The 72,089-nt window shown below is 38.4% G+C and overlaps 1 protein-coding gene and 1 pseudogene across 3 annotated transcripts; both read left to right on the top strand.

Moving 5' to 3' along the window:
- The first annotated feature begins 2,339 nt into the window (after positions 1 to 2,339).
- LOC138931586 (NEDD8 pseudogene) lies at positions 2,340 to 2,614 on the top strand (annotated as a pseudogene).
- A 16,940-nt stretch (positions 2,615 to 19,554) lies between these two features.
- Positions 19,555 to 59,352, top strand: TMEM244 (transmembrane protein 244). 3 transcript variants are annotated; one of them, XM_069598396.1, is made up of 8 exons: positions 19,576 to 19,663; positions 19,839 to 19,927; positions 36,426 to 36,572; positions 46,687 to 46,772; positions 48,622 to 48,695; positions 51,870 to 51,995; positions 56,524 to 56,568; positions 58,357 to 59,352. In XM_069598396.1, the coding sequence occupies exons 3-8, from the start codon at positions 36,558 to 36,560 to the stop codon at positions 58,449 to 58,451; spliced, it is 441 nt and encodes a 146-aa protein (XP_069454497.1). In that variant the 5' UTR covers positions 19,576 to 19,663; positions 19,839 to 19,927; positions 36,426 to 36,557; the 3' UTR covers positions 58,452 to 59,352. The 3 variants fall into 3 exon arrangements, with proteins under 3 accessions (XP_069454495.1, XP_069454497.1, XP_069454496.1); XM_069598394.1 differs by lacking the exon at positions 36,426 to 36,572 and having other exon boundaries at positions 19,555 to 19,663; XM_069598395.1 differs by lacking the exon at positions 19,576 to 19,663 and having other exon boundaries at positions 19,702 to 19,927.
- Positions 59,353 to 72,089: the final 12,737 nt, after the last annotated feature.

The raw sequence follows: 72,089 nt of genomic DNA, 5'->3' as shown, positions 1-72,089 counted from the left end.
AGCCAAGTGAACATTGTGGAATCAGTAGTCTGGATACTTCCAGCAACACGGTATCAAGATGTGCAGTAGTGAATGACACAATGAATAAGTCATGGTGTTCCCTAGCATGTGAAAGTACAGAGTTGAAGGCAAGGGCTCTGGATATGTGCAGCGAGGCATCATGCCCAACCCTCTCAGAAGTTTTCAGAAGGGTAGTGTCACGAGATTCATCTCAGGATAAGACTGAGCTTCCAGTTAATCAGGTACATTTAAAGAGGTTTAAGTACATTGAACTTAGGAGGATTTTCAATAAATGTAATACTTGTTCTCAATGGTAGCTCAGGGCAAGGCATATACTTTCAAGTCAGTTGCCTAGGCTGAAACCAGAGTTTAAATATTATTAGCTCTAGGCCAATTACATAGTCTCTCTGTGTCTCAGAGTGTTGAGTAAAGGATGGCTCTGCAGATGCCCACAGGGGAGGCCAAGAGGTCTATCTGATGCATATTCTTCATGAAGACAAGATATTAAGGAGAATGACACCAAAAAACTAGCAGCAGATATCTCTGGCTGGTGAAAAATGAAAGTGTTAGTCACTCAGTTGTGTCTGACTCTGCAACCCTATGGACTGTAGCCCACCAGGCTCCTCTGTCCATGGAATTCCCCAGGCAAGAATACTGGAGTGGGGTGCCATTTCCTCCTCCAGGGGATCTTCCCAACCCAGGGATCAAACCTGGGTCCCCCTCATTGCAGCTGATTCTTTACCATCTGATCCACCTAACTGGTAGGACTGTAGAAATTCTATGTTTTTCTCATTTGCCTGCATTTTCACTAGTGAACAAACATACACTTTTACCATTGACATAAAATATTACTTTTAATAACCTGTTCTCTCCCAGTAGACTTTGTTTATTAACCTCAACTAACTCTGATTCATACCAGTAGACTTTGTTTATTAACCTCAACTAACTCTGATTCCTGCCATGTTCCTCAGATCTATCAGTCACATCTAGCTAGCTAGCTAGCTCTTCAGCCATGACCTTTCTACAAAGAATTCATTACATTCTAAAGTGGAAACAGGTCCAGGGGAAGAAAAAAGAGAACACAATGGAAAATACATGTAAGTAGGTCCTAAGATCCAACAGAGCTGTTATATTTTGAGAACAACTTTGGCTCTGAGCTTCCAGGAAGACAAAGCAAAAAAAGGAAGGAAAAAAAAAAATCTCATTTCCTTTACAGAAGAAAAAAGTTCCCCAGGGAACTTTTCTAGTTGAAGAGGCAGTAGGAGATAAAGAAGGCAACATTTTCAGAAATGTCAGCTCATACTAGTATTTCTTGAAATGTCTCAGTAAGAAGTAAGGTAACAATAAAACCCAGTTAAGACAATTTGGGGATGGGGACTTATCCGACGGCTCCTGGGCTTCCCTGGTGGCTCAGAGGGTAAAGCGTCTGCCTACATTGTGGGAGACCCGGGTTGGAACCCTGGGTTGGGAAGGTCCCCTGGAGGAGGAAATGGTAACCCACTCCAGTACTCTTGCCTGGAAAATCCCATGGACTGAGAAGCCTGGTAGGCTACAGTCCATGGGGTCGCAAAAAGTCGGACACAACTGAGTGACTTCACTTAGCCGATGGCTCAGCGGTAAAGAATCTGCCTTCAATGCAGGAGATGTGGGCTTGATCCTTGAGTCAGGAACATCCCCTGGAGGAAAATGGCAACCCACTCCAGCAATCTTGCCTGGGAAATTCCATGGACAGAGGAGTCTGGCGGGCTACAGTCCATGGGGTGGCAAAAGAATCAGATATGACTTAGGGGCTGAACAACAAGACAATTTTGCAAGTCAGTAAAGTAGCCTGGTCCCAAAACATGGTTTTTGGAAAGTCAGAAATGATTAGAATTAGACTATATAGTAACATGGAGACATTGCTTGTCCTTCAAAGAAACCCACATAATGAGCATTTTGCAATGCCTTCACCATAATGTGTGCGTCTTTCTACTGTTGAGATATTGGCTTGAACCATAGAATTTACACATGTATGAATTATCTTGAGAACTAAATCATGTTTTCTACTTTTGTTTTGTTACACCACACCTAATATACTTGGCATTTAAAACTCACTAACTGCTTTGATCCAGTGTCATATATACATTCCTTTTCATCTTTAGCTGTTGATATATGAATTTCAAACACAATTTATTTTTAAATTTACTTTGGATAAAATCAATTTGGTGGTTTGAATCACATAAAGTTTTATGAGAAAATGTTACAAGTAAGGTTCTTTTATTGCATGAAATTCAGAAATGCTTTACTATCAAAAATTGGGACTGAGAGAGGCATCGGGGACCGCAGCGGTAGAAGCAGCAATTTATCTGTGTGCAGCCCCAAACAGAGACGAAGATGCTAATTAAAGTGAAGACGCTGCAGAAAGGAGATTGAGATTGACACTGAACCCACAGACAAGTGGAACAAATCAAGGAGCATGTGGAGGAGAAAGAGGGAATTCCCCCAGAGCGGCAGAGGCTCACACAGTGGTAGACAGATGAATGTCGAGAAGACATCAGCTGATTACCAGCTAGTAAGTGGCTCAGCCCTCCATCTGGTATTGGCTCTGAGAGGAGGGGGTGGTCTTCGGCAGTGATGGACCCTGATCCATTTTACCTCCCTGCCCTGTCACTCATAATGAGGCATCATATGTCCTCTCACTCTGTGGGCCACCAGAGCCACCACCCCATCCCCTGACTGCCCAGTCTTGTGTGTCTGTTGGTGGGAGACTGTGAGGACCCCAGGAAGCAGTGTTCCTGGCCCAGAGGGCCCTTGCTGGCTACCGGGTTTTAATTTGCAGTCCTGTGTGCTTCCCTCTCTTATGGCTGTGTCCCTGATTCTCAATAAAATCTTTGTTGGCCAAAAAAAAAAGGGGGGGGGATTGAAATGCTCCTTTAACTTATATCTTTTAATCACTTTGCATATTTAGAAAACACTTCAGATTGATGAGATGCTGTCCTCATCAGAATGCTTGATGTTCAAATTTAGTTATTGCTCTGATTTCCCTGCATTGTGTATTTTAAATATGAAATTTAAAATAATCCCCAGCTTTACTTAGGTATGATAAAAAGAGAGATAAAAATACACAAAATCACCCCCTTTTTATATGCAGGTTGAGGCAAATAATCATAAATTATGACTACTTCAGTCACTCACTTCAAAAACGTATTCTGAAAAAAAATCTATTCTTAACTAACCAAATGGAGGTAAGGAGGATTGATTTTTTTTTTTCAGAAATGGTTTTGTTTCTTTACCTTGTTGATATAAATCCAAGAAAAACTAAAAGATCACAAATGTGGGAGAGTGACAGATTTATCTTTTTAACTGCTAGTATAATTAGATAGACGATAATGATAGAAGATAGGCAGATAGATAGAAGGAAAGAGAGAAAGAAAATGGATTTTTTTTGTGTCTATTTTATTAGTTGCAACTTTTTCATCAACTCAAATAATGGAGTTTTTTTAACAGCTTATACTATGGTTTTCTTTTTTCCCGATTGGTCTTTAATCTGCTTCTAAGATTTAGAAAGTTACAGCAATGTACTATACCTAGTAAACTCTTATTAGCTTCATTAGTGGCTTGTATTGTTTTAACATATTTCCTCTTGACATGGAAGACTATTCCACTATCAAAATATTAAAACCTTTGCAGGGCTCTGTCTGAATTTATGTTGGCAGCTTATTATTTAATTTGACTTTTAGCACATGAAAACTGAAGCAATGTAAGATATGGCATTAACTTTTGGATACTAATACATACTCTTCTTACATTTGTGAAAAGCCTTGCTTCTTAGTCTAAGTGCCCTCTGAGAACTGAAGGACCCTTTTGGGGTGAATCATGCTGTAATGAGGCTTCCCTTCTTTTCTGATAACTAATCTCCCTTAGAGGCTGACCCAAATGTAGTCACATAAAGATAAACTTCACTGTAGTAGAGTGTGTGTAGTCTAAACTATTATTAACAAAATAATATGAATCAAAGTAATTTTTCAAAACTAAGTTACAAATTTTAGGCTCTTATGAAATTTGAAGCATATTTGAAAACCTAATTGAATAGTTACATTGTTAATATTAGCAATTTTTTCAGTGTTTTTCTGAAAGCAGCTTTGAAACAAGACGACAAAGATAAAATAATGCTCTAAGTAAAAAAAGGTTATTCAGAAAATGAAGCAAATTTAACGACATAAATAAATCATTACTGCTAGTAAAGATACCAAGCTAGACTAAATAGTGCTCAAATAGATGCAATAAAAACATTAGTCCAAATAATTTCTACACTAGATGAATTAAAGGGTCTTATGTAATAAATTTCTACCAAACTATGATGAGTATACACTATTGACAGCTAACAGTTAGTGGGTGCTTGTCAGATGACACACTCGAACAGTATCATTGAATTCTCACATGAACTCTTAGAAGTAGATTCTATTATAACTATGTTTTTTAAGTGAGGAGACTGACATACAGAGAGGTTAAGCAAATTTCCCAAAGTTACATGGTTATTAAGTGGTATATAGCCAGGATTTGAACCTATAATTAGGCATCATTGTCAAATATCTTAATCACCATACAGGCTAACCTGGCTCCTATCTATATTAATTAGTGGTATTTGCTTGTTATAAACATGAAAGTTACTACATGACAAGTTAAGTAACAGTGGACTAGAAAAGTTAAGGGAATTATCCCAAGTCTTTGGGTTAGTTAGTAGCAAAGCCAAGAATCTCGGTTTCCCTGTTCAGTGTGTTTCTCAAAAGTGTGCTGCCTCCTAGTTATATAATATGTGAAGAAAGCCAGAAAGTAAATTTAGAAAGATAATCTGTGATCACCACAGAATAATTAAACATCATCAAAGTCGTCCAACCGTTTCAATTTACAGTGCCTGTCTAGGTGCTTCCTCACAACCCCACCCCCACCCTCCAGATTTCTATTCATCGAAGCATTTTAAAAAGTCGCAAGATATTGATCTGACTGAATTTCTTAGACAGGTGAAATTCTGCCACAAGTCCTGAGTTATGGCCATGAAGAAGACACAGTTCTAGCTCCCTCGCGCACTAGTAGAAGCTTGCTATTGTTTGGATCGCAGATTAAGAAGGTAGGAGCCTTCTGAGCTACACACCTACCATCTTTTATTAATTTTAAATTAACCTAGAAATTAAAGGGAGTTACTTTTATTAGAAAGAAAAATTGGTTTGATAATTATCTGAATAGTCACCAGCTTGCATTTTATTCTCAGGTCAAGGCTTGAGTTGCTTACATAACCTTCAGAAACTCAATAAATTTCTCCCAGTCTTAAGATAAAAATTATGAAGCTTAATTTCATCCTGATTTCTGCCACTGAACACTGTCCAGTGGTTCTCCTATCTGTAATGTGTTCCCCTTATCAGATGATATAGGATAAGCAGAGAAATCTGAGGAGGTGTGATTGCTTTCAAGTCTGGCTGGACTTTCCCCTTTCTTTCCCAAATGCTAAGACTTGGGTACTATCCCTGTAAGAACTATTGAGGCACAGTTACAAGGAATGGGGCTGAGGCCTTGGAAAGAGACCCACATGACTACAGTGCTGGTTATCAGTCACATAATCTTCCTAGGAGAACACTTCCAATACTCTACAGATGCCCAAAAAATAATGTGCAAACCCACAAGCCTAGCAATTTCACTTTTAGCAACTCACCCTGGTGTCTCAGGGTAAAGAATCTGGCGGAGACAGGGGTTCAGTCACCAGGTCAGGAGGTTCCCCGGAAGAAGGAAATAGAGACCTACTCCAATATTCTTGCCTGGGAAATCTCATAGACAGAGGAGCCTGGTGGGCTACAGTCCATGGGGCTGCAAAAGAGTTGGACATGACTTAGTGACTAAACAACAATAACAGCGATTCACCATATACAAAGATTTATTCACAATCATAAAAGAATCCAACTCACAGCATCACTTCAAATAGTGAAAAAGCAACAATTCCAAATTATATACAGTACAACCAAATCTGTATATGGTAAAAGTCTAGCAATAAAGGATTTGTTCAATAAAATACTTTAATGCCATGAAATATTTTATAGCCATTCTAAACACAGAATAACTGTTGATACATGAAAATGGCAATAAAGAGTTCACAAAATATGATCTCTATTTTTTTAATGTTATATTAATACTCTGAAATTTAATAAAGATTATCGTTGAGAGGTGCAATTACTGGTAGATTTTCCTTTCTTCTTTGTGAATTTTCACATTCCCTTAATTTTCCTAAATGAATTTGACATATTCCCCCAGTCTCATCTCTAAGCATTAACTCTTGAGTTACCACTAAATTTGACTCATGTCTTGTCTAGAGTCCCATTCTAGCCAGGTGCTGCTGCCCTGACATCTGTCATAGGTACTGGTGACCCATCACTATTTCCTGGTCTCAGTTTGGCCTGTTTTTGGGGGTTTCGTTTTAGCTGCCACTGTTTTGTCAATGTTCTCTTGGTAAGGTCAAAGGGAAGGCCTGATAGGAGAAAACCTTTTTCCTTTCAGTCATTCTTGGGCATCTTACTCGCTGCTGTGAGTTAAATGATTAATAATTTATTCAAAGCAAAACTCTGGTGTAACAGAAAAGAGGAGAAATCTTTCTCAAATCAATTTTACTAATGTTATGTATGTCAGAGTACATTATGTCACAAGGATGATCAGGCCTGTGAATGAATATTTATATAAACACTGACAAACAGAATGGTGTGTATAATATGATGAGTTTCTCCAAATTCTCTTTCTTACATAATAAATGTGTCCAAAGTAAGCAGGCATAAAGAAAAAATTGTGACCTTGTAGTTGAAAGGAGAAGAAACAAAAATGTTCTTATAAGACAAATATTCTATTTGTAAAGTTTCTGACTGAAAAGTTTGTCTCACATTTGTACTAAACATTCAATGTCTACAGAAGGGTATAGGAGAGTTTTCCTGGAGGAAACTGTTTATCTGAACAGTTTAAGTTTTGTGTGGGTTCAGTTTCATGCAATCAGGTTTCACTTCCTGAAACAGATTGCTATTTTTTTAACCCATGATGAAGAAGCTATGTCAGTTTATATCACAGCAATTTGTTCAAGCTAGCCAACTTTAATTAATAATTGGGTTAAAAATAACTTCAGATCATCCAGGAACGTCATTGCTATGTGCAAACATAAATATCTTGTGTAGGCACAAAACTTTCAATGTAAGTTTGTATGTATTTAACTGTGCTCAAAAACCATTCTGAATTTCACAAGAACACCATGCTGGAAATGCAAATACAGAGCTTATGGACTTATTTATGGAACACCTGTCTGCAATGTGGCAGTCTCCAATGCTATTATTGAATGGTTCTTTTCATAAATTTTGAATATGCTCAATTATGTAACATAGCATCTATTATAAATCCAGTAGTAGTTTGGGCTCATTTATTTCCAGGTAGTTTTCAAATGCTTCCGGTTTGGTAAAATTCAAAAGAACTTCACCAAACACCTCCTTACTCTCACCCATCTGGAGCTATTCATACCTCGAAGGGTAATGAAATACTTCTACAGATACTTGCTAAGATTTTAAGCGAGTTATCAGAGTGTTGCTTTATCTGCACTGCTTAAGTTCTGAGAAGCTGCAGAAGTTAGTTCTCAAACTTATTCTGCTTTCAAATTATTGGAAAGATGATCTCCCTGGTGTTAGGCAAAGCAAAATTTGGAGAGATCTGGAAAATTTGGTTTATTCCAAACAGATTCCATGAAGTTTCAGAGTGGGTCTACATTTGCTCAAACCTGTTCTCTCCTTCCTACAGTCAGCTTGGTTCATAGTCATCTGGACTTGATTTTCAGAGAAGAACCTGGAGATCAAAATGCAGCTGCACAGCTTTTGTCAACCCGACACTTTATAAGTTGTGTGTGCGCATGTGGGGCGTGTGTGTGCATGCATTTTGCGTGTGTATGCTAGTATGTGTCTTTAGATCAAAATTACACTAGACATTAAAACTAGGGATTATACAAATCAAGTTTTAAGGCTCCTACCCCTCCTCCCTAACTGTGGGTTTGCACTGGAAGGAACAGTGGAAAACTGTCAGGAAATAGATCTAAATGTTCCAAAACTTTTTTTGGAACTAATTTTTTTTAAGGCAGCAATCTATGCAGAGTCATTCCTTTCTGTAATTTCTTGGTCAAAGCACCAATACATTTATTGGCCTAAGTTCTTTTAGAAAAGAGGATGATAAAAATCCTTTTTTTACAGCTGCTTTCACAGAACTATGTATAGAGCAGTTATTCAAGAAATTTTAGTAAAATGAATGTTTGGCTAAATGACTAAATGAAAGATGCTATCTAAAAGATATCTTGAATTTTTATGATTAGTACAATTTTGTATTCTTTTGTATAATTATGAACTTTCATTTTAAAAATAAGATTTTATTTAAAAATATAAAAATTCATGAAGTATTTTTTAAATTACAATATTGATGGCTACAAGTGATTCATTTTCTTAAACTTTAGTTACAGAAAAATTCTTTTATGGTCCCTGGGCATCCTCTAAGCATATTGTCTACCCCAAAAGCAAATATTTAATGAAATTTGCATTAGCAAGCCTCCAAAATGGCCCACAATGATCCACATCCCCTGTTATCCGCATCCTTGTGTCATTTTCTCTTATGAGACACAGACTGGCTGTGTGTCACCAACAGACTATAAGAGCAACAATGTATGACTCTCAAGGTTGTCTGATCTCTTGAATCACTCTGGGGGAAGCCAAGCACATATTATGAGGTCACCAAAGCTGTACTTTGAAGAGGCCCATACGGAGAGAACTGAAGCACCTGGTCAACTTGTCACACCTGTCAGGGAGCCACTTTGGAAGCAGGTCCTCAAGCCACAGTCAAACATTCAGATGAATGTCACCCTGATCTGACTCCCATTACAAAAAAGTCCTAAGTGAGAACTAATCAACTGTGCCTTTCTTGAATTACTGACCTAGAATTTGTGAGCATAATAACTCATTATTTTATCCCATTAAATTGTGTGGTTATCTGTTATACCGTTGTAGTAACTGGAATAATATTTAAATATGCAGCAAATTTACAGATTTAGTTCTCACTTTTAAGAGTATAGAAAATCAATAGAAATTCTAAGATCAAGCACATACTTAAATCTTTCAATAATCTTCTGTCAAATTTCTCCTCTTAGAAAAGTTTATATATTAAGTATATTCAATTCTAGACCACTGAAATTCTGGGCTGGCTTTTCTGGCCTTTAGCTGCTTGTTGGATTTACATCTTATTCCTCTTTGAAGACCTGCCCCTTTTACTATCAATATTTACTGGTGCTCCTAGGTTTGGTGGACGACATCTACTGAGTGAATGTATGAAGCTATTAGTGAATAATGTGTGATAAATATGCAAACTTATGAGCAGATTTTGGTTCCTAATATGTGTCAGGCACTGTGTTAAATGTTTCACATGTTACACGTTTTCACTTTCATTACCCTTTTGTATACGTGCAGTCCTTTTTATAGTATTTCATACACACTTTACCTTTCTAATAACCCAATGTATTTGGGGGGTTGGGGGGAGACAATCATGAACAAAGGGAGTTTGTCAGCATTTAGAATCTCCTTGACATGATTTTCTTTTTTAAGGATGTAATCAGCTTTTGGTTTGCAGAAAGAAAATCTGAGAACTACCCATTAACCAATGGCTTCCACTTCCCCAAGAGACACAGACAGGTTCCTGCTCTCAAAGAGCTTCATGCTTATGAGAAACTTGACAATCAACAACCAAAAGGAAAGTTAGTACAGAGCAATGACTTCCACGTAAGATGCAAAATAAGAGCGATGGCTGCTTTAGAGGACAGATAGCCTGAGATCTGAAAAAAAAAAAGGGGGGGGTTGAAAAGGAAAGGAAAATATTACAGGCAGCAGGAGCAGAGCATTAAGGTATCCCCTTGGCGTTTTGGGGACAAAATGAAGACCAATGGGCAGGAGAAGAGTACACAAGGATGGTGCAGGATGATGTCAGAGAGGCAGCCTGGCCCAATCAGTGAGGCCTTTGTGCAACAGAGTAAGAAATCAGTCTTATTTCTAAAAAACAATTAAAAGCCAATGAGGATTTTAAGCCAATGACATATTTCTAAAGGATCCTTCTGGCCACTCTGTGGTATATGGGATACTCTATGGGGGCAGAACTCAAAGCAAGGGTTGTTAGGAGACTAATACAGCAGGATAGGGAGGAGTGATGATGCCTTGACTATGGCGCCTGTAACAGGGTGGAAAAGAAGTGGATATATACAGGGCATGCTTTGGAAGATCGCAAGGAACTTGTTGATGGATTGCATGTGGGGGTCTACTGCTGCCTGCCAAACCTCAGCTGTTCTGGCACAGTCACCTTTCTGGCCCATACAGCACTGTTTGTACAATCATTTAACTCTTCACTAACCTTTACCTTATTATCTTATAAAATAAAAACTGGAAAAAATGAAAAAATGTTGGTGTTAGTGATAAAAAGCATGGATCTCTTTAATGTGACATCTTGAGACAGAGATGGATACCACTTGGCATGCTGAAAGCAACAAGTTTTAGCCTCAGTGGTTTCTCAATGAATTCTAAAGCAGTCAATGGTGTATTCAACACTGAGGAATACAAGAAAATTAAAGATTGAAGAAAATGGATTAATGTATTGTTGAATATTGTTTCTAAAGGAAAAGGTACACAGCTTCCCAGGTGGCTCGATGGTAAAGAATCCACCTGCAGGAGATGCCGGAGACACAGGTTTGATCTCTGGATTGGGAAGACCCTCTGGAGAAGGAAATGGCAACCCACTCCAGTATTCTTGCGTGGAGAATCCCATGGATAGAGGAGCTTGGTAGGCTATGTCCATGGGGTCGCAAAGAGTCAGAAATGACTGAGCAACTTCACTTCACTTTGATACCAGTCATGTTTTCATACTTTTAAATGTATACAGCCTTTTAATAAATATCACATCTCATTTACTATCACATTATATATACTGTCATACAGATGAAAGTGAAAGTGAAGTCGCTCAGTCGTGTCCAACTCTCTTCGACCCCGTGGACTGTAGCCCTCCAGGCTCCTCCATCCATGGGATTCTCCAGGCAAGAATACTGCAGTGGGTTGCCATTTCCTTCTCCAGGGGATCTTCCCGACCCAGGGATCGAACCCAGGTCTCCCGCATTGCAGGCAGATGCTTTAACCTCTGAGCCACCAGGGAAGCCCAATATATTTATTCAAATATTAAAACATACTGAGTTTCTGCCTTGTCCCAGACACCTTTCTATGTGCTTCAGTTACAGAAATGAATAAACTGGGTCAAATATAGTACTTGCCTTCAAGAAGCTTACAATCTATATGATAGAAACATAAGCACAACAGACAATCTCAATGCAAAGTGACAAGAGCTGTGATGGGCAATGTTCAGGTTGCCATAGGAACATACAGGTATAAGCACAAACTAATAAGAAGGTGGGCAACTTGGGGTGGGAGGTAGTACTGGAAAATCCCACTAGAGGAGGTGACTTCCAGGCTGAAACCCCAGTTTGAGTTGCATATGCTAGGAAACTTATTGGTAAGAACTGGTCACTGTCCTAAGAATCAGCCCAGTCATTCATTCAGCAGACACACCTCGATGTAGCATCTTTTCTTCTCCTAGTGTGGAACATGCCAGAAGTGTTCTAACATGATAAAGAGAAAAAAAAATTGTATTCATTTTTAAAAACAGGCCCTGAAAAGAAAGTCAGCTGTCAAGGCCAAAGATGGAGGTGCAGATGAAGCAAACTGGTATAAAAAAATCCAAGGCTTTCAGCCAAGACATAGAAATCTCTGATGTATTGAAAAGTGGCATGTTGGGGTTCACAAAGGTTCTACTCTATAAGGCAGCTGAGCTCCCCTGTTGAGTTCTACATGGAAATACATAAAAGCTGACTGCAAAACAGACTCAGCAAGTACCAGAAATAGTAAAATGTACTTATTAGGTGAGAGAGATAAATCACTGCATGTCTGAAGAGGTACACTGATGTCCATTTGTGGTTTTGCTTTTGTTTTGTGAGAAAATATGAACAGCATATTAGGATGAACTTTGCATATTTTGACATTCATGAAGGGCTCACGCCTTCCTCTCTGGAAACAAAAGGGCTTTATCCCCTTCAGCTGGATACAATATTTTCTCTAAAGAAAGACTTAACAGAAACCCAGAATTTGTATCTTGGGTCTCTGTTACCGTCTTCTGAGCTAACTTTCGCATTGTGTGTCATTTCCAAGTTCCTCTTCCCTACATATGATATCATATTACTGGAGTTAAAAAGCCAGAGGGACTAAGTTTCAAGTATTTCAAATGTTATTTATACAACTAATTTAGTCTGCCTAAGTAATAATGTACACACCTAGAAGGATCTGCTCTGTAAATGACTCCTCAGTTCACCTTGGTTTCCACTTAAAAACTGCCCTTATGACTGGCTTATTAGTCAGAAAGTGAAGTGCTTACAGGAGCCTTTCTTCCGAGGAGCTAGCACCTTTCTGCAAGGTAAGAAAAAGTGAGTTTACTTACCTGGGATCAAGAGCAAGTCTGAAGAAAGTCAAGGTTTCTAATGTCCTTGCTTGTTTCTATAGAGTAAGTTCAAATTTTAAGTCCATGGATTAAATACTACATCTTTTCAGATCTCCATATCCATAAATGCTCCCCTTCTTTAACTCTCTTTACAACCAAACAGTGAATATTTAGAAAATGTATGTCTTCATACAGTAGTTACTTTCTAAGCTATTACACAAGTGTAATTATTGAATAGGATCTCATATGAGTCCTGTATGAATGGGACGTTAGTATTTGATCCTCCGGAAAAAGGCATGGGGAAAAAATGTTACATGAAGAACTTTTCTGAGGCTGAAAAAATACTTAGCACAATGAAAACCATAAAACTGAGATTTTTAATGTATTTTCCTCATAAACATTTTGTTAATGACTTTATAAATGCTTATAAAGTAACTCAAAGCTTGTTTTGACTTGTTAAAGCGCCAATGTCTGTACAGATCTGGCTGTATCTTACCTGATACTAACTAGAAGCACCAGAGCCACTTGTAGTAGTCTCAGCCCCAGACTTTGATCTTACTGACATGCTGTGTAAGAAAAATACCAAAACAAACAAACAAACCAAAAGCTAGTAATATAATATAAATAGCCACACCCTGTGTTCTTCTTAAAATTATATTTTAGTTATTGTTGGTGTTGATCTTAATTTCCTTTAGGTGAGGAAGAAAAATGGCCAGCAAATAAAATGTTCCCTCCCAGCCTCAGCATGTGTTCAGGCTGTATCTGTAGGGCCTACAGCATTTGTAGCTTGCAAAAATATTGCTCCTACTTGATTGAGATTTGTTCTCAAACACCCAAGAATTGGATACTACTTAGTGACTAAACCACCACCACCCATATTCTGATCTCTTAAAAAGCTGGTGCTTATCTGCAGAGCTTGCTAGCTGCTGTACAAGCAGTATTTCATGTCTTCATTAAATTACAATTAGGTCATTTTCTTTTTCATTTTTATTGTAGTGCAGTTTATAAAAGTGAAAGAATTTGGCACTGTTTTGTGTCCACCAAAGCACCTCAGATTATTTCTCAAATGTTTTTGGTTGGATAAAATCTCAAAGGTATCTTGCCAAGTGCCCTTTTCTCCATGACTTCCAAATCCATGTAAATTTCAGGGAAAATTTAATCCGTATGTTTCTGATTCATTCACTCTTAACTCATCATAATGTTGTTTTCAAAAAACAATTTTATGTCCAAGAAACCCTAGGGGCATTTTTTTTTTTTTAATAATCTGTTTTTGGTCAAATTTTCCCCCTGTTGGAGCATTGAAGTTGTGCATTTTCGAGTATTAAGCATTCAACTTGAACTTCCCCCCACCCCTAGTCCACTTCAAATTATTCTTATAGGAGGTAAGTTCCAATCAGAATAGAGAGAATGTGAAATGAGTGCACATTTCTGCCAGCAGCTGCCTTGCCAGAACCGAGGCTGACTCAATCAGCCAGAGCCTGCTGAACAAAGCCAAGTTCACCCCTTAAGTCTCAGGCGAACTTCCCTCTGCTGAGTCACCCCTTAAAGAGCTGCACTTGTGGGTCTGAACCTGCCATTTTGTAAAAAGTGTGAGTTTAGGCAGATCTGAACCCTTTGGGAACAATGGAACATCACACTTGGTAACCATTATCTCTGGAAGTGGAAAAGGAAAAAGTCTTTCTGTGAATCATGTACTGTGTGTCTTCCACAGTGTTGTTTGTTTACTTCTTTACACACCATTGTAGGGGCATCAAGTCACACTATAGAGGACTTCAGGTTTCATGTGAAAAACATCAAAATATGTCAAGATGCCGAACACATTAACAAGTAAATAACAAACACATGTTTATGCATTGGCTTCTAGTTGAAGCAATCTGGTTGGCATTTTCTCAAAAGAGTTATTTAAATTTTAAATGGAACAACATCTCATTTAGATTTCTGCAAATATGCAAGGGCACAGAAGTGATTTATATGTACATGAAACTCTTCACTGAAGCACCTGGGTACTTGACAATAATTAAAATACAAAGTAGACTTATTAAGTTTTCCTTTTAACTTTCTACCTTTTGCTTCTTTACAGAGAGTGAAAGGAAGTTTCTAAGGTAGACTGCCAAGTACCTAGAGGTCCTTTATTCCTACTACCACATGCAACTTGTTCCTACATCTCTTTCTGCTGTATCCATTGAAAGCTATGCCTGATATTCCCTTATACACCCATCTATTTTCAAAATCAGTGTTTTTATTTCTTAAAGTATCCATCCCTTTTCCCTAGCTGCCAGAGACTGAACACTTATTTCACTTTAATGTCAGCAATATAATTAAGGAAACAGATGATAGAGAGTATAAAAATGATGGAAAGTGCTATCAATCAGAAATTTCCACAACACAATTTCAACCATGACCTACGTACGGATAATTCCCACACTTATGTTGTTGGCCTCAGACCCCTTTACTCCATCATCATTAATTGTCACTGAAGGATATGACTTACATAAATGGTTCTCAAAGTTTGGTACCCAGAAACCCTTGGTTCATCCGCAACCTGTGGAATCAGAAACTCTAGGAGTGGGTCCCAGCAATTTGTGTTCTGCTAGCAAGACTGCCAGAAGATTCTGATACTCACTTAATGTGTTAAACCCAACAGTTTGCTTCTCATTTCCTGTTTTCTTAACCTCACCATTTTTACTAATAGCATCACAATCACCTTCATTTGCTGCCATCAACATCTTGGAAGTCATTTTTACTTTTTCATTTTGCCTTCTTTTTCAGTCCTTTATCGTGAAAACAGCCCATTTTGTACCCAAGATATTTTTAAAAATCTATTCCTTCTCACTTGTTCTAGGTCCACAAAAACCAAATCCCAAGCCTTCTCTAACAAGCCAACCGATACTCTCTCTGTAGTCTTTTATTCTATTCTGCTCTTAAAATGATTTTCCTTACATGATGATTTCATCTGTTAAACCACTACTCAAGAACAATGCTATTTTATTTTGAACCAAAAATAATTATCCGTCTTTCCAGGCATCCACCAATAAGCGGCATTCCACTGCCTTAGTCTCATTTATCAGTTTCTAGCAAAGCAGATCTCACTGGCTTGTTCTCACTGCCTTGTATTTTACATTTCTCTTATCTGGAATGCCCTTCCTCTCCTTCCACTCTGTGTTCTCTTCCTATCGGAAATCCAATTTGCATTCTTTGATTCAGGACTCTAACTTAATCATTCAATATTTATTTTTACCCTGTGATCATTGTATTAAATTTGCCCTAACTTGTACATTTCTTTTCCAGGCATTATTTCAAGCTGATACAATGGATATACTCTCCATTCTTTCCTATAACTTCTTCAAGTTATTCCACTGTGTAAGGCCCATTTCAGCCCCAGAACTGTGGTCAACTGACTTACAGGTAGGTAAGTAAAATGAAAGTGTTAGTTGCTCAGTCATGTCCAACTCTTTGCAACCCCAGGGACTATAGCCCACCAAGCTCCTCTGTCTATGGAATTCTCCAGGCAAGAATACTAGAGTGAGTAGCCATTCCCTTCTCCAGAGGATCTTCCCAACCCAGGGATCAAACCTGGGTCTTCCCACCCTGCAGGAATATTCTTTACAATCTGAGCCTCCAGGGAGGACTAAAGTGATATATTAAAACTCAAGTGTCCACATTTGCAGTTATCAGTAGCCCTGGCTTAAGCTCATGGGAAGGAATAAGAAAGTTGCCATCTAATAAGGGTTTAAATAAATATACATAACTACTCACTTATGCCAACTGTTTCTGATTCTGTGCCATTACTGTTTAGACGTACTGTCCCTTATTGTGATTTTATCTTTCAAGACACAATTTATTACTTCATAAATCTGAAACAATGAAATCAGTGTGTACTTATAAGTGTAGACATATATCTTCTCTTTAATATGGACTCAAACCTAAGGAAAACTCCATTAAGGTTATAAACAGAAAAAAATTCACCTCAATTTTGATTGGTATTTCCATGGCTCCCTGAAATAAAATAGAGCCTGCTTGTTCTTAATATATTTTATGGTTTAGTGATATCCTGTAGAGCACTTTATTTTAATTTCAAAAAGGCAGTGAACAACAGATGTGGTAGAAGGCCATGAAAAGGAGAAATGGGTTTTAAAAAAATCAGTTAAAACTAAAAATATACAGCATTGAGCTCCCAAAGCAAAGCCAACTGTAAAAGAGGAATAGAAAGCACTAGTGGGAACTGGTTTCATTCAGTCCTGGCACAGGAGGCAAAGAATTTTACTTTTTTACTTCTTACAGATAATTTGACTTTGTAAAAGAAGCATCTTTATCTTCATTACATCATTTTTAATTTTATTCTGAGTTCTATCTTCAATACCAATCTTCAGATTCTTATGATTACATTTGTACATGTCCATAATTTGTTAGCTATGAATCCCAAAATCTAAAATGTTCTGAAGGTTAATTATTTTTCTGACTCTTATGTGTGTGTTGGTCACTTAGTCCAACTCTTTGTGACCCCATGGACTGTAGCCCGCCAAGCTCCTCTGTCCATGGAATTCTCCAGGCAAAATTACTAGAGTGGATTGTCATTTCCTTCTCTAGGGGATCTTCCCAACTCAGGGTTTGGGCCCAGATCTCCTGAATTGCAGGCAGATTCTTTACTACCTGAGCCACCTGACCTAAATTAATTTGGTGGCAAAACCTTACCTGAATTGACATAAAATTATTTACCATTTTTATGTATCTTCCTTGCAGTGAATATTCATACATTTTGCTGCTGAAACAATGCATTTGAATACAGAATGAAGTTCCATTCCTCTTGGGAGTGTGATGTAATATGGATCCTATTATCTGTCTAAAATTCAAATTTTTTAAATTTGGAAACAGTTTGGCTCCAGAGATTTAGGATTGGTGATTGTGGACCTGAACTCATTTTCTCTTCTGGTTTTCTCAGGAAGAGGTTGGAAATTATTTATTATTATCTTGAGAATATCTCTTTAATACCTTTGTTTTTTAATGTCTCCACTATGAAGGAAGTAGCTAAATTAGGTTTTAACAAAGAAGGACTTTGGACTCAAGTTATACAAAAGGACTAAGAACATTTTAAAATATGATTGCAAGGAAAGTTCAAGAGGGAGGAGACATATGTATACCTATGGCTGATTCATGTTGATATTCAGCAGAAAACAAAATTCTGTAAAGCAATTATCCTCCAATTAAAAATAAATAAATTTTTAAAATATGATTGCATGTCAAGGGGCATAATTTTAGAATCCAAGAGTGTGAGGTTTTTCATATTTTATGTCTTAACTTCCATATGCAGGTGCTGAATAAATAAATAAATATATATATGTGTACATGTACATATATACACGGGGCTTCCCAGGTGGTTCAGTGCTAAAAATTCTGCCTGCAATGCAGGAGATGTGGGTTTGATCCCTGATTTGGGAAGAGTCCCTGGAGAAGGAAATGGCAACCCACTCTAGTATTCTTGACTGGGAAATCCCATGGACAGAGAAGTCTAGCCGGCTGTAGTCCATGAGGTCGCAAAAGAATCAGATGTGACTTAGCAACTAAACAACAATGCCAACACACACACACACACACACACACACATACACACACACACATATATATAGTAGGTTCACATGCATATATTTTATCAATCTAATGGCAAACTTGAAATGCAGAATTAAAGCTATTGAATGTGTATATAATGTTAAATTCTTACAATAGATAATATTAGTAGTTCAAATAAAAGATACTTATTGTTGCAAATGCAACCAACCACACACACACATCCACACACTCCATTCAATGTACTCTACGGGTCACTTAATTTTTCTAGTATAATTATACAAAGTTAGTACTTTTCAATGTTTTATCCAGTGGGATGTTTGTAATAAAATTAGTATTGGCTCCCAATGTATAGTGCCAACTTCCTGAGGATTTGGGGTAGACACTATTGAATTAAATAATTCCAGTGGAGTCTGAGTTGTACACAAAACACTGAATGCGCTGGGACTACAGCAAGTGAGCACTTTGCTCTTCACTGGGCTATGACTTCCTGCCCTCTTTAGGGAGAAAGGTTGGCTAGTTGCTATTACAAATAAGGCAAAGCTCAGGATTCAAACAGTGAATCAACATTTACTGAATGTCCACCATGTGTCAAAATCTGAAGCAGACAATGGGAGCTGTTGCAAAATTACCAGCCAGCAAAAGAGCCTTTTTCAGAAGAACTCACAATATAATTACAGATGGAGGGCAACCACATATTAAAGGAATTATCTAAGGCATATTAATAAAAGAGCATTGATAGTGTCATTAAAACCCATTATGAAAATCAAGCTTAAAACATTTTGAGAAGAAAAATATCAAGTTCTGGGATTGCTAAAGACACTCTTCTCACCTTTACTAGAGACATACTTTAATGTGTGGGGATATATATATATATATCTTAGTTGCAGGATCTTTAGTTGCAGCATTTGGGATCTAATTCCCTGATGAGGGATTGAACTTGGGCCCCGTGTTTTGGGAGCTTGAAGTCTTAGCCACTGGACTACTAGGGAAGTCCCAGGGATACATATTGCATAATGTAATCTATATAGAGGCTAAGAAAATGTAATGGGAAAAGAATTACAGAACATAGTTGAATTCCCATCTACAAGTGAGCACCAATCAAAAAATGGGGGGAAGAAATGTGATAAATGCAGCATTGGTTCTAGAAAGACACAGAGTTCCCATCCTGATGGCATCCTGGCAGTCTTTGAAAACATTTCATTGACTGTATAAAAGCCATTATTTTAGGACATGAGACTCCTTCCACTCCAAACAGAAAGTCAGAATTTTTACACTGCTTTGTTATGATGTGAAAAGGACTAATGATTTCTTTCTCCATTTGTCTCTGATCTCTGCAAATGAAACAGAGAGGAGGTCATGCTTTAACATGAATGGCAGCAGCCTCCTTTAGAGACAACCTCAGGACTTCCTAACTGAAAAGCCAAGTCTCTAATTTAAGTAGGAGACAGTAATTACTCTTCCAGCCAGGGAGAATGTTAAGTCCCTGCCTATTTGTAGCCCTGTCTGAAAACAATCGGCTCATCTTCCAAACTTGACCAAACTACAAATGGTATGAGAACTCGGTCGCCTAATAAGGATGTTCATTTTGGCACTCAGCAGCTTATGCATGGCTCACAGATGGCTTCTGTCTCGTTCTGTGTAATCCAATCATCCTGCACTACTGCGTCTCACAGTCTTCAGGAGTAATTTGCAAAGCTCGCCGTGACAATTGTCTCTTCTTCCAGATGTCGAGGATGTAAGGAGGGTGGCTTCCACCACTGCTTTGCCATAGGATGTGTACATGGCTCTCCAGGTCAGAGTGGCACCCAGCAAGGTAAAGAGAAATGACTTCTTTGCATTGCCTCTGAGTTACTGCCTAGCCCGGGGATAAGCAAATATGTTCTATAAATGGGCTCTCTGTCTGTAGGCAACTTGTTTCACTTTTGGCTGGGTACCATGCAGAAAACATTCTGCAGTACTCCTCGCATTGTGTGCTAATGGTGGCAATATAGAGGCACCCGGGCCCAAGAAAAGATTCAAAAAAACCTCCAAATAGTGGTTGTTTCAGCGGGATCATTTTACTCACAGACAGACTTTCTAGTATTAACACCTGCACTTCTGCTATCATCTTCTGAAATCATGACAGTTTGTCCTCAGTCTTTTTTTGGCTGGGGGTGGTTTTTATTTTTCCTACTTTTAAAGGATGTACAAGATTTTAAAGGCAAAGTACTAAAACATTTTTAAGCTGTAGGTTTGTTAATTTCTTTTTCCCTTGAGGCTGGTGTTAATAGCTGTGTTTTATTTCAGTATAAAAATATCCCTTTTTAAAAAATCAAAGTACCTAAAACAAGGAAATATGCAAAGCCTCAAAACAGCTGTGTAAATTCACGTAGGCTTCGGGGCTATAAACATTCAGCCTTAAGGGAATGACACTCTGGAAAGCCTGATTTTTACTTAAAATTTAAATTATGATTATGAATTAGTGCTACATTCATGTTAGTAAAATATCAGTGCTGTATGTACTTCCTTAAGTTTTTTCTGCTTACTGCCATCATCACAACATAGATCATAAGTAAGAAATGTTAAGCACGGCAACTAAGAAAAATTTTCTAGGTCAGTAAAAACAGTATTTTAGGCGAAATATTTTTTAGAAACACTTTTAAGAAGATTTTAAGCTGTTCATAATTTGTGTATAGTTTTGGGTTTGAACTGGCAGTTATAACTGCGCTTGAGAAAAGAAAATTAGAAGACAATATCCTTCCCTTAAGTAGCTTAAAGAATGAAGACTCTATATTTAGTCTGGTCTTACACACACACACACACACACACACACACACATACTCTTTCCAGTGGAAATATCTAGGTAACTCCTGCCAGGAGGAGGAGCTTTATAGAATCCCAGAGCTTTATATGTAGAATACCGTCTTAGAACATTAAACCAGTAGTGAATATGTTCAAGGGAGAGTTGTTGAAAATCTGAATTCTCATGATACATTCTTATAAATTATGAGCTAACTTTTCTTAAGTCCTTGCTCATTGTCAATATTATCAGCGCAGGAATTACTGATATGCTCATAAATTAATAGTAATAGCAAAAGTGACCTTCGTCTAAAGAGAATTCCAAAACTCAACAGACATTTATGGAGTGCATGTAATGTGCCAGGCATTGGGCTAATTAAATCCCCCCTATCTCTACACTTTAAATGAGAGAAAAGCTGACTCAAGGGAAAGAGTTATGGCCAAAGGCCATTTAATTAATTTGCTGTCTGGGGAAACAGCACAGGAACTGGGAAGAAAGCCCAGGTATGAGAACTGCTAAGTTGTTGTTCAGGATACAGTGCATTGTTTTTCAAAACTCCAGTGGAAGACTCATTTCAAAACTATATTCAACTAATGTAAAATTACCATTCTAAAACAAATACTGCATGTAAAAATCTCAGAGGCACAACACATGCTCGCATTTCCTTATGGCTGTTGAGCTCAACTGGAGAATTTCATCCCTATAGACATTTTCAGAGGGAACTACCATCAGCAGGGTCTGGTTCCTTTGTTATAATACCACAGGTAAGAGAGAAATTTTGTGACTTCTCTAGGAATTTTCCAAAGAACCAAACAACAGGCATTCACATGGGAACAACATGTTATCTTGTGAGCATATAGAGTACCTAATGCTAGGAATCTTACTTGTGTTCTGAATGCAAACCCCCCATGAGATTTCACCTATCTTTTTACTGGTTTTTCCTGTGGTCATGTATGGATGTGAGAGTTGGACTGTGAAGAAGGCTGAGGGCCAAAGAATTGATGCTTTTGAACTGTGGTGTTGGAGAAGACTCTTGAGAGTCCCTTGGACTGCAAGGAGATCCAACCAGTCCATGCTGAAGGAGATCAGCCCTGGGATTTCTTTGGAAGGAATGATGCTAAACCTGAAACTCCAGTACTTTGGCCACCTTATGTGAAGAGTTGACTCATTGGAAAAGACTCTGATGCTGGGAGGGATTGGGGGCAGGAGGAGAAGGGGACGACTCAGGATGAGATGGCTGGATGGCATCACTGACTCGATGGACGCGAGTCTGAGTGAACTCTGAGAGTTGGTGATGGACAGGGAGGCCTGGCATGCTGCGATTCATGGGGTTGCAAAGAGTCGGATACGACTGAGCGACTGAACTGAACTGAGAACAAAACACAGAGAGCAACTGGCCAAGGTTACGTACTTGCCAGTGAGAAACCAGAAAAGAACCCTGGTATTTTTGACCCTAGAGTCCACATTTTTAATAAACAGACACTTCCCACTGAAGTGGGCATTCATTGGTGTCCCCTCCTTCTCTTCATTCATTATTATTCAAAATATATTTCTTGAACACTTACCAAGGGCTAAGCAATATTTTGTGGCAGAAGAATCAAATGTGGTTAAATTAGTGTCTCTGTCTTTGAGAGTCTAGAGAAAACCGTCACCTCCATAAATAAGTATGCTATAACACATGTGATCAAATCTGTAAGACATATGCAAAATGCTGTGGATGTAAAGAAATAAGGAGGGATTGATTCTGTCCTTGAGTGGAGGGTGGAGTGTGAATATAATATGTGAGCAAGACTGGAAGAACATATAGATACTCGCTGTGAAAAGCTGTTAGTTGCTTGGAATATTCCACTTTGTAGAATCATATAATGTCTTCCAGTTTCCATAGAATAAATGGAGAAAGTTATAAAAGGACTAGGCTCAGTTTTCACAAAGGAATCCTCCTATATCTGCAGAGATAATATACTCTCAGTTTACTTAAATTATTTCTGAGTATAGAAAAAGATGAAAAGCCACAAGATATTTTTATGAAACGAGAATTATATTGTCATCTAAACCTTATAAAGAAAGTGAAAGTGAAGTCGCTCAGTCCTATCCCACTCAGTCCGACTCTTTGCGACCCCATGGACAGTCCTACAAGGCTCCTCCGTCCATGGAATTTTCCAGTGGGTTGCCATTTCCTTCTCCAGGGGATCTTCCCCACTCAGGGATTGAACCTGGTCTCGCGCACTGCAGGCAGACACTTTACCATCTGAGCCACCTGGGAAGCCTAGCAAAAAATAGAGATAGCAAAAAAATAAACTATAGATCAATCTCACTTATAAATATGGAAGTAAAAATCTAAATAACATACAAGCAAACAGAATCCAAGAACTCATCATAACAGTTAAACAGCATGACCAAGTGATACTTATCCCCAAAATGTACGAGGAAAATCAGAGATCATCTTCACAGATGTTAAAGTGGCCTTTGACAAAAATTAACAACCATTTCTAATAATCAAAACACTGAATAAAATAGGAACTGAACTAATTCTTCTTTGATGTTAATATATGACTATAACTAGACATACACACATGCAAAATGCATGTGTGAGAATACTAGAGGCAGGATACCCACTAACTTCACTATTATTTAAAAATATATTAAAGGTGTCTGAGGAGGAGGAATGCGGGGCAGGGGAAGGCGAGGGCTGGGTGGGATCAGTGCACTGCGTTGCTAGTGACCCGAGCCCTGGGCCGAGACTGCTTTCCAGGCGTCTATTAGGGTTCAGGCAAGGAAGCAGGGAGAAGAAAATAGGACCTACCTCTACGCCAGGACCCCCGCTTGACTGCCGGCTTTTTCTGCTCCGCACCAACCCTCCTTCCTCCGGGTGCCTGGAGGCGGTGCCCTGAGCCTTTCTTACACGGCGGGAAACTGAGTCTTGGAGCGCGGGTCAGCCGAGGTCACACCTGAAAGAAGGGGGAGTCCAAAAAGCTTGAAGGCCCCGCCCTGGTCCCGCCCAGTTCACAGGGTCAGCGGGCTGTAGGGAGCTGGACACCAGTGAGTGGGTGGGCTTCAGGCAGCCAGCCACTGGGACTGCAGTCCAGTTAGCCTCAGGGCTGGGTCGCCCTAGGGCTTTTATCCTCTTGCTCTCTCTGCCCTAGAGTTCGGGGTGCCCAGAGGTGAGTCATTCTTGGAGCATTGTCCGTCATCCAGACCAGGGATTGTTTGGAGCACTTCTAATTTCTGGAACCCAGTAGGTTGAGGTAAGGAAGGGTTTCCAGGCGCAAGAACTAGCATGTACACATGCTTGGATGTGGCAATGAACTAGGGAAGTTATGTTTTGTATTAATAATTGAGTTGCTTTACAATGCTGTGTTTTTACTGGACAACATGAATCAACCATATGTATGCATATATCCCCTCCCTCATGAGTCTCTCTCCCATTCCCCCATTTCATCCCTCTAGGTCATCACGGAGCACTGAGCTGGGTTCCCCGTGTTATACTGTAGCTTTCCGCTAGCTAGCTATTTTTCATACCTCCGTGCTAAGTCACTTCAGTCCTGTGCACTCTTTGCAACCCTATGGTCTGTAGCCCACCAGGCTCCTCTGTCCGCAATTCTCCAGGCAAGAATACCAGAGTGGATTGCCATTTCCTACTCCAGGGGATCTTCCGGACCCAGGAATCAAACCCCCTTCTTTTACCTCTCCTGCATTGACAGGTGTGTTCTTTACCATTAGCACCATCTGGGAAACCCCAGTATTTCCTGGTGGCTCAGATGGTAAGAATCTGAGTGCAATGCAGAAAACTCGGGTTTGATCCTTGGATTGGGATGATTCCCTGAAAAAGGAAATGGTAACCCACTCCAGTATCCTTGCCTGGAGAATCCCGTGGACAGAGGAGCCTGGTGGGCTGCAGTCCATTAGGTCGCAAAGAGTCTGGCACAACCGAGCAATTAACACATCCACTCCAGTATAATTACGATTTTTTGTACTCATTAATATTTTCTACCAGTAAATAAATAATAATAAATAAAAATATAGTAGAGACACTAGTCAATGCAGAATAAACAACAGAGCTCCAAGAATTGGAATAGAAGTGAAACTATCTCTGTTAACAGGTGGTATTGCAGTATATTTGGAAAAATCCAAGAGAGATAATGAAAACACTAATATCATTTTTAAAATTCAGTAAAGTAATAGAATATTAAACTAAAGAAATCATAAGCCTTTTTATACACAAACAGTAGCTGATGACATGATGTAACAAATATAAAACTTCAGGTACCTTAATAGCAAAAAAAGAATTCGTTTAAGAATACCTAAACAGAAAATCACTGCAGAAGGTGACTGCAGCCATGAAATTAAAAGATGCTTACTCCTTGGAAGGAAAGTTATGACCAACATAGATAGCATATTCAAAAGCAGAGACATTACTTTGCCAACAAAGGTCCATCTAGTCAAGGTTATGGTCTTTCCAGTGGTCATGTATGGATGTGAGAGTTGGACTGTGAAGAAAGCTGAGCACCGAAGAATTGATGCTTTTGAACTGTGGTGTTGGAGAAGACTCTTGAGAGTCCCTTGGACTGCAAAGAGATCCCAACCGGTCCATTCTAAAGGCGATCAGTCCTGGGTGTTCTTTGGAAGGAATGATGCTAAAGCTGAAACTCCAGTACTTTGGCCACCTCATGCGAAGATTAACTCATTGGAAAAGACTCTGATGCTGGGAGGGATTGGGGGCAAGAGGTGAAGGGGACAACCGAGGATGAGATGGCTGGATGGCATCACCAACTGTATGGACATAAGTTTGAGTGAACTCTGGGAGTTGGTGATGAACAGGGAGGCCTGGCGTGCTGTAGTTCATGGGATCGCAAAGAGTCGAACACGACTGAGCGACTGAACTGAACTGAATAAGAATAACAAAAATTTACTTTATGGAGCTGTTCAAATAAGTTTTTGAAGTTTATATGGAAAAAGAAACATAAAAATAGCCATGAGACTTCTAAAAAATGAACAATGAAGGATGACTTTTAAAACATACTACAGTTCAGTTCAGTTCAGTTCAGTTCAGTCGCTCAGTCGTGTCTGACTCTTTGCGACCCCATGAACCGCAGCACGCCAGGCCTCCCTGTCCATCACCAACTCCCGGAGTTCACTCAGACTCACGCCCATCAAGTCCGTGATGCCATCCAGCCATCTCATCCTCTGTCGCCCCCTTCTCCTCCTGCCCCCAATCCCTCCCAGCATCAGAGTCTTTTCCAATGAGTCAACTCTTCACATCAGGTGGCCAAAATACTGGAGTTTCAGGTTTAGCATCATTCCCTCCAAAGAAATCCCAGGGCTGATGTCCTTTAGAATGGACTGGTTGGATCTCCTTTCAGTCCAAGGGACTCTCAAGAGTCTTCTCCAACACCACAGTTCAAAAGCATCAATTCTTCAGCCTTCAGACTTCTTCACAGTCCAACTCTCACATCCATACATGACCACTGGAAAACCATAGCCTTGACTAGACGGACCTTAGTCGGCGAAGTAATGTCTCTGCTTTTGAATATGCTATCTATGTTGGTCATAACTTTTCTTCCAAGGAGTAAGCATCTTTTAATTTCATGGCTGCAGTCAGCGTCTGCAGTGATTTTGGAGCCCAGAAAAATAAAGTCTGACACTGTTTCCACTGTTTCCCCATCTATTTGCCATGAAGTGATGGGACCAGATGCCATGATCTTCATTTTCTGAATGTTGAGCTTTAAGCCAACTTTTTCACTCTCCTCTTTCACTTTCATCAAGAGGCTTTTTAGTTCCTCTTCACTTTCTGCCATGAGAGTGGTATCAGCTGCATATCTGAGGTTATTGATATTTCTCCTGGCAATCTTGATTCCAGCTTGTGTTTCTTCTAGTCCAGCGTTTCTCATGATGTACTTACAAGACTTCTGTAATTAAAAGTGTGATAGTAATTCTTGAATAGATAGAACGAGAAAGTAGTAGGAGAGAATAGAAAGCTCACAAGCAGATGAAAAATCATATGGAAATATAGTAATGAAAAAAATATCTCTTTGGAATGTCAGATTATGAGGGAAAGCAAAGAAGTACAAAGAAAATGATGGGGATACATAAGATGAACATAGGAGATATCTTGTTGGTGCTCATATTTGGGACAATTTTAGCATCAACAACAAGTCATGGTATTAATGTATTTTAGCATATTGAATATAAAAAGAGCATGTTATCAACAATGGACAAATAATATATACAGAAGTTCAGTGATAAGAAGGGAAACCTCTTTATAGATGAGCATATACTAATACATAGAAGAAAAAATAAGATGAGAAAATCACCATTTGTAACACCCGTGTCAGTAATTGATTCACACAAGGCATATCAGTGGTTGTGAAAAGCTAGTGGGTAAAAAGTTTTGAGGAAACAGGACATTCACATACTCTTAAGTACCACCTCACAGATTACTTATCAACTACAAAAGATAAACAGTACAGTTAAAATAAGATGTGGTAGACATTACCTTTATCAAGTGATCCAACTGACCACCACTAATAATGAAACAAGATGATTTTATGTATATCCTCATGAGATACTCGGGGAAATGCACAATGTCACCTGTGTAGAATTCTTCCCCCAAACTCTAATCGTGAGGAAACTATCAGGCAAATTTAGAATATGACGCTAAAGAGATATGACCACCAAATGTAATGTATAAATTTAGCTGATTCTAGTTTCTTTAGATTTTAAGGACAATTGGAGAAGTTTCAGTGTGGACTCTATATGAATAATACTTTATATCTGTGTAAAATTTCTTGTGTATGATAATAATTTTGTGTTTATATATTATTAAAAAGTGTCCTTGCTCTTGTGAGAGTTTGCGGAAAAAACACTTAAATTCTTTGAAAATGTTATTTCTGCCTTCTTCCACTGAGAAATAAATGTTAGGATTTCATTTACTCTTGCATATTAAACCTAGTCATCTTTTTTGCAAAGCTTTTATAGTTAAATTTTAAGCCATTTAAAGGGGAAAATGTGAATATTAATGTAAAAAAGATTTATTTTAGAAGTATGTTTTGTGTGAAACACAAAATACTTTGTTATAATACAGTTTGAGATCTGTATGCATAAATCAATGTTACGCTACATCCCAGCCAATGTTGTTTCAGTTCAGTTCAGTCGCTCAGTCATGTCCGACTTTTTGTGACCCCATGAATTGCAGCATGCCAGGCCTCCCTGTCCATCACCAACCCAGAGTTCACTCAAACTGACGTCCATCGAGCTGGTGATTCCATCCAGCCATCTCATCCTCTGTCGTCCCCTTTTCCTCCTGCCCCCAATCCCTCCCAGCATCAGAGTCTTTTCCAATGAGTCAGTTCTTCACATGAGGTGGCCAAAGTACTGGAGTTTCAGCTTTAGCCTCATTCCTTCCAAAGAACACCCAGGGCTGATCTCCTTTAGAATGGACTGGTTGGCTCTCCTTGCAGTCCAGGGGTCTCTCAAGAGTCTTCTCCAACACCGCAGTTCAAAAGTATCAATTCTTCGGTGCTCAGCTTTCTTTATAGTCCAACTCTCACATCCATACATGACCACTGGAAAAACCATAGCTTTGACTAGATGGACCTTTGTTGGCAAAGTTGTCTCTGCTTTTTAATATACTGTCTAGTTTGGTCATAGATATTCTTCCAAGGAGTAAGCATCTTTTAATTTCATGGCTGCAGTCACCATCTACAGGGATCTTGGAGCCCAAGAAAATAAAGCCTGTCACTGTTTCCACTGTTTCCCCATCTATTTGCCATGAAGTAATGGGACCAGATGCCATGATCTTCATTTTCTGAATGTTGAGCTTTAAGCCAACTTTTTCACTCTCCTCTTTCACTTTCATCAAGAAGCTTTTTAGTTCCTCTTCACTTTTTGCCATAAGGTGGTGTCATCTGCATATCTGAGGTTATTGATATTTCTCCTGGCAATCTTGATTCCAGCTTGTGCTTCTTCCAGCCCAGCATTTCTCATGATGTACTCTGCATATAAGTTAAATAAGCAGGGTGACAGTATACAGCCTTGATGTACCCCTTTTCCTATTAGCATGTGATATATCCCTATGAGGAATCCTCACTTGAAGAGGTTGTCATGCAGCTCAAAAATTGCTATTGAAACCAATAACAAGACTTTTTAATTAATATAAGTACAAGATATTCTTTCTACTGATGACTGTTGTCAAAATATGCAAGATTGAGCAGGCCTTGAAATCCTTGCGTTATCAGAATCCAGGAAGCTCAGTAACCTAATACCATCAGAGAAATACCCAAGATCTAGAACTCCATGTTCTTGTGTTGTACCCCTACTTCCTGGAGGAATTTGTCAATTGCTCTGGCTGGGGTGGGGGGGTAATCTGGCTTCAGGGTGTCACTGTGACTGCCTCAGAGTAAGCATGACAAACTCATAGGGTTTGTTTAATGTGCTAAGAGAGAGTGGAACTTCCCCAAGTTTTCAAAACAGGTTGTATAAATATTTTTTTGTTTGCTAATAAATGTCAGTATATTTGGCACAGTAGAACTTGCTATTATTATTGAGTAGGACTTGCTATTATTGTAACATACAGAAATCTGGCCTTTTTCCTTCATTAGAAATTTATGAAATACAGAAAAGGAAAACAGAATACCCATGATTTTCACATCTATAGACAAACACCATTAAGACATTCATGTTTTCTATCAGATTTATAATTTGTAGGTACTGAATTGAGGATATGGTATAGACTGAAAGCCCGCACTGACTTCCAATCTCTGGAAGCTACAGATGTTGACTAAAGGAATTGATAGCAATTAAATTGTTGTTGTTGAGTAGCAGTTTAACTTAGGTTTGTTTGATTCACGAATTATGGATGATTCTCTTTTTTTTGCTTCATGTTTTTGTTTTACAAGGTTTCCACAATGACTATTAGGTTGACACTCAGATTTGTTTATATTTTTATCTTTTGTACAACAGGCTGGTTCCAAATAGGAAAAAGAGTACATCAAGGCTGTATATTGTCACCCTACTTATTTAAATTATATGCAGAGTACATCATGAGAAACGCTGGGCTGGAGGAAGCAAAGGCTGGAATCATGATTGCCAGGAGAAACATCAATAACCTCAGATATCCAGATGACACCACCCTTATGGCAAAACGTGAAGAGGAACTAAAAAGCCTCTTGATGAAAGTGAAAGAGGAGAGTGAAAAAATTGGCTTAAAGCTCAACATTCAGAAAATGAAGATCATGGCATCCAGTCCCATCACTTCATGGCAAATAGACGGGGAAACAGTGTCAGACTTTATTTTTCTGGGCTCCAAAATCACTGCAGATGGTGATTGCAGCCATGAAATTAAAAGACGCTTACTCCTTAGAAGGAAAGTTATGACCAACCTGATAGCATATTCAAAAGCAGAGACATTACTTTGCCAACAAAGGTCCGTCTAGTCAAGGCTATGGTTTTTCCAGTGGTCATGTATGGATGTGAGAGTTGGACTGTGAAGAAAACTGAGTGCCGAAGAATTGATGCTTTTGAACTGTGGTGTTGGAGAAGACTCTTGAGAGTCCCTTGAACTGAAAGGAGATCCAACCAGTCCATGCTGAAAGAGATCAGCCCTGGGATTTCTTTGGAAGGAATGATGCTAAAGCTGAAACTCCAGTACTTTGGCCACCTGATGCGAAGAGTTGACTCATTGGAAAAGGCTCTGATACTGGGAGGGATTGGGGGCAGGAGGAGAAGAGGACGACCGAGAATGAGATGGCTGGATGGCATCACTGACTCAATGGAACTGAGTCTAAGTGAACTCCAGGAGTTGGTGATGGACAGGAAGGCCTGGCGTGCTGCGATTCATGGGGTCTCAAAGAGTTGGACACGACTGAGCAACTGAACTGACTGAAGTACTTTGGGGACTGAATTAATGAATGTATATTATTTAAATCTCTAGAATTTAGAAAATCAAAGAGGCAACTGGGACCTGTTTAGCACATTAGAACTTTTTGAACTTTAGAAGCTAGGAAAGTAATTGAGAAGACCTGAATTGACTGAAAACTACTAACCAGAATAGGAAAACAAGAGAATTTATTTTGTCTTCCCCTACCCCCTGGAACTACCTCAATCTAATATCCAACACTATCATATAGTTTTTTAAAAGTTTATATACAGCCCTGTTTCCCAGATGTTTGTCTTACTAATAGTTTAACAGCAGACCTGCTATTAAATACAGGTTGTTATTTGCTGTTAAATACAAATACACAGACCTGCTGGTTACTCTGCCACTTTCTGAGAAGTATTCTAGGTACTGTCCCTATTCAGTTCAGTTCAGTTCAGTTCAGTTGCTCAGTTGTGTCTGACTCTTCATGACCCATGGACTGCAGCATGCCAGGCCTCCCTGTCCATCACCAGCTCCTGGAGTTTACTCAAACTCATCTCCATTGAGTTGGTGATGCCATCCAACCATCTTATCCACTGTCATCCCCTTCTCCTCCTGCCTTCAATCTTTCCTAGCACGAGGGTCTTTTCCAGTGAGTCAGCTCTTCACATCAGGTGGCCAAAGTATTGGAGTTTCAACTTCAACATCCATCCTCCCAATGAATACTCAGGACTGATCTCCTTTAGGATGGACTGGTTGGATCTCCTTGCAATCCAAGAGACTTCTCCAGAACCACAGTTCAAAAGCATCAATTCTTCAGCACTCAGCTTTCTTTATAGTCCAACTCTCAGATCCATACATGACTACTGGAAAAACAATAGCCTTGACTAGATGGACCTTTGTTAGCAAAGTAATGTCTCTACTTTTTAGTATGCTGTCTAGGTTGGTCATAACGTTCCTTCCAAGGAGTAAGTGTCTTTTAATTTCCTGACTGCAGTCACCATGTGCATTGATTTTGGAGCCCAAAAAGTTAAAAGTCACTGTTTCCACTGTTTCCCCATCCATTTGCTTGAAGTGATGGGACCAGATGCCATGATCTTAGTTTTCTGAATATTGAGTATTAAGCCAACTTCTTCACTCTCTCTTTCAATTTCATCAAGAGGCTCTTTAGTTCTTCTTCGCTTTCTGCCATAAGCGTGGTGTCATCTGCATATTGAGGTTGCTGATGTTTCTCCTGGTAATCTTGATTCCAGCTTGTGCTACATCCAGTCCAGCATTTCACATGATGTACTCTACATATAAGTTAAATACAGCCTTGACATACTCCTTTCCCAATTTGGAACCAGTCTGTTGTTCCATGTCCAGTTGTAACTGATGCTTCCTGACCTGCATACAGATTTCTCAAGAGGCAGGTTAGGTGGTCTGGTATTCCCATCTCTTTCAGAATTTTCCATAGTTTATTGTGATCCACACAGTCAAAGGCTTTGGCATAGTCAATAAAGCAGAAATAGATGTTTTTCTGGAACTCTCTTGCTTTTTCAATGATCTAACGGATGTTGGCAATTTGATCTCTGGATCCTCTGCCTTTTCTAAATCCAGCTTGAACATCTGGGAGTTCACGGTTCACGTATTACTGGAGATCAGGGGAGAAATAACTCCAGAAAGAATGAAGAGACAGAGCCAAAGAAAAACAACACCCAGTTGTGAATGTGACTGGTGATAGAAGCAAGCTCCAATGCTGTAAAGAGCAATGTTGCATAGGAACCTGGAATGTTAGGTCCATGAATCAAGGCAAATTGGAAGTGGCCAAACAGGAGATGGCAAGAGTGAATGTTGACATTTTAGGAATCAGCGAACTAAAATGGACTGGAATGGGTGAACTGAACTCAGATGACCATTATATCTACTACTGTGGGCAAGAATCCCTTAGAACAAGAGTCTGAAATGCAGTACTTGGATGCAATCTGCAAAATGACAGAATGATCTCTGTTCATTTCCAAGGCAAACCATTCCATATCACGGTAATCCAAGCCTATGCCCCAACCAGTAATGCTGAAGAAGCTGAAGTTGAATGGTTCTTTGAAGACCTACAAGACCTTTTGGAACTAACACCCCCAAAAGATGTCCTTTTCATTATAGGGGACCGGAATGCAGAAGTAGGAAGTCTAGAAACACCAGGAGTAACAGGCAAATTTGTCCTTGGAGTGCAGAATAAAGCAAGGCAAAGGCTAATAGAGTTTTGCCAAGAAAACACACTGGTCCCTATTCATACAGTACCTTTTACATAGGTTGCCGTGCTTCGTATGAGGTGAGCTCTATAACTGGAGACCCCTGTTTGATTTTGGAGAAGTTCATTTTCTGCAAAGACAGCCATTCACAGCCCAGCCAGCTGTTCATCAGCACCTTTTGATGACACTCTATCCAACCAGAGTGCCGCCACGTACCAGATAGTGATTGGCTTCTCGAATTGGATTCTCACTTTCACTCTGTGTCTCTCTCTTTTTCTTTTTGCATGAGCGAGAGTTAATTAGTTAAGAGTTAAAAGAAGGAACAGAGATAAACAGAGACCAGGAGAATTTAGTCCTAAACATATAGTGGCTTTGCAGTGTCATTGTTTGCTTATCTTCTGAGTTGCTGCTGGTCCTAAATGGTGACAAAGTATAGTCGAGCAACTATTACAGTGGTTTTTTTGATTCTGAAATTTTTTCAGTTATCACCATGATAGTTCTGTTCCCTACAACTAGAAAAAGAGCCTAATGAACATTTTGAAATTTGAAATATAATTTTAAATACTAGTCCTACAAATAGTATTTATACAGCTTGTTGTATCTGCCATAGTTGTTGACAAGATGAGTAGGTCGATGCTTTTTTGTTAGCTCTTCTAGTGGGGATGGAGATAATCACTTATCTACAGAATTTTAAATGCTCTTAAATGGCACCGTATAATTGTTGTCATTCAAGACTCAGTCTCTGAGTCTTGTTGACTCTTTTTGACCCCATGGACCACAGCACGCTGGGCTTCCCTGTTCATCACCACTCCTGGAGCTTGCTCAAATTCATGTCCGTTGAGTCTGTGATGCCATCCAACCATCTCATCCTCTGTCTCTCCCCCTTCTCCTCCTGCCCTCAATCTTTCCCAGCATCAGTCTTTTCCAGTAAATCAGCTGTTTGCACCAGGTGGCCAAAGCACTGGAGCCTCAGACCTTCCAGTGAATATTCAAGGTTGATTTCTTTTAGGATTGACTGGGAGAGTTGGAATTATCCTTCAAGATTAGGAATTCTTGATCTGGGATCCACAGTGGGCTTCTGAGATTCTGGACAATACTGAATTTGCACACACGGTTTGTTGTGTGTATCCTTGAGCATGTCTATTTTTCCACATAGTTGATAGTTTACATTAGCGATTCCACAAGACAGTTAAGTACAGAAGGGTTAAAAACCTCACTGTCTAATTTTACAGGTAAAAATATCACTCAGAGTAATTTACCCACAGTCTAGCAATCTGTAACTACTAGAGACTAGGTTTATTTCACTTTCATTAAAAATTTATAAAATACAGTAAAAATGAAAAAGAAGAAATGCTTTTAACATGTAAGGACAAACACCATTAAAAATTTTCTTTTTCTTACCAGCAGTATACATTTGGGTTCAAAATAACACCCTTCGAAAATACATATTGATATATTGCTTTCTAATAGACTTGCACCAAATTCCACTCACATCAGCAGTCTAGAATAGTGAATATTTCATCACCAGAACTAGTTATTCTTTTTTTAAAAAAGAAAATATTTTGGCTATCTTGGTAAGAGTTCAATAGTGTCTCATTGCAGTGTGTGTTTATTATGAGTGAAGTAAAAAGTTTTATTTATTTATTTATTTCTGTTGGAAATATGTCTCTTGTCTGTCTTGTCCATTTACATCAAGAACCCAGTTTTCTTAGCTGTCCATCCAATCTTGTTAAGAATTCCTGCCTCAGGAGAAAACTATAGGAGACAGCGAGGCTTCTGTTTATCTCCTGGATGTGTTCTTCCATTCTCAGTAGAGCTTTGCTTTGCAATCATCTGAGAGGTTTGTTAAAACGTAAATACCTGGGTCCTACCCAATGTCTACAGACTCCAAATATCTAGGTATGGGGTGTGAGAAATTTGTACTTTTAACATGCAAACACTTCATATTTCTTAAGAATAATAAAATTTGAGGACTGCTTAAGGGACAAGTAGGCTGATATTAAATATAAAGTGTGTGTACCATTATACTTCTTACTAAAAGTCTCTTTCTTTATGAAACCCAGGTTATCTCTCTTCTATGAGGTAATTTTGCCTTTATAAAGTTTAATTTCTGCTTCAGGGTTAATAAACTTGGTATAAAATTACAGATCTACCAGTGACCAGCTTTGTAAATATCCTTAATTTCTATGAACTTCTCTTTATCTATAAAGAGGTGATTATAATCCTAGCTCATGTGTTTATTTTGAAGGGTGAGCTAATCTACACAAGTATACTGTAAATGGTCATATAAATGTTGGATAAATTTTCTTGTTCTAATTATTTATCGTATGGTAATTTTGGCTGCCTCGCTTCCTTTGTAATGCCAGGAAGTCTGAAACAGCTTTGGGCACAGTATCAACACTCGATAATTATCTACGGATTGATTACCGTCTCGAGGTACATCAAAGACTGCTAATATGAGGTGGTGTTCATTGTGGTCTGGGTTCCGACTAATCATAATGGATACTCCTTAAACAATTCCTGTGCAGACTGAAAGTCAGCCATGCTTTACAGCCATACAGTCATTACATGACTGTAATGAGTCATTTAGTTCATTTCACTATGTGAAGGAACTATGTGAGTACCTACTATGTGCCAGGAACCACAGCAGACACTAAAAGTACATTAGTGAGCACAATGGACAAATCCCTTCCCTCCCAGTCCCTTCTAGATGAAATGGTATCATAGAGCAATTACACATGGTATCTTTTAGCAGTTCCTTGAAGAAATTCCATACATGTGGAAGACATCCCATCAGACTGTTATCAGACAATAAGAGAAATTCAACACATAAAAAGAGTGAAATGTAGCTATCAATTCCAGAAGGACGGAATTAGTAGGAGCTATTCCTGTTTTAATTATGCCCAGTCAAACCAGGATATGATCTGGCAAGACAGTAGAGTGAGTTATGCAGTTGAAGTTCCCAGGCTCCACTGAAGCTCTGAGTCCTCAGGGAGCCACCTGCACAAACTCATACTCTATTTTAGTTCCAGTCTAGTCTTTACAAAGGAAATGGTCCCGGTTTGGCCAGATTCTGAAACTTCAAATGAATAGAACTTTCCTTTATTCTTTTATAGTGAGCACAGTTCTTCCTTAATTTCAACTCATTTAAAAAAATGTTTTATTGTTTAGGACAGAGGAAGGAAGTCTGGCATCCAAATATCTTAATCATAAAAGATGATAAAGTCTAGTTGTAGCAGACAGGTTTTTTTTGAAAAAAACGTATTTATCATATCCTACATTTATTTGCGCACTTTAAAGACTTGTGAACTTATATTCTCGTGAAATAATTTTGCAGTTTTTCACAAACACAAAAGGGGAGATGTTTTTTAATGAAGAAGTTGCAGTATTAATCTGTATGTGAACATGATAAATCTCCAGTTACAAATCAATTACTGTTGGTAATGGACAGGGAGGCCTGGCGTGCTGCGATTTATGGGGTCGCAAAGAGTTGGACACGACTGAGCGACTGAACTGAACTGAACTGAAGGATCTCTAGAGTGCCAAAGAGGAGGTAAACAAGGAAAGAGCAGAATCTAAAAGGATGACCTTCACACAGGTACAAGGTATTATTGAGACACGTGTGTGTGTGTGTGTGTGTGTGTGTGTGTGTGTGAGAGAGAGAGAGAGAGAGAGAGAGAGAGAGAGAGAGAACCTGAAGAATTAGGCTTGCTGTTCCAGGAATGCACCCAAAAGGAACATGCAATGTTTTTAGCTAAATGCCTCCTCATTGCCTTGGAGAGTCCAGCAGAACAATATACCCGCCAGTCCCTGGGGCTTTGCTGAGTCTATGGAACTGCCCAGTGACCCTCTTCCTCCATCTCAATAGTCCATATTACATGTTTATAACATCATTGAAAACATGGTGTCCTTGATCTCAGAGGGACACACAAGGCAAAGTGTCAGCATTTGGTTTCTTATAAGCCATGCCGTGTGGGGCCACCCAAGACAGAAGGGTCATGGTGGCGAGGTCTGACAGAATGTGGTCCACTGGAGAAGGGAATGGAAGACCACTTCAGTATTCTTGCCTTGAGAACCCCATGAACAGTATGAAAAGGCAAAAAGATAGGACACTGAAAGATGAACTCCCCAGGTCAGTAGGTGCCCAATATGCTACTGGAGATCAGTGGAGAAATAACTCCAGAAAGAATGAAGAGACAGAGCCAAAGCAAAAACAACACCCAGTTGTGGATATGACTGGTGATAGAAGCAAGGTTTGATGCTGTAAAGAGCAATATTGCATAGGAACTTGGAATGTTATGTCCATGAATCAAGGCAAATTGGAAGTGCTCAAACAGGAGACGGCAAGAGTGAACATTGACATTTTAGGAATCAGCGAACTAAGATGGACTGAATGGGTGAATTTAACTCAGATGACCATTTTATCTACTACGGTGGGCAAGAATCCCTTAGAAGAAATGGAGTAGCCATCATAGTCAACAAAAGAAGCTGAAATGCAGTACTTGTATGCAATCTTAAAAATGACAGAATGATCTCTGTTCATTTCCAAGTTTGCCATTCAATATCACAGTAATCCAAGTCTATGCGCTGACCAGTAATGCTGAAGAAGCTGAAGTTGAGCAGTTCTATGAAGACCTACAAAACTTTCTAGAACTAAACCCCCCAAAAGGTGTCTTTTTCATTATAGGGGACTGGAATGCAAAAGTAGAAAGTCAAGAAACACCTGGAGTAACAGGAAAATTTGGCATTGGAGCACAGAATGAAGTAGGGCAAAGGCTAATAGAGTTCTGCCAAGAGAATGCACTGGTGATAGCAAACACCCTCTTCCAACAACACAAGAGAAGACTCTACACATGGACATCACCAGATGGTCAACACCGAAATCAGATTGATTATATTCTTTGCAGCCAAAGATGGAGAAGCTCTATACAGTCAACAAAAACAAGACCGGGAGCTGACTGTGGCTCAGATCACGACCTCCTTATTGTCAAATTCAGACTGAAATTGAAGAAAGTGGGGAAAACAACTAAACCATTCAGATATGACCTAAATCAAATCTCTTATGAATATACAGTGGAAGTGAGAAATAGATTTAAGGGACTAGATCTGATAGACAGAGTGCCTGATGAACTATGGATGGAGGTTCGTGACATTGTACAGGAGACAGGAATCAAGACCATCCCCATGGAAAAGAAATATAAAAAAGCAAAATGGCTGTCTGAGGAGGCCTTACAAATAGCTGTGAAAAGAAAAGAAGTGAAAAGCCAAGGAGAAAAGGAAAGATACACCCATTTGAATGCAGAGTCCCAAAGAACAGCAAGGAGAGATAAGAAAGACTTCCCCAACAATCAATGCGAAGAAATAGAGGAAAACAACAGAATGGGAAAGACTAGGGATCTCTTCAAGAAAATCAGAGATACCAAGAGAACATTTCATGCAAAGACAGGCTCAATAAAGGACAGAAATGATATGAACCTAACGGAAGCAGAAGATATTAAGAAGAGGTGGCAAGAACATACAGAAGAACTGTACAAAAAAGATCTTCACGACCCAGATAATCATGATGGTGTGATCACTCACACTCATCTAGAGCCAGACATCCTGGAGTGTGAAGTCAAGTGGGCCTTAGAAAGCATCACTACAAACAAAGCTAGTGGAGGTGATGGAATCCCAGTTGAGCTATTTCAAATCCTGGAAGATGATGCTGTGAAACTGCTGCACTCAATATGCCAACAAATTTGGAAAACTCAGCAGTGGTCACAGGACTGGAAAAAGTCAGTTTTCATTCCAATCCCAAAGAAAGACAATGCCAAAGAATGCTCAAACTACTGCACAATTGCACTCATCTCACACACTAGTAAAGTAATGCTCAAAATTCTCCTAGCCAAGCTTCAGCAATATGTGAACCATGAACTTCCAGATGTTCAAGCTGGTTTTAGAAAAGGCAGAGGAACCAGAGAACAAATTACCAACATTCACTGGATCATCGAAAAAGCAAGAGAATTCCAGAAAAAGATCTATTTCTGCTTTATTGACTATGCCAAAGCCTTTGACTGTGTGGATCACAATAAACTGTGGAAAATTCTGAAAGAGATGGGAATACCAGACCACCTAACCTGCCTCATGAGAAATCTGTATGCAGGTCAGGAAGCAACAGTTAGAAGTGGACCTGGAACAACAGACTGGTTCCAAATAGGAAAAGGAGTACATCAAGGCTGTATATTGTCACCCAGCTTATTTAACTTATATGCAGAGTACATCAAGAGAAATGCTGGGTTGGATGAAGCACAAGCTGGAATCAAGATTGCTGGGAGAAATATCAATAACCTCAGATATACAGATGACACCACCCTTATGGCAGAAAGTGAAAAAGAACTAAAAATTCTCTTGATGAAAGTGAAAGAGGAGAGTGAAGAAGTTGGCTTAAAGCTCAACATTCAGAAAGCTAAGATCATGGCATCTGGTCCCATCCCTTCATGGCAAATAGATGGGGAAACAGTGGAAATAGTGGCTGACTTTATTTTTGAGGTCTCCAAAATCACTGCAGATGGTGACTGCAGCCATGAAATTAAAAGATGCTTACTCCTTGAAGGAAAGTTATGACCAACCTAGACAGTATATTAAAAAGCAGAGACATTACTTGGCCAACAAAGGTCCATCTAGTCAAGGCTATGGTTTTTCCAGTAGTCATGTATGGATGTGAGAGTTGGACTATAAAAACCTGAGTGCCGAAGAATTGATGCTTTTGAACTGTGGTGTTGGAGAAGACTCTTGAGAGTCCCCTGGACTGCAAGGTGATCCAACCTCTGCATCTTAAAGGAGATCAGTCCTGGGTGTTCATTGGAAGGACTGATGTTGAAGCGAAATTCCAATACTTTGGCCACCTGATGGGAAGAACTGACTCATTTGAAAGGACCCTGATGTTGGGAAAGATTGAGGGCAGGAGGAGAAGGGGACGACAGAGGATGAGATGGTTGAGTGGCATCACCGACTCAATGGACATGGGTTTGGTTAGACTCTGGCAGTTGGTGTACAACAGGGAAGACTGGCAAGCTGCGGTTCATGGGATCACAAAGAGTTGGACACGACTGAGCAACTGTACTGAGCTGAATATATGGATAAGACATCATATTGGGCAGTGTTTTGAGGAGTAAAGAAGATGAGGTGTTTGCAAAGTTGCTAGCTCAGCCCTGGTATGTGTAAGTATTAAACAAGGTGATTCTCCTACCCCAGCCCTAGGAACCAGGGATGTTCCTCAAATTTTTATTTAAAAAATTATATTTTTACAGTTTATAAAGATGTTTACCAGTTACATAAACTTATTGAGAACTTTTTACAAAAGTATTATGGAAAAAGCATATAGTAATGCAAATAAAAATATAGAATGAATTTCATTTATCCATGACCTAACTTTGCAATTATCAACTCAGTTCAGTCTTGTTACATCTACATAGCCATCTATTCTCCCAAGTTTTTACTTTGAGGCTAACGCAGAAATCTTATTATTTCATCTGCAAGTATCTCCATACGTATCTTTAAAAATAAGGACTCAAAAAATAGTCATCATAATACCTTAAAATATTAACAATTCTTTAGCATTATCAAATATCCAGTCAAGTTCACATAGCCAAAATTCTCATAAATGTCTTATATTTCATAGTTTGATTCAGAATCCAAATATATATTCTAAAAGAATAAATTAACATTTTAGTGCTAGCTATGTGCTGAGACTGCTACAAATTCTGACTCTTATATATTTAATTTTTCTAAAGTACAGTAATAATATTTGTATCAGAATGAAATTTTGTGTTCAGTCATTTGCAGCATTTTTAAGTGTCTTTCCTTTGGTAATTCAATACCATTATTTTTTTCTAACTCACCTCTGCCGCTAAATAAAGGTTTGACCTTGGACCATTCATTCAATGTATCCAAATCTCAGTTTCTATAATTTTAAAAAGAAACTGCTGAGCTGGGATTGATTATTCAGCGTGCTTTTCTTCCAAGCCTACCAGGTTGAAGGCAGGACAGCCAAGGGTGAAGAGAGTTCAGACATCCAGCAGATCTGGACTGGAGCCCTGCCACATACAGGTCGTGTGAACTGGGATAAGTTTAACCTCTTTCTGCCTCAGTTTCTGAATCTGTGAAGTACAGTTGATAGTTATCCAGATTAATGATGGAGTGGTATGGGGAGGGTGGATAAAATGAGAATATATGGGTACAGCGCTTGGCACATAGTAATCCCACAATAAATAGTAAGTGAAGTTAGACTCTCAAGAGTTTGGAGCAGGGTTAAGAGGATGAGGCTGGAAGGAAAGGGAGTGGTTAGAGCTGTATTGTCTAATACAGTACCCGCTGGCTACACAAGGCTATGAGCACTTGAATGTGAGTAGGCCAAATTGAGATGTGTTATTAGTAAAATTCACCCTGGAATTCTAAGATGTACTGTGAACAAGCAAGAAATACCACAAGAGTAACTTCTAATATTTACTACATGTTGAAATTTTATGTTGGATATATTGGGTTAAATAAAATATTATCAAAATTAGCGTTTCTTTCTTTTCTTTTATGAAAGTGATTCATAGAGAAATTTAGATGACATACATGTGGCTTGCATTATAAATATCTATTTATAGACTATATATTACTTATTTATAGAAATTTATTGGACAGAATTAGGTTAGATCAAATGACCCTCTCCCTTAAGCCCCCACAACTTGTTGATTCTATTTCTTCACTGGCCCTCACATTTGTCTTCTCCATCTCCACTGCTGGTCAAGAGTATTAAAAACCCCTTTATTTTATTCTTTGCATTTTTAATCAAGATATAATTGGCATATAACATTGTATTAGTTTAAGGTGCTCAGAAAGTTGATTTGATATATTGATATACTGCAGTATGATTACCACTAGCACATTAGCTAACACCTCTATCATGTCACAAAGTTAGGATTTCTTTCAATGCTTTCCTTACTTAATAGCCCCTCTCCAGTCGACACTGTGCTCAGTTGCTAAGTCATGTCTGACTCTTTGTGACCGCCTGGACTGTGTAGCCCACCAGGCACCTCTGTCCATGGGATTTCCCAGACAAGAATGCTGGAGTGAGTTTCAATTTCCAGTCTACTATTCTTAAATCTTTCACAATCTTCCCTTCAGAGACATTGGAAATTTTATCAAAGCATAAAGTTCCCTTCATGATCTTTTTTTTAAGAATTTATTTATTTTAATTGGAGGCTAATTACTTTACAATATTGTAGTGGTTTTTGCCATACATTGACATGAATCAGCCATGGGTGTACATGTGTTCCCCATCCTCTTGAAACTCTCTTACCACCTCTGCCCCCCACCACCCAGCACATCTTTGCAGGTACTTCTTTTGCCTTGAGCAGAACCCTGACCTCCACCCCAGCATAATGGTTAAGAGTTAGCAGAATTTGAATCGCAGCTCTGCAATTTACTGAGAAGCTTTGAAAAACTAACTAGACCTCTTTGAGCCTCATTGTTCTCTCTAAAATAATAATAATAATAGACTTGGACTACATGAATAGACTTATCTTTCAGAATTTTTATGAGGATTACGTGAGATGATGCAAGCATGAGATGATGCATGTGTGCTGCTCAGTTGCTTCTGTCATGTCCAGCTCTTTGCAACATAATGGACTGTAGACCACCTCTGTCTGCGGGATTCTCCAGGCAAGAATACTAGAGTGGGTAGCCTTTCCCTTTTCCAAGGGATCTTCCCAAACCAGGGATTGAACCCAGGTCTCCCGCATTGCAGGCAGGCGGATTCTTTACCAGCTGAGTCACAGGGGAAACCCGAGAATACTGGAGTGAGCAGCCTATCCCTTCTCCAGGGGATCTTCCTGACCCAGGAATCGAACTAGAATCTCCTGCATTGCAGGCAGATTTTTCACCAACTGAGCTATGAGGGTAGTACACAGTTAATCTACAATGAATGTTAGTGTTGAATGTTTCCCCCTGGAAAAATATTCCTTGTCACCCCACCCTCCACAAACCCCTGTCTCTCGCTCGGATTCGATAGCACTCTGTGTGTGTATGCGTGCTAAGTTGCTTCAGAGGTGTCGGACTCTTTGCAACACTTTGGACTGTAGCCTGTCAGCCGCTTCTGTCCATGGGATTCTCTAGGCAAGAATTCTGGAATGAGTTGCCATGCCCCCCTACAGGGGATCCTCCTGACCCTGGGATTAAACTCAGATTTCTGGCATTCAGCTGGTTTCTTTACTGCTGAGCCACCAGGGAAGCCCCATAGCACTGTGTACACTCCTCAATCCCAGCTTTTCTGTCTGTACTATAGCCATCCACCAGTCTTGCCTCTAGATCAGTAGTCTTCAAATCTTGGTCTTAGAAGCAGCAGTGCTAGCATCCCCTGGAAACTTGTTAGAAATGCAAATTCCACCCTAGAACTACTGAATAAAAAAGTCTGGGGCTAGGGCCCAGAAATCTGTTTTAACAGGGCCTCAATGTGAGTTCTGATATTCATACATTTGATGAACACTGCTACACTGGGTATTTATGCCTGGGACCACATCCAATTCATCTTGCAATGCCACCCAGCCCAGTGACTATTTGTCAAATGAAAAAAATGGATGAATGAATCCTGATGACAGTGTGGGGCCATTGAAGGATAGCCAGTAGGGGAATGTCATGGTCTGATTGCCTTTTAGAAAGTTACTTTTGTAGGCTGTATAGAGAAAAGATTATAGGCAGAAATTACTAGAGGCAACTGAATTTGCTTATAGGAAAATTATGATTAGAAAATCTAGATTTATTATGCAGGCAGGAAAAATAGTTATTTACAAAAAGAGTGCCTTGTTTTTCAATATATTCCATACAAAACAGTTTTAAAATATGTATTATACCATTCTATTGATAAGCAGTGTTTTATAAATTTGTTGGGGAAAGTAGGTATACCTATATGTTATAAATTTGTCAGTAAATGTGTTCTCTCACAAATTATGATTTCATTAAAAAGTAGTTCCAGATATCTTACACATTTTTAGCATTTGTGGGTTTTCAAAGTGTGAAGCACAATCCTCTGCTTGGATTATGAAAGCAAAATTCTATAGCAAAATGAATATTTGAAAATTAAAATGTTACTTAAATTTCAGTCTTAACATAGAAATAAGAAAAGTTTCATGTTTGACTACATATTAGTATAGAGACTACATATTATTTATCTTTTTTGGATGGAAATTGAGTAAACAATCATCTAGAAATATTTCAACTAGAGGTTATTAATGCCCAAATTAAAAGAAAAGCAAATTTATATTAATGTACAGAATAAAGAGTAAAGCAAATCCAAAGATATATGACCTTTCAGAAAACTGTAAGACTGCAGAAGCCCCAAAGTTGCTCCCTATCATAATACTCATATTCCATCAGCAGATCCTCATCACAACAACTGGGCAGGAATTGATCCAACTTAAATGTGGGAACAGTATCTGGACCTTCAACTCAGGTGAAGCTTTCATATTTTCTCTTGACCTCTAAGTCATCTTCTCTACAAATGAAACAAAGTAGAGACATCCATCACTTTGCCAACAAGGGTCCATATAGTCAGAGATATGGTTTTTCCATTAATCATGTACCAATGTGAGAGTTAGACCATAAAGAAGGCTGAGCACCAAAGAACTGATGCTTTTGAACAGTGGTGCTCAAGAATACTCTTGAGAGTTCCTTGGTCTGTAAGAAGATCAAGCCAGTCAATCCTAAAGGAAATCAACCCTGAATATTCGCTGGAAGGACTGATCCTGAAGCTCCAATACTTTAGCCGCCTGATACAAAAAGCTCACTCATTAGAAAAGAGCCTGATGCTGGGAAAGATTGAGGGCAGGAAGAGAAGGGGGCAACAGAGGATGAGATGGTTGGATGGCATCACTGACTCAATGGACATGAGTTTGAGCAAACTCAAGGAGAAAGTGAAGGACAGGTAAGCCTGGCCTGCTGCAGTCCATGCAGTCACAAAGTGTCAGACCTGACTTAGGGAATGAATACACACAAAAGAAGGGTCATGAAGGAAGAAAGAACAGGAGACAATGAATGGGAAATATTGAAGAGCAAAGGGATGTTGAGAACAATGGGCAGAAAGAGAAGGGATTTGATGAGCAAAGGGAAGTCTACAGACAAAGGGTATGAGAGGCCAAGAATGACATGGGGGGGAGGGGTGGTGCGGAGAGAGAGGTAGGGTTCTGAAGGTCTCAAAACCCTGGAGTCTCATATGAACCCTGGGTTTCATATGGCCCTCTTAGGCCCAAGAGGTCACCTAGTTTTAGTAGTTGAAAGAAGTGAGTTGTTAGTAAATCTATAAATTTAATCCATTTAGCCAGTTGGTTGTGATGGGCTCTGTGCTGCTGTCTTCTCTTCTTGCCTCTACAGAAGGAGGGTTCCTTCTGTACCCAGTCAATTAAAAGACTCGGTCAAGTTGGTGGATCGGTTATTCAGAGAAAAGAGCCATCCCCTTAAAGTGTTGAGTAAATAAAATGACTTCTTAAAAGATTCCAAAGGGGGACTTCTCTGGTGGTCCAGGGGTTAAGAATCTGCCTTGCAATGCAGAGGCTCACAGGTTCGATCCCTGGCTGGGGAACTAAGATCCCACATGCTGTGGAACAACTAAACCCATGTCACAACTAGAGTCTGTGTGCCACAAAGGAAGATCCTGTGTGCTGCAACTAAGACTCGAACCAACCAAATAAACAAATTTTAAAAATAATTAAAAAAAAAAAGATTCCAAAGGAAAAGAACAAACAAAAAAATCCCATATGAAATGCTAACACTTTTACTATATTCACAAGAACATATTTTAAAAGATCAATAATGAAGTCTTCTAAACATTTTCAATTGCTCATTGGCTTTTCAAATGTTTATTCATATGAGCTGCCTATTTATATACCTTGTGCTTTTTTCATTGGTTTGTCTGTCTCTTTTATATTCAAATGTGTTTAAATATTGCAGATATCAATCCTTTGCCTGTGATATATGTTGCAAATGTTTTCTCTTGTTCTAGTTCTTAACATTTAAACCTTAAATCCATCTGAAGTTTATTTTGGTGTTTCATACAAGACTGCAATCTAATGAGATTTTTTTTAAACTCTAGAAGTTAGACTGTTTTCACAACACTATTTGTTGAATAATCCATCTGTTCCTCATTCATCTGCAGTTCTTCCTTCTTAAGTCTCACAGGTGGTAAAATCCTTCTCAGGACCATCTATTGTGTTTTAGCCAATTGCTCTGTAAATTCTAGCACAGGAATTTAACTATTGTTGTATAATTTTTTTGTTTATACTTTTCAAAATTTCTTAGCCTTTCTCATATTTTTCTATCATGGCAGCTGAGATTTAGAATCATTTCATCCGGTAAAAACAGAAATATTGACACATTATAGTAAAACATAAATTTTGTAAAATTTATGTAATTACATAAAAACATAAATATTGTTGTGGTAGATGATGGATAGGTAGTGTGGATTTATGTACTGCATTAATCCTTGCTGCAGACATGTACTATGTCAGCTTCTCTAGTCGGCAACACTTTTATTGTGTGCTTTGAAGTCCTTCCCACCCCATAGGTCTCCAGGCAAAACAAGACTAGCCAACGTGACCCAGCAGTCATTCATTGTCTTCTGTTTGTCAGATTCCTCACCAACAACCATGTGAAAAAGCCCAGGCTCTTGGAGCTCACCCCTGTGTTCTCTGCAGGTTGTTTGGCAGAACCTTCTCATATGTGTCATCCTTTTCTACACTGTGTACTACGTGGTTCTGGGCATGTGCTGTGTGATGCTCAAGTAAGTACAACATCACCTTCAAACAATTCAAAAGTTCAGATCCAACACAAAAGAAGTTCACATAGAATACTCAACGTGTATTCAATAAAGGGTGCAGATTTTTTCCCACGGTATATTTTCTTCATTTTTTTTTAAGTGAAACTAAGCAAATGTGTCATCTTTGAAAATGATACAAGTAGCAATCATGAAATGAATAGAACCAGGTAGGCTTGTTCCTCTTATGAGGATGATCACAGAAAGAAAGTGAAGTTATTACTCCCTGGGCTGGTGTTGCATCAGAGATCAGAGGGCAGTTGAACTAGAAGGGAATTTAGATATAATCTACATCCAATTTAAATGTTTTCTGTACATACTGGAAATAGCTTTAGAAGAGAGTCAGGAGATCTGCATTCCAGCCCAGGTTCTTACTAACTTCCTGAATCATCCTGACTAAGCCAGAGAGCTTCTCTTACTTCAATTATCTCCGTTTGTCAAGTGAAGGTAATAATCAAAAGAGTTATCATGAGGACCAAGTAATACATGTATTTTTAAAGATATTTTTAAGTGTGAGGCTTTTTTTTTAAGGTAATTTTTCTTTGTCTTGTTAGGGTTGGATTTTATCTTTACAGATTTCCTTGCCAATATATTGATTTCCTTGAAATACATTATGTATAGCTACAAAGAATTTCCTAGAAATTGATTGTTTGTACAACTGAATTTTATTATGTAAGCAGGGAATTGGGACTTTTCAATTTCAGTGTGCAAATCAATGCCCAGAAATGATTATATTGACTTTTGCAGTGGGAATGATGCTATAAAGCTTGCTTGCAGGCAGGCCTCCTGAGGAGGAGTCTGGTATGTTCACACATATTTTCAGCTATTGCCTGGGACTGGAGGTGGTGAGACAGTGCCTAGAGCAGTGAAGGTCTTAGAATAGCCAGAGTTCTCTGAGCATGGGATTCCACGGGTTTGTAGTTAATGTTAATCAGAGGTGAGGAATTTGAAGTAACTTAAAGCCCCAGGAGGCAGATAACTGATTGATCAGTTGCACACAACTACAAACAGGCATGGTAGGAGATGCAAAGTTTATAGTCAGACTTAATTTTCTTTTTTTTTCCATTTTAAATCATTTTACTTTTGTATTGATATATAGTTGGTTTACAATGGTGTGTTAGTTTCTGGTATATAACAAAGTGATTCAGATTTTTGTCCCATATAGATAATTACAAGATATTGAATATAGTTCCCTGTGCTATACAGTAGGTCCTTGTTGTTTATTTTATATGTAGTAGCATGCATCTGTTAATCTCAAGCTTGTAATTTATCCCTCTTCAAGCCTTTCCCCTTTGGTAACTGTAACTTTGTCTTCTATGTCTACTATGAAAATGTAGACTCATCTTATGTCTAATGTGACTGTAGACTCAGATTTTAGAATAGGAAGGGACCTCAGAGATTAATTGCTTCAATGTACAGGTAAGAAATGAAAGCTCAGAGAGGTTAAGCAACTGCCCAAGTTCACAGTTAACAGAATCATCAGAATTAGAGCTGGGCTCCGTTGCTTCCCAGTATATGCCCTCATCACAGTATGAGGTTTTGTACCCACATCTGATGGAAGGGACCTCCAAGACTAGAGCTGAGACCTCAAATACAATGAAGTCCACTTGCAGAACAGACTTCATTGGACAAAGAAGACAGTGTGGATAAGGAAGATATTTGGCTTCCATTTAAGTCAGCCAGTTTTTAAATGTGCCACAAAGTGATTAAAGCTGGCTTGTCCTTGTATGAGAACACTTGAGGTGCAAAATGTTAATGTGCAACCTTATGAACTACCTCCTCCAGAGTAAACTATTTTCATTTGTAACATCCTCAGGGTGTATGAGTTGGATGTCCTGGCACCATTTGATTTCAAAACAAATCCTTCATGGCTCAACACAAATTATAAAGGTAACTGGTTTTAGTTTCCAATCTTTGTTAATTAGTGAAATAAATGCCTCCAAAAATCAAAATAGTTTTTGTTTTAGAAAAATTTTAAAAATATCAAGCCTTCTTCTCAGCCATCTGTATCCTATATCTGACTCCAAAAATGTGGAAAAGTGCCATCAATTTTTTTTAAATGACTATTGCTAAAAGATTGAATAGGATGAAATAAGAGGATAGTTTTCCTAAGTGAATTTTTATTTTAGTGATATTATGGATAAAATTTTGTGCATTAAATATTTTTCAAAGGAAAGGCAGAAAAATGGCTTAATGGAATGATGTAGAAAGATATTTGTGACATATGAAATGGAAAATAAAGACTACAAAAGAGTTTTATAGTATAATTATTCATTTTTTTAGAATAGAGTAAAATACATCATGTCAGTGGTAAGAAATCTGGAGAATTATGCAACAAACTGTTATCTCCCAGCTGGAATGACAGAGGACTTTCATTTTCTGCTTTGTACATTTCTGCTTAGTTTGATTTTTTTCCTTCCTAAAAATAGTGTAAAACTTGTTGCAAAAGAAAAATGATAAGACAGAATATAGTAGGAAAAACTTTTTATCTCTTTTAAACTTACTATTTTTGTTGAAATAATTATTCTTAACATTCTGTTAAATTTCTTCCCACATTTAAAAAAAAATGAATTGTGGATTCTTCAAACAGTGCAGTTCTTTAGAAAACCACTGGACATCTTTTTTTGGAACAAATATGCAAATATACAAAAATTGCCTGAAGCCAAATGTGACTTGTATAGGAAACTTGGTCAGCTAGAACTAGTGAATTTAAACTAAAAGTTTCAGAACAGCCTCTTCAAATGGGTAAGCTTTTTTCATGCCATTATTGATTCAATTTGGGATAGACAAAGATATCTCAGGACAAGAAACTTTCATTCTAATGAGATACGCATTCTAACATTTTATCTTAACTTCTGCTTCACACATTTCCCTGTTGAAGATTGAATTAACTTTTTCTTCCAAGCGGATCCACAAATGATAAAGAAATAGTCACAAGAAAGAGTTACATATGGGTTGTGTGTTTGGGGTAGAGAAAGAGATTTAAAATCCAACTGTTATTTAATTCTTGCATTCGAGACAGTTAGTGATAGATAGGACAATGACACAGGCTTATTGGAGAAAGCTGTGTTTTGACCTAGCAGAGATTAGTGAAAATCCTTAGAATGCCGTGCACAGTCAACGTCGTTCTCTCAAAAAACAACTAACATTTGTACAAAGATATCAATAAACCCTTAGCCTATTAGATCTTTAGTTTGGGGCTTGGAGAGATAAGTGTCATAACTCTTGAAAGTTATTGCTTTGAGCATCCAGACTTGTTTAATCTCAGAGATAAAATGTAAGAGTAATCTCAGAGCCTTGAGCATGTATTGAGGGTCAGGCTCTTGTCTGTTTCAACAGTTTTGTTACCTAGGAGATCAGGCTTAGCAAGGACACTGAAAAGTGTCAGTCCTATTGAGACATTTGCTTTCCCTTGCATCATAGAGATTGGATTATAAACTGTTTTCATTTTAAAATAAAATCCTCTCAACAGTTTTTGAGATAGATATGATAGTAATCCATTTCCCAATTTATCAAGGAATAATTAGACTGACCTAGAGGTTATATTCCTACTCAAGGTCATAGCACTCTTAAGCTCTAAGGTGAGACTAGAACACTGGTATCCTGACTTCAAATTTTGTATGACTTCCTTTAAATCATGCAGTCTCATATCATAGACAAAGCATGATCCTCCTCTATCAATATATGTAAATACAGTTTGTACAAGACTGAAATCACTGTCTCTAAGCAGCTGCAAGTTAACTTGTAAAGTCTGTAAATACTGATAAAACAGGCATCTCTATTTCCTTATGGTAACATGGAGGCTCCGTGAGCCACTGGTGAAGGCAGAAATGGAGATGTGATGGGAAGAGCTAACAGCACTACAATACCACTGTATAGCTCCTTCCACAGCCTTGAGTCCTAGAGATCAGGACATGCTATAATTGTAATTCCATACAATAGAAAAGGAGCTGGTAGGAGTTCTCCATTCGATTTTAGAAATCTGTTGAGTTGAATGAAGTAGAATTGAAGAGGAATAAGTGTGAGGTCTTTTAAGAGGCTAGCACCTGAGACTTGCTTACTTATTTCATGTCTTGCTGACCCACTAGGCAATGGCTGGCATGTCTGTTAATAAATTACTTCTGCACAATAACAGATCATGTGACTATTTTAATTTTAGCTTTGAAAGCAAAAAAAAAAAAAAAAGTAAAAATGCCTGCCTGGACTGATCAATTCGTTAATTATTTATATGAGCATACCTATCATTTTCTGTGTTTTAAAAGAAAGGTAACTTTTATGGAAATTGATATCATTATGAAGGAACCCTGGTGGTATGTCAATGTATTTTCATTTTAGAGTTTGATGAATCTCATCTTTGGAACCACCACAATCTTAAGATCTATATCAAGGAAAAAGGCAAAGGTTGACTCTTCACATGTTCAAGGCTTTTAGAGATTTATGGTACTGACCTAGGAATAACTAGCTCTTTATATATGTTCAGGGAAAGCACTCTGAAAAAGCATTCTGGATTTAGAAAAGTACCTCCATCCACACAAGTCATTTATGAGACGTTCTTTCATCCATGGTTATCCATTATGTTTCCCAGATGACTATCTGAACATACTCTTTTATTACAAAGACACAAAGGAACTCATTTCCAAGTTAGGCAATAACTGGTACTAAAGAAACATTATTGTTCAATAAACTATTAACATTTTTTTCTGAAAATCCAGAGCTGAATTTTTCATTAGTTTTAATATATCTTCAAATGAGATTTGAAATCTAGTTACAGATCAGTTACATTGTAAATTTTCTTTATTGTATTTTACCTTCTAAAACGCTAAATATAAAGAATATAAACAGAAATTATGTACTGTTATTTCTCTATAAGTCCAACAGTTATTAAGAAATGGAATATTTTTAAAGTTCTTATTCAAATTTGAGGAATGTTAAGAGATGGAACGTTAGAAGTTTCTTACAAAAATTTTTTTGCAGAATAAGTTGTGGTGGTCCTGTTACTAACTATGTTTTAGAATTATTAATTGCTCTAATTCCCAATAATTCTATTCTTCCTTTTATTTGCAGTTCTTTTAGTCTCAACAGAGGTCACCTACTTTGTTTGTGGATTACTTTTCGTTCTGGTAGTGGAAGAGTGGGTTTGGGATTATGGTATTTCAGTAACTATTCTTCATGTTGCCATCACTTCAACTGGTAAGCAAACTAAAATAAAGGAAACAAAATGCATTCAATCTGGATATTGTACCTAAATCGACATATAAGAGTAAAACTTTGTTGTATTCATAGTGTCCTCTGGTGGAGAAATAATAAAAACTGATGATGAAAGTTCTTCATCACCTCCCTCACACTTTCTCCCCTATCAGGTTCCTCTACCATTTCCTCAGAGAGGTTTTGATTAGCTACATTGTCCAATTCAAAACTATATTGAACTGTTCAGTTCAGTTCAGTCGCTCAGTTGTATCTGACTCCTCGCGACCCCGTGAATCGCAGCACGCCACGACTCCCTGTCCGTCACCAACTCCCGAAGTTCACTCAAACTCATGTTCATCAAATCGGTGATGCCATCCAGCCATCTCATCCTCTGTCATCCCCTTCTCCTGCCCCCAATCCCTCCCAGCATCAGGGTCTTTTCCAATGAGTCAGCTCTTCCCATCAGGTGGCCAAAGTACTGGAGTTTCAGCTTTAGCATCAGTCCTTCCAAAGAACACCCAGGACTGATCTCCTTGAGGATGGACTGGTTGGAGTTCCTTGCAGTCCAAGGAACTCTCAAAAGCATCAGTTCTTCGGTGCTCAGCTTTCTTCACAGTCCAACTCTCACATCCATACATGACCACTGGAAAAACCATAGCCTTGACTAGACGGACCTTTGTTGGCAAAGTAATATCTCTGCTTTTGAATATGCTATCTAGGTTGGTCATAACTTTCCTTCTAAGGAGTAAGCGTCTTTTAATTTCATGGCTGCAAGCAACTTCTGCAGTGATTTTGGAGCCCCCCAAAATAAAGTCTGACACTGTTTCCACTGCTTCCCCATCTATCTGCCATGAAGTGATGGGACCAGATGCCATGATCTTCATTTTCTGAATGTTGAGCTTTAAGCCAACTTTCTCTCTCCTCTTTCACTTTCATCAAGAGGCTTTTTAGTTCCTCTTCACTTTCTGCCATAAGGGTGGTGTCATCTGCATATCTGAGATTATTGATATTTCCCCTGGCAATCTTGATTCCAGCTGTGCTTCTTCCAGCCCAGCGTGTCTCATGATGTACTCTGCATATAAGTTAAATTAGCAGGGTGACAATATGCAGCCTTGACGTACTCCTTTTCCTATTTGGAACCAGTCTGTTGTTCCATGTCCAGTTCTGACTGTTGCTTCCTGACCTGCATATAGGTTTCTCAAGAGGCAGGTCAGGTGGTCTGGTATTCCCATCTCTTTCAGAATTTTCCACAGTTGATTGTGATCCACACAGTCAAGGCTTTGGCATAGTCAATAAAGCAGAAGCAGATGTTTTTCTGGAACTTTCTTGCTTTTTCCATGATCCAGCGGATGTTGGCAATTTGATCTCTGGATCCTCTGCCTTTTCTAAAACCAGCTTGAACATCTGGAAGTTCATGGTTCACGTATTGCTGAAGCCTGGCTTGGAGAATTTTGAGCATTACTTTACTAGCGTGTGAGATGAGTGCAATTGTGTGGTAGTTTGAGCATTCTTTGGCATTGCCTTTCTTTGGAATTGGAATGAAAACGGACCTTTTCCAGTCCTGTGGCCACTGCTGAGTTTTCCAAATTTGCTGGCATATTGAGTGCTGCACTTTCACAGCATCATCTTTCAGGATTTGAAATAGTCAACTGGAATTCCATCACCTCCACTAGCTTTGTTCATAGTGATGCTTCTAAGGCCCACTTGACTTCATATTCCAGGATGTCTGGCTCTAGGTGAGTGATCACACCATCGTGATCATCTGGGTCGTGAAGATCTTTTTTGTACAGTTCTTCTGTGTATTCTTGCCACCTCTTCTTAATATCTTCTGCTTCTGTTAGGTTCGTACCATTTCTGTCCTTTATGGAGCCCATCTTTGCCTGAAATGTTCCCTTGGTATCTCTAATTTTCTTGAAGAGATCTCTAGTCTTTCCCATTCTGTTGTTTTCCTCTATTTCTTTGCATTGATCTCTGAGGAAGGCTTTCTTATCTCTCCTTGCTATTCTTTGGAACTCTGCATTCAGATGCTTATATCTTTCCTTTTCTCCTTTGCTTTTCACTTCTCTTCCTTTCACAGCTATTTGTAAGGCCTCCCCAGACAGCCATTTTGCTTTTTTACATTTCTTTTCCATGGGGATGGTCTTGACCCCTGTCTCCTGTGCAATGTCACAAACCTTCATCCATAGTTCATCAGGCACTCTGTCTATCAGATCTAGTCCCTTAAATCTACTTCCACTATATAATCATAAGGGATTTTATTTAGGTCCTATCTGAATGGTCTAGTGGTTTTTCCTACTTTCTTCATTTAAGTTTGAATTAGGCAATAAGGAGTTCATGATCTGAGCCACAGTCAACTCCCGGTCTTATTTTTGTTGACTGTACAGAGCTTCTCCATTTTTGGCTTCAAATAATATAATCAATCTGATTTCAGTATTGACCATCTGGTGATGTCCATGTGTAGAGTCTTCTCTTATATTGTTGGAAGAGGGTATTGAAATGTAGCAGTTTTCTATTCTCTCTCATTCAACTTTTTATCAGTTATTCCCATTCAACTTGTTATCAGTTGTAAAGGGTTTGACACTGTTAGAATTCTTTCCCTCCAAATCCTTTCTTGAAGCAGATATTGGCCAAAGACTGGGAGCTAGGGCCTGAGGAAATCTGTACCTCCAGGCTTGCAAACTTCCTAATAATTATTTTAACAAAAATATGACTTCCCTTGTGGCTCAATGGTAAAGAATCTGCTTGCCAATGCAGGAGACACAGGCTCAGTCCCTAGGTAGGGAAAATCTCCTGGAGGAGGAAATGGCAACCTGCTCCAGTATTCTTGCCTGGAAAATCCCAAGGGGATAGGAGCCTGGTGAGCTACAGCCCATGGGGTCTCAAGAGTCAAACACAACTTAGCTACTAAACCACTACCACCACCAGGTTCTAAGACTAAAGGGTTTTTATTTTTACTTGTGAGCTTTGGAGTTTGAATACAACAGATTCAAATTCCAGTCCTAACTTTCTGTCAGATGTTTGTCTAAGGCAAGATATAACATCATTTATAGTGTTAGACATAATTGCCTCATCTACAAAATGGGTGGTATCTTGTGAAGCTTGTGTGAGAGAGGTTGTCTGGCATGGCGTTTGGCCTATAATTACTGAGTAAAGGTAATTTTATCCATTCCTTCATCCATTTATTCAAGGTTTACTCTTCCCTTGTAACTTTTTATTTCTTACTGCCTTCCATTATTAGAGAGAAACACAGTAGTAAAAGCATGAGTGGTAATCAACCACAAGTTATAATTCAATGTTATTATTATTTATTAACTACTTATGTTTAGTTGCTCAGTCATGACTGAATCTTTGTGATCCCATCAACTGTAGTCCACCAGGCTCTTCTGTCCATGGAATTTCCCAGGCAAGAATACTGGAGTAGGTTGCCATTTCCTTCTCCAAGTTATCTTCCTGGCCCATGGATCAAACCCACGCATCTTTCATTGAAGGTGGATTATTTACCACTGAGCCACATAATTGATTCCCAACTCTAATTACATGAGAATAACCAGTTTTGATGTGAAGTTATCCTCACTGAAATCCCTCAAACTATTGCCTAAGGTTCACTGAAGGATGCTTGACTGCATGCTCCTGATTCAACAGGCCTTCATACTGAAAGAAGAGAGCACTGGAATTCCCACAGGCCCCAGTAGGACTTAGGAGTCAACTCTTGTTTTCTCTGGAATCCATGGGCTGTCCTCTTGCTGCAGGAGATTTCTGTTTAACTACTCTGTAACTACTTAAACATCACTCATATTTTCAGTGCTCTGATCTACTGATGGGTATAATCAGTCTCTGACTTAAGAACACACAATTTCAAAATGAATTGCTATGTCTCAGCCTCAGTGCTATTAGAAAATGCCAGTTCATCAATCTTCTAGGATCAGTTTCCTCAGATACAAACTCTTTTAGTAACTGGAGGACCAGTGAAGCCCATCTCAAATTCTCTATGTTACTTTGGGGCTTAAGTTTTCCTGGAAGACAGTCATAGGATATTTTAAGAAGGATTTTGGAGCATATGCTGGCTCAGTCTTCAGGGTCTCAGCCTTCAGACAATAGGTTTTCTGGATCCAGAAAAGTTACAAGTTAATCATCCAACCTATGGCACATAGAAAACACTTTAAAAATATTGCTCAATAGATCTTTCAGAGGAAAGTCACCCAGAACTCCAGAGAGCCAGGCACTGAGGATTCAGAACAGTTTTAGGATCATTTCTGCTGCATATGACTTCAAGTCGACTGCGTGAATTTGACCTGAGAATCTGACAGATCATGACATCATTCCTAGGAGAGGAGTTTCAAATACTTGACTTAACAAATGACCTTTTTAGACAATGGCTTAAGTACCACTTTGGCACTACTTGATTTCATGAATATAGACAAGATTTCTCTTTGTTATGAAGATATGATTTGACCAAACAAGTATTTCTTCATGAGTAAAACAATAATGTGTATTTCAAAAATGAACAAGGCCTTTTTCTTTTCTATTGCAGTTATGCTGGAATTCCCCTTGACGTCACACTGGTGGGCTGCCTTAGGTATATATAGAGAGATTAGATATAGATATATATTATATACATATATATGATATATATATATGGTACTTATTTAATAGAAATATATATTCATGAAAAAGTAGTGGCATAAAATAATTTGGGGGGGTCAGATAATTGGACCAGATTACTCAATGGTTTTATCATTCTAGGATAAAACATTGGATATATATTTGTGACATATTCTTTTAGTTATCTTTCTCCATGAATGACAATATAGTCTTTATAGTAGTACAGAAGAAGGAAAACTATTTTATCTCATTTTTTTTAATCCACCAACTGAACAACTGAATTCATCAGTCACATACGTAGTAAGAAAATTAGCCAAGTGAAAATAGACTTCTCTAAAGCTTTTTCTTTAGATTAAGCCAGACACTGGCCTCAAAATATTTTTAGATTTTCTCTTTTCAGTAAGCTTGGCAATAGTTGTTATCTAATTATTGTCACGTTTATCAATGAGAAATGGGAATGCAGCACTTTACCACATTCTTTCTCCTAAAGTTATCTACTTTTAGTACCAGTATTATTTATATTATTTACTAACCCCCTTCTCTCAAGTTTAATTCTTTCCTTACCTTGCATATCCATAATTCTCCAATATTGTTTAGTGCATACAGAAACACTTGTAGAAAGTAGACTTTTTATTTTGCATAAACCTTCCCAAGATGTCAATTTTTAATAAATCAGAAAATATGATACCGAAAGAAATACTTTAATGAGCCCAAGTGGAAATCATCTTGTCTCTATGGAAAATAAGAACTTCTCTCTGGGGATTTTATTTACAGTACTACAAAATTTATTGAGGCCTAGCCAGCTTAGTCACATATCAAATGCAACCCTGATGACAAGGAAAGTCAACTTTTGGCATAATGAAAGAACTTATAGAATTTGCTAAAATAATTAGATAACAATTTCAGTTTCAATAATCAAGTTTGGATTCCTCAGAGGACACTTGCCCAGTGATGTCCAAGGTAGCCTTCTTTGGTTTTTATTTGCATTAACAATTTAAAAGTAAGAGAATAGTGGCTAAACATCTTGGAAATTCTATCTTGTGGTCTCACACTGGATGTGCGTCTTTGTGCGGGGAAGTTGTGTGGTCCTTCCAGGCCTCTGATTCACAAAGGGCACTTACCTCAGTGACTTTTACTTTTCATGGGAGTTACGGAGTTACTGCCTTGCAAGGAACAACAGATTTATGGGAGCCCTGTAAGGCTAGATTAATATTTTAAAACAAACAAGAATCATTAGGCCAATGAAATCAGAGCTAAAGGCATTTTCATAAAACCAAATAGCTCAGGTAGGTGGAATTCTTGTGTTCAAACTCTTTTCTATACTCAAAAATAGTTTCCACATTAGTAAGCACTTTTTTCTTTTACAATTAGAGGGGGAAAATACCTTATAAAGAATATTTTAAAATAGCAACAACACAAACAAATTGCAGGTCACATGAGCTAAAAGAATTGAGAACTGTAAATTCCTTGGCATGTGCTTTGACTCTGTTGCCTTTGAATTTCTGAGTTTTAAGAGCTCCTTACCATTAATTTGACAGAACCATGCACCTATTCCCTGAAGGAAGTTTTGAATTTCAATAATTTACCAGCACAGAATACATACCTACTCTCTTTTAGCTGAATCTATAAACTCATCTATTGCAAATGCTGTGACAGTTTCAGGAACATTATTTTAGTCATGATGATTGTTCTTATTCATAATCTCACCAATGAATTATTCATTATTAGTAGTTAACCAAAACTTCCCTTTCATTACTTGCAGGATTCGGCTTAATTTCAATGATATGTGGAGGCCAGACTTTAGCATACTGTTTGTTCAAAGATAATTTTATCTATCCAGATCTGGATGATTTCTAACAGAACAGCCAATTCTATGTTATTACATATATGGTATCCAAGCTAGATTGTATTTTTTCTTCATACCTATATTCGAGGTTGAATTTATTCTAGATACGTTTTAACTGTAATAAGACTAAATGCTTTTTAACTGTAAAAAGAAACAAGAGAAATTAATGGAGAGCAAACGAATCCTAGTAAAGAATTCATGAGCAAAATATCCAAAGTCATAAATACAGTGTTTCCCAAAGTATATTCCATAGAACCCTAGTTCCAAACAATGTTAATAATGCCTTGTAAAGAAAAGTTGCATGTTTAAGTATTTTAGTAAAACAGACTTATTTATTTTGGACTTCTTAGAATCTTTAACATGCTATTGTGAACACAGCATCACTAAGTAGTAGTTGATAACCTCCTGTGTTGTTTCTCAAACATATTTGACCAGAGGCACAGTTTAGAAAATGCTGATATGTCATGTGGAAACTATAACATAGAAAAAGGCAGATTTGAAATTGCTGCAAATCCCTGTAACCAGAATTAGATTTTTATTATTGTCCCACAGTATCTGTTAGAGCACTTCTTATGAAAATATTACCTTCTAAAAAGTGTTAGTGCCTACATCTTTCTTTAGATTATGGTGTTTTAATATAATACTTCTCAAAATTTGACGTGTATTTGAATCACCTGGAGATCTTGTTACAGTGTGGATTTTGGTTTAGAAGGGCTGGAATGGAGCATGAAATTCTGTATTCCTAACAATTATTGGGAAATGCCTGTGCTGCCGGTCCACGGACCACACTTTAAGAAGTAAGGTCTCAGCAGTTTGAACGATGTATTTTTTAAGGTTGTCTAGCTCTGAACTGTCATCCTATGGTTTTTATATCATGGTTATTCAATAAATGCTTGTTGAATTGTATTAAAACTGAGCTGAGTTAAATTTATCTATCTAAAATTTATATGTTTAAGACATATTTATATGTCAAATATTTCCTACTTTTTAGTACAACTAAAGATGTGCATATACAAAAGAAATGTACAACATGGTTACAATTAAAATGTAAGCATAGGAAAAATGATAGGAAAGTGACAATTCTCCTTGTCCCCCAACCCCCACCCCCAACACACACACTCCCACAAAAACATCTTGGGAAACAATTAGAAGCTATCTCTAGAATTGTTTCCAAAATGGATCTTTTTATCCTAAAAGTCTATTTCTTCCTTAAAGACATGCATTCAACCTCTAAGAAACGTCATGCTAATTGTATATATTCCAGATAACCTTCCAAAAACTACTTTGTGTTAATCAGTTATTTGTTAAATAATTTAAGCTTCTTGTGCCCATGTAAGTATGAAAATAATGATACTGTCTCCCTTTCTTCTGTCTCATATCTACTGACTCACACAAATTTTTGTTTTCTGTCCATTATTCCCATTCTTCCTGTTAATTTCCTTCAAAATGTTTGGTTATAGAAGTATCAAAATCTGTAACTCATTTAAATCAGTCAAGGGGCTGTAAATTTCATCTTTAAAGGAAGGAAGGATACGGTAGCTAGGAAAGGGTAAGCATTATGATCTTTGATTCCTTGGTTAAAACCCCACTGACAGCACAAAGAAAACTGTATTGTCAGTGATACATAAAACTGAATCTTGCTTTGTGAAAAATGCAAATATCGAACAAACCATAATACACTGATGAAAAAGACTGCCCCTATATTAACTCACACTTGGAAGAAATTTACAGAAACATTAAAGCTGCCTAAGTAAATTTGATAATTAAAAAAAATTTGGTCGATTAAGCACTTTTTAATATAATGAGAATTGTTAAACTAGTAAATTAGAATAAGAATCTCTCTAGACTCAGAGGACCTTAAAATCTTGTCATTCTGTAGTATAGCTTAATTAGCATGTTTATTTCTAGGATTAGGAACCCATCTGCTCAGGTAATTACCATTATGTTAATCTTTCTCTTTCTTTTCTCCTGATCACAAGTTTCTTCTTTTTTTGGTTTTCCTCTTTTACTCATTAAAATAATTATTATTGTCTATTAGATGACACCACCTAATACACAAAAATTTAAAATACAATTAGGATGCATATTTTAATTTAAAAATACTACACATCTGACATATCAACTATATATTCACTTTGGTTTTTATTCCTGTATATATATATATAATTTAATTTTATATATATACTTTTTTCTCAAAGGTCAAGAGTCATGCCCATTTAATTTACTTTTCCAGTATTCCATATAGAATCATAAGTTGGTAGGATCCTATGCTATATTTTGATGCATATTTTTCAGGCAAGGTTGATACTATTTTCATAGTTTAAAGAATGATAATATTTTTGTATTATGTATAACCATTTCCTAAATATGCTTTGAAGTTATTATACTCCACAGTGTTATCTTATAAATTAATTCTCACATTTTAAAATAACATTTTACTTAAAAGAATTAAGTGAATGAACCTATCTTTACTTGTATTGATTGTGATCCTAAAATATATATGAGGACTATTTTCACATTTGTAGTCTAAAAATTAAACTTCTATCTAAAATGTTATAGGTTTTGGTCAACTTTTTTACCTTACTAGCTGAATTGATAAATTCAAAATTTGTTTGGTATCCCTCTAAAGCTGCAGAGATTACCCTATAGAAGTGAGAAGACATATACTTTGTGACAGAGGATTTTATAGCAAATCTTAAGGAAAAAATAAATGCATTTCCTAAAGTTGTTGCTTTATAAACTTTGTATACCTCAATCGCCAGGTAAAATAATATAAAACAAAAGCATACATAGATCCTTTTAGTAAAAATTGTCAGGAAAAGGAGGAAATGCAACTTGGTTCATATGAAGATAATATGTTATTTAGATTTCTACTGCAGAAAAGGTCTCATAAAATATGTAAAAATTTGGGAGTATTCCACGTTTTAAATAGAGGACAATAAAGTATTTCCAAGTATTATGCCTCACTTACCTTAGTTCTTCCTTTTCAATTTGCCTTTATTCTATCTAAATTTTCCCGATGGTTTAGTAAAATGACCTCTAACCAAATTATCTTTAAAAACAGAGTTAATTACCATCTGACTTTCTTCTTGGTGAGAAATATTCACCCTGCCGCATATGCTCAATACTTCAAACAGGAAGGAACTGAAAATATTATCCAATAACTTAAATGACAGCTGCACAAAATATCAGCTTATTAATCTAGCCCGTATTCATGAAGTGGGTATCATATTTGATCATCACAATAATATATTTAACTGTGTTCTTAATGGCTGTATATATCTCTATAATACAAATACAGTACAACTTATTTAGCCATTTCCTTTTTACTGATGCTTGTTTTGTATAGTTTTTTCTCATGTTAAGTAGATAGACATTAGACAGCTCCTCAAATTCTCAGATAAAATGGATCACCAGAAGTGAAATTATTAGACCATATGGCAATGAATATCTTTTAATTATTGAAAAATATTTCCAAATTGCTATTTACAATGTTTGAACCAATGTGTTCCCCCAACAAAAGTATAAGTACCAATTTTACCATACCCCTCTCACATTAAGAACTGTCATTTTTACACTATTAACATGCATCTAATAAAGTGATAATTTTACGATGCATATCAACTCCTAGGCAATAGGGATGTTCAAGTATCACATAGGTAAAGTATCATACCTAGTAGTTGTTGATCTTTAACCAGCTTTGTTGGGTAGATGGTAGGGCATTAAAGGAGAACTTTAAGCTATTTGAAGGCAGGTATATGGTTTTGTTCAATGCTATATAACCAGTTCCCTAGAATAGTGTCTGGGTTGTGTCATACATATCAGAGGTACAATTAAATGGGGAGGGAAAGCAAATACATTTTTTTCTTGCTTCAGAGCTGTTGGCTACAATCCTTCAAATTAGTTACACATTGGAAAACTCCCCTGGCACACCTGGGAAGGGATTGATTGTTTTACTGATCCAGTCAAAAGGAAAAGAGAAGCATAGATTGCTCTCTGAACAAAGAAGGTGCCCAGTAACAAGAGAGTAAAATGTTAAACTAAATATAAGTGGACAAACTGTACCTTCATTGTACTCGTGTTGAGAGTGGACTCAGAAAAAAAAAGAAAAAAAACATGTTTACCTCTTAAAGCTCTGTGAGTAATGCATATTTTATACAAACTTTTTGGAGGAGATGAGAAGAGGGTTGCATTGCACTCACCACAGCACACTCACTTGTCTCCTCACTAGACATCCTGGCTTCCTTCTGTAGCTGCTGTCGATGGCCAGGTCCCTGTTCCCTTCCTCACTTTGTCTCTGCTGCTGCTGCTGCTGCTGCTGCCGCTGCTAAGTCGCTTCAGTCATGTCCGACTCTGTGCGACCCCATAGATGGCAGCCCACCGGACTCCCCCATCCCTGGGATTCTCCAGGCAAGAACACTGCAGTGGGTTGCCATTTCCTTCTCCAATGCATGAAAGTGAAAAGTGAAAGTGAAGTCGCTCAGTCGTGTCCGACTCTTCGCGACCCCATGGACTGTAGCCTACCAGGCTCCTCCGTCCATGGGATTTTCCAGGCGAGAGTACTGGAGTGGGGTGCCATTGCCTTCTCCACACTTTGTCTCTACACAACCTCTAAAAACACTGTATGTTCCCAGCAAATCAGATTCTGACTGCAGCTAATATATACTAGTAATATAAACAAAATTCTTATCACTGGGACTTCCCTGATGATCCAGTGGTTAAGACTTTGCCTTCCAATGGATGGGGTGCAGGTTCGATCCCTGGTCGGGGAGCTGAGATCCCACATGCCTCAGGGCTAAAAAAGCAAAACATAAAATAGAACCAGTATTGTAGCAAATTCAATACAGCCTTTAAAAATGGTCCATATAAAAAAAATCTTTTGAAAAACTATTTAAAAATAGTAATCATTGCCTGAAGGAAAACTATTCTTTGTTTTCCAATTATGTCACTTCAGGGTATCACCTTAACCTATCACAAATGACTTTCCAAAATATTTACCCCACCAAAAGAAATCTAGTCTCTTCTCAGGGCCAAATTTTGCTAATGAAATGGAAATACTTTTCTGTGTGTTCTGGAGTATCTCTGTCCAACAGAACTTTCTGCAGTGGTGGAAGTGTTCCATTTATCTGTACTGTCCTGTACAGTAGCCACTAGCTACATATGCCTGCTGGACTCTTGAAAGGTAGATACCATGACTGAGGAACTGAATTTTAATTTAATTTTAATTAGTTTAAATTTAAAACTAGTGGCTACTGTATTAGACAAGATGGGAGCATCTCCTCGTTTATGAAGGAAAAAATAGTTTCACCTGCAGGTGTTTTAACTCAACCCATCAGGCTGAGTTTGAGGCTGAGTTACTTAGGGCAAAAAGATCCATCTTTAAGGAAAGGGAAAAGTGCATAGAAAACCCAGAGATTGTCATGCCAGCTATGATGCATAAAGACTGTGTGTACATTGTCTAGTAACATACAATGTGGGGCTTCCCTTGTGGCTCAGCTGGTAAAGAATCCACCTGCAATGGGGAAGACCTGGGTTCGATTCCTAGGTTGGAAAGATCCCCTGGAGAAGGGAAAGGCTACCTACTCCAGTATTTTGGCCTGGAGAATTCCATGGACTGTATAATCCATGGGGTCACAAAGAGTCGGACACAACTGAGCGACTTTCACTTTCACTTGTACAATGTGTTGGTGTCTGGAGAAGGGAATGCAACCCACTTCAGTATTCTTGCCTGGGAAATCCCATGGACAGAGGAGACTGGTGTGCTACAGATGGTGGTATCACAAAGAGTCTGACGCAACTGAGCGACTAACAAACAACAAATAAGCTAATAGATGAACACTGAGGCAACTAGTGGCATGACAGACTGTATTGAAGATACTACATTTTGGGGACTTGTCAAAGGTGCTTCGAGATTAGAAAATTTCCAGTTGAAAGTGCATATGACAATACTAAATGTTGTCAAGGAAGAAGAGAAAAGAGATTGTTCAAACACTGCTGATAGGAACTCAGTAGGTACAACCTCTTTGGAAGTATCTATGACGTATGCCTGTGGAAGATACAGGAGCCCCACATGTCAACTTGCACATGGGTACCCTAGAGAAACTCCTGCATGAGGACAAAATGTGAACTACAACATTGTTTATAATAAAGTAAATTGAAGAAACATAAATGTCCATCAATGAGCACTGATTTTTAAAAAATTATTATTAGGTAAAATACTATGTAGCACTTTAAAGAAACTAATAAGAATTTAATAAATGAACATGATAGATCTCAAAAATGTTTGTGAAAATAATAAAAGTACATGTTGATTTTCTTGTGTAGATTTTTAATGTGCACATAAATATTGCTGCATATTATGTATGGGTGCATATATATATGGAAGGAATGGTGCTGTGATTCATATCAAATTCTTGATACCAATTGCCTGAACATATGGTTATAGTGTCTAGAAGCAGAATACAAAGAGAAAGATCAGTTTAAGTGTTCAGTATGTTGATTTTGAGCTAAAGGCAGGATCTTCAAGTGGAAATATCCCTTTGGATATCGGCTAACATGTTTGTGAAGCTAAAGTTAATGACTGATCAAACTATCATAATAAAAAGACAATTTGCAGATGTCTATAATGTGAAAACTTAAAAAAGTTATCAAGTCATTAAAGATTATAATTCTTAGGTTTTTCAGTTCCCAATGTAGAAAATAAGGTAAATTATATATAATATAGTTTAAAATAAACATAGGTAAATTATAAATAAGGTAAATTATATATAATATAGTTTAAAATAAACATAGCTGAGATTTATTTTCTGAAATGTGATCATCATCACACAATTCTTTATTGCTGTGAAGATTAATGAGCTGTTGACCGATGTAGTTTTTTCTATGAAGTCAGTCTCAAACACACTTCCAATTTTTATAGGACATTTTTGTATAATAAGGAGTTGTAATAATTTTTAAACTCAGCTGTTTTTCATACTACTTGTAAAATCCAAACAATCTGATTTGGTAATTATATGGAAGTTGAACTCACTATGTTCATTTTTACTGAGAAAGTGGTGCAAAGTTTTGATTTTGTCATTTGGACTGGCAATGTGAATTCATTTCATAGTTATTTTTAAAAAGTTATTGATTTTTAATTGAAAGATAATTGCTTTACAGTATTGTGTTGTTTTCTACCAAACATCAACATGAATCAGCCATAGTTTTACCTTTATTAACATGTGTTTCCTACAAATGAGTCCTGCTAGTCACAAGGGAAATGTCTCTGAGAAATAATGGACTAACACATAATGGATACTCAAAAACAATTTTTTGAATTGAGTATATGAATGGTCACTTGTAGTAAACTACTAGAAAAATAAATCCAAGACCATATTAATAGTAATTCAATTCTATAATATTTCTGTATGAATAACTGAGTATCAGTGGCATTGTAGATACTCAGTGAGTACCGAATGAATAAATTAATGGATACACTATGATTATAGTTTTCACAAAAGTTCAGTTAATGATTTTTAGCCTACCTCTTTACTACCAATGAAGTACATCAGCTATATAAAGCACTATACAAATTATATCAGTGAGAACCTTCGATTGAAAATGACAGAAACTGATCTTAAGAATAAAGATATTTATTGATTTATGTGTTTGAGAAATCCAAGATAACGTGACGTCAAGTGAGGTATGAAATGACAGCTCAAGATTTTGTTTGTTTCTTTCTATTTTCCAATCTGTCTCCTTGTTTAAGTTCATTCTTGGCAGGTTTCACCTTAGGTGTTTCTTATTCGATTGCTCATATTCCTTGTTAGATCCAGTGGGAAAAAGCAAGGATGTTTCTTTCCCAGAAGCCTCCAATCTTATTAGCTCATTCTGGGTCCTGAGCCAGTCACTGTGGCCAGGGCAATGGGATGCACTGATTGGCTTAAGACAATCTGAGCACTTCCTGTCTAGAGGGTAGGAGGGTGGGAAGAGAGTGTCAGCTTCTCTTGAAACTCACAAGCTACTGGAAGGAAGCAGAACACAAGAATGAAATCAAGACTGCAAATGTGTACTCTGCCTATTAAAAGGAGCCACCATTTGTACAGATAAAGAAAACATAAATGACATAGTGAATGGACAGTATGGTATATAAAACAACACTATATGTTGGTAATAATTGTTTAATTATATAATACACAAAAATAATAGAGGAACAGAGAAAGTGCAAAAGAAACAAAAATTTATTGTGGCTTTGTATCATCAGAAAATTCCCCAACTGTTTAGCAATTGTTCCAGGTCCTATGCTGGACTCACACTTCTTATGAAGTCACTGCCCTCCCTGACCTTAAGATGATATAACACCCATCTATATTTCCCCCCAAAAAATCAAATTAACAAGTAAAAGTATCAACTGTGTGTCATGAATGTATATCACAAAATTAGTAAATTTTAAAATCATAAGCTTTAAATCTTAACTTATGCTCTTTCCTTTATCTGGAATATTTACTTCAGTACATTTTCAGTAAAATCCTATTCCTTATTTGAAACTAAAGAATAATTTAAATGAAACCTTCTTATGTATCTATCCTTTTCCCAATACAGGCTGATTTATTTACCCATTCTGCCTCACATTTTGTTCTTACCTGTGTGCTGTGCTTAGTCACTCAGTCCTGTCCAAGTCTTTGCAATCCCATGATCTGTAGCCCGCCAGGCTCCTCTGTCCATGGTTTTCTCCAGGCAAGACTACTGGAGAGGGTTGCCATGCCCTCCTCTAGGGGATCTTCCCAATCCAGGGACTGAACCCAGATCTCCCCCATTGCAGGTGGATTCTTTACTGTCAGAGCCACCAGGGAAGCCCATGAATCCTGGAGTGGGTAGCCTATCCCTTCTCCAGAGGATCTTCCTGACCCAGGAACCAAACCGGGTTCCTTTCTTTACCAGCTGAGCTACAAGGGAAGCCCTTGTTCTTATCTAAATTGTAATAATTAGCAGATGATGTGCTGTTTGTAAAACATTTTCAAATCCATCAACTCAATTGATTGCACAACTTCTTGGGAAGGACATATTATTATAACTATTTCATTTTATGCTAGAGAGCTGAAAATCACTATCTAAGCTCCAGATATTGCACATCCCCAATGCTCCACTGTTAACATGTTACAGAGCACTGAAAATGAAGGAAAATATTGTAATAGTTTATGAAGCAAGCATAACAATAGTCTTTATAAAGACAGTACAAAAAGAGAAAATTACAACTCAATGTCACTTATGAGTACAGATACAAAGTTGTAAATATTAGCAAAAGCAATCTATTCCACTTTTTATAAAATACAGTATGACCGAGTAAGATTTATTTCCAAATACAAGGTTATTTCAAAAATAGAAAAATTCAGCTCCTTTGCCACGCCATCGACTGTAGCCCACCAGGCTCCTCTGCCTATAGGATATCCCAGGCAAGAATACTGGAGTGGGTTGCCATTTCCTACTCTGGGGGATCTTTCTGACCCAGGGATCAAACCCATGTCTCTTTCATCTCCTGCATTGGCAGGCAGATTCGTTACCACTGTGCTGCCTGGGAAGCCCTCATTACTATATTATGTCATGTTAAAAACTGTAAGAAGAAAAACTGTATACACGATTATCTCCATAAATGCTGGAAAATGTCCTTGAAAAAGATCAGCATCCCTTCCTAACAAAAACACTTAAGATTATAATAACTGGTACTTTCTTAATAAGACAAAATATACATTCCTTAGTTCTAAAGCCAATATCTTACTTAATGGCAAGGCACTAAAGCAAAGTCGACCATCATTTCCATTACCATCAACACTGTACTGGCAATGTCAACCAAGCAATTAAACAGAAGAAACTAGAGGCATAACCAGTGGAAAAGAACACATAAAATTATCTCAATGTGCAGATGTTATGATCTTATAACTGGAAAACCCTAGAGAACCAACGATAAAACTTGAACAATCAGAGAAGTTACTATTGTAGCAGGCCATAAAACTAACATAGGAATCAGTGGCAGTTACTTACAAAATGATAACAGAGAACACAATGGTATAGAAAACCCCATCTGCATTAGCAGCAAAGAAGATAAAGGCGTGGCCGTGATGGCCGAGTAGGGAGACCCTGAGCTCACCTCCTCCTCCCAGGCACACCAAAACTAACTATTCACAGAGCGACTATTGATGAGAACAACCTGAAGACTAGCAGAGACCATCTTCCATAGCTAAAGATATAAAGAAGGACTGCAATGACATGGGTATGAGGGGCAGAGATGTATATAAAGTCAAGACCCGCATCCCCAGATGGCTGACCCGAAATGGAAGGATAATTACGATCGCAGAGTTTCTCCCCAAGGAACAAGCAGTCTTAGCCTCACGTCAAGTTCTCCACCCTGGGAGTCCTGCGCTGGAAAGGTGAACCCCCAGAGCATTTGGCTCTGAAGGCCAGTGGGACTTACTTTCAGGAGAACCAGAGAGATGTAAGAAATGGAGACTCCACTTTTAAAGGACTCACACAATCGTCTCACACATTCAAAGACCTAGGGCAGATGCGATAATTTAGGAGGAGGCTGGGTTAGACCCACTTGTTGATATTGGAGACTTTCTTGGAGAGCCAAGAGGCAACTGGAGCTCACCCTGGGGACAGAAACAATGGTGGCAGCCATTTGGGGGAGCTTGTTCTTCCACAAGAACACTGATGCTGGTAAGTGTAATTCTGGAATCCTCCTTCTAGCTTATTAGCACCAGGTTCTGGCCCTGTCCACCAGCCAGTCAGCAACAGTTTGGGAATATGCCAGGCCAAGCAGCCAGCTGGACAGGGACACAGCCCACCTATCAGCAGACCAGCTGCCCTATTATTTCCTGAGCCACCAACCATCCCAGGACATAGCCCCACCCACCACAGGGCCCAGGACTCAGTCCCACCTACTTGTGGGCTGGCATTAGCCCCGGGATCCTGCTGCCAGTGCTTGGGATCCAGCCCTAGCCGCAGTCAGGCTGAAGCCAGCTCCTGGAATTCCAGAGCTTACAGCCAGAGACCCCAGGACTCAGATCCCCTCACCTGCAGGCTGACACTAGGCCCAGGACCCAGCTTCACCCAACAGTGGGTGGGTACCAGCTCTGGAGACATAGAGACCCACAACCAGCCGTTTTTCTATAAGTCTGATATGTCAAAATAGAGAAAAGTTATTTAAAAATAGAGAGAGAGAGATGAAGAATCAGAGGATTTAAGCGACTTTTCCAAAGTCATATGAAAGAGGCAAAGAAGTTGTCTAAGGCTCAAACTCCTGCTGTTTTCACCACACGGCCCTCTCCCTGTGACTGCATTTTGCATTCGCTAAGAGTCGGACACGAATGAGTGGCTTCACTTTCACTTTTCACTTTCATGCATTGGAGAAGGAAATGGTAACCCACTCCAGTGTTCTTGCCTGGAGAATCCCAGGGATGGGGGAGCCTGGTGGGCTGCCGTCTATGGGGTCACACAGAGTCAGGCACGACTGAAGCGACTTGGCAGCAGCAGCAGCAGCACATTAGCAGAGGCAGTGATTCCTAGAGAATCTGCTTGAACACTTGTATGAGTCATACTGGGATTCTAAGGTAACCAGCACAGGAGCCAGCAGAGTGGCCTGCACTAGAGACACTGTCTTGGCAGCATGCCTTGACCTCTAAGAACATGTAGAGCTGTCCAAGGTATGATGTCTATTAAGAACAATGGGTTTCCCTGGTGGCTCAGATGGTAAAGAATCCGCCTACAGCGTAGGAGACCAGGGTTCAACCCCTGGGTCCAGAAGATCTCCTGGAGAAAGTTGCCTGGAGAATTCTGTGAACAGAGGAGCATGGTGGGCTACAGTCCATGGAACTGCAAAGAGTCAGACATGACTGAGTGACTTACAAGGAACAGTTAGGACTGTCAGGCTTCTCTCTCTAAGAACTCTGATCTGCTAGATGTAAGTTCCCACCTCTGATCAGGAGCAATAGCCACTCATGGTCATCATGATGTCTGTGGCTTGATTAAAGAGGAGTCCCAGAAAATGGTTTGGGGTAGAATGACATGGTTCATTTTTAGATCTAGAGGAATAGCAAAGACTGACAGGTTGACAAGCAGTTCAGGCTAGGCCCCCATGCTATTTGGGAACTGGAATACAAATCAAGAACCCTAGGCTGGGGAAGGTGTCTCCCTTCTGTGCCTTCTGGGTAATTTCTTATAACTGTACTTGTCACATTGTATCACAGGAGGCAATGAAGATGCTTGTCATGAGCACTAGATTCAAGCAACTTATAGGCAGAGTTTGTGTCATTCACTGGACAAAAATTTATTGAGACCCGCACTGTGCCAGGCATTGCTTTAGGTGTAGGAATAATACATCAGTGAACTGTTTTCAGACAAATATCTGCATCCTTATTAAATGTACTTTCAACCTCACCTACTTATCACCTCGACTAGTTCCTGGAACACAGTAAGTGTTTAGCAATAAACAAGATGTTCAGTTATAATGAACAGTTGTGGTGATTAGCATCACAGGCCTTTAAGGACCTGTGGATCTCAACTCAGACACCCTGGAAACTAGACATAGGTCAAAAGACTAATTCCAGTCCCCATTCTGGAGGTGATGCAGTTTCTGGGTCTGATATACTATACTTGTAACTGTCTCTGAATCTCAAAGCTGAGTGTCTAGAGGATGAAATTTTTACCACCAGTAATTGGGCAGAGTCCAATCAAAAGGAATTGAGAGACAGTACTCAATACATAACAGGCTTGCTGTGGTTTACAGAATTGAATGTGAGAAACTGGAGGGGATTTTCAAAAACATGTAGTCAATCCTTTTCTCCTCCATCCCCTCTCCGTTACTTTTTTTTACTCTTCCTTGCAATCGTGACTGTGTTCATTTCAATCAAACCCACGGCAGGGAACTCACAGTTTACTAACAAGAGTACTCCATTCTGGGAACTGTCATCATTAACAAGTTCTTCCTGAGGTCAAGCCAAACTTGGATCTTTCTCTAGTTTCCTCATTGGTCCTGTTTCTGACATTAAGACAACTCAAGATTTCTAATTGCTCTTTCTTATAATTTAGATATCAGAAAATCATTCTCTAATAGCTGAAGATGAGACTAAATTTTCTTTATGAAAACTTAAGCGCACCCATCCTTTCTCCTTTCCTTCTGTTGCAATGGAGCAAGTTTTCTTTCCCACCTCTGCAGTTCATTCTTCCACTTATGCTCTGAATTTTACTCCTTCTCCCTGGGACTCAGTTCCCAGTTACTTTTCACCCTATTCAGGTCACATTTCTGCCCCCATCACACTCTTGAAACTATCCTAGAGAAACTTGAGCCCTCCTTCAGTGGAATACTCAAGAGACATTTTTAGCAATGATTTTATTTCACCCTTCACAGGGCATGGCCTGGCAGGGGCCCTACCAACCACTCCCTTATACTTGGCAGCCTTGCCTGTTCCTTCCCCAGCAGTTCCTCATCAGTGTCATGGTGGGCACCCCTTCTGTTATTCCTTGAATAAATACTGACTTCCTTGTGGTCCTGCCCTAAATGCTCACCCCACTCTACATTCTCTGCCTGGGGAATTTTATTCACACACTTCACTGCTTTATACCTAAGTATAAGCTAATAACCACGATGGTTATTAGCTTATCAACCACCTAGAGCC

Source organism: Ovis canadensis, chromosome 8, assembly GCF_042477335.2.
Source record: "Ovis canadensis isolate MfBH-ARS-UI-01 breed Bighorn chromosome 8, ARS-UI_OviCan_v2, whole genome shotgun sequence".
NCBI classification, from domain to species: Eukaryota; Metazoa; Chordata; class Mammalia; order Artiodactyla; family Bovidae; genus Ovis; species Ovis canadensis.
This window is presented reverse-complemented; position numbering and strand designations above follow the sequence as displayed.

Coding starts and splice junctions, on each gene's coding strand:
- TMEM244 (XM_069598394.1), top strand. CDS start 19,895: ATGGCTCTCCAGGTCAGAGTGGCACCCAGCAAG. Junction 48,696..51,869: donor GCTCAACACAAATTATAAAG/GTAACTGGTTTT, acceptor TTTTATTTGCAG/TTCTTTTAGTCTCAACAGAG. Junction 51,996..56,523: donor TGTTGCCATCACTTCAACTG/GTAAGCAAACTA, acceptor TTTCTATTGCAG/TTATGCTGGAATTCCCCTTG.